This window comes from Lytechinus variegatus, chromosome 4, assembly GCF_018143015.1.
Source record: "Lytechinus variegatus isolate NC3 chromosome 4, Lvar_3.0, whole genome shotgun sequence".
Taxonomy (NCBI): Eukaryota; Metazoa; Echinodermata; class Echinoidea; order Temnopleuroida; family Toxopneustidae; genus Lytechinus; species Lytechinus variegatus.
The window spans coordinates 1270725-1342813 of NC_054743.1; the positions used below are offsets into that span (position 1 = coordinate 1270725).

Consider the following 72089-nt stretch of genomic DNA (forward strand, 5'->3'; position numbering starts at 1 on the left):
GTGTGTGATATATTATTTATTTCTTAATGTATCTTTATTGTACTTATGATAAACTTTTGGCGTGTTTCTACAGTAAATCATTAAAAACAGTTTATCTTTTTCCGGACTCGAATAACATTATCGTTCTTAAACCAACCTGTTTCTACAGACCGAATAATCTGATTAACTTGCATTTCGCGTCGCAAATACGGCGGAAATCGGAGAATTCAAGCTATAACCTCACATTGCATTTTGATATGTCAAAAATTGCATCTCGTTATGAAATTTTCAAAATTCATGGTAGATCTCACTCGTTGTAGCAGGTACACATGTTTCGCGATCAGCTGGCGAGATAAAAACCGGCCAGAATATATGTATACTGTGAGATCGCACTTCTTGGTTCAAGCACTTAAGCCAGACACGTATGCTATTTTGCCCCGTGTTTTACAGAAAATTTAAACGGATTGACATGGCAATAACCACCTCTCAGAGAGATGGTTATGAGAAACCGTATTTTGCGCGATGCAATTTATCAATAAACCGCATCGCGTCTGTTTCTACAGGAAAGTTATCCGGGATTCTGGATACTTAGGCGGGTAATACCTTTTAACAATTCTATGTAGAAACATGCTATTGATATATCTTTTTAGGTGAAAAGAAAAAAGAGACCAATTTGGGGGTACTATTTTCCCCCCTTTTGGGGATATTTCATTTCTTCTAGGTGTGGTACCCTTTATTCATTTGGCCATGTGAAGGCTATTACACATTTTGAGTTTAATCTTCGAAATTTGGTGTTCATTAGTTTGTTGTCCAAACTCTGTCTTACATGTAAATTTGTTTATAGGAAGATTAACATAATATTTATGTGGAGTGCAATCATTGATCTCTTGTGGAGTCGCACAGTCACATGTATTCATAATATGGTGCTCTTATGCCATACTTGTCAATACTCTTTTGTACTTGAACTTATAAGTAAAAAGTAAAAAAATGTTTATTAATGTCGTTGAAAGCAATTACACACAACAGATTTAACATCAAGTTTATTGTATTACAAGTATCAGGTTTGTATGCAGAACAGTGGTTTTGCCAAGTACTCAATCCATGTAAAAAGCAATATGAGAGAACAGGTTTATTCTTGGAAATGTTAGTTATCATTTGTTGTGTTTTTCAATCAAACTCTGTCTTGATACATGTTTATTTTTAGATTTACAGAGTATAGATATCAACGAGTAGCTAAGTCATATATATTAATAACTTATGTGCTTTAATTATAAAGTCTATACTTGTGAATACTCTGTGCCATTTATGCTATACTTAAACTTCTTATAATAAAAACATTTTATTGACGTTCTTGAAATAAGTAACTGTTTTCATTTTTTTCTTGTGTATACTTATTCCATTATTAAGCCTACCATTAACCCCAGAGATATGCTGTTCACCATTGGTCTACCATTCACTGTACTTTATTGGCCTACTATACATTGCATATCGTTGTTCTACTGTCTACCATTCAGTGTAAACCATTGGTCTACCATTGAATTTACACTTGTGGTCTATAGTGTATGACCAATGGTGTTATTTGAATGGTTGACTAATAGTATGTATGACAGTGTTGTATGGTAAATGGTAGGTCAATGGTGTACGGTGTATGGTAAGCCAATGGTGTATGGTGTATGGTAAGCCTATGGTGTACGGTGAATAGTAGTTCAATGGTGTATGGTAGGCCAATGGTGTACTGTAAATGGTAGGTCAATGGTATACGGTGTATGGTAGAATGGTGTAAAGTGAATGGTCAATCAATGGTGAACGGTGTGTGGTGTACGACGAATGGTAGTTGAATGGTGTATGGTAATAATAATAATAATAATAATAATAGTGGCTACTTATATAGCGCACAGGTCCACCTTTCGGTGCTCATGGCGCTTCAAAAAGGCACTGCTATTATTATTACCCCGGCTAAGCTAGGCAACCGATTAAGGCGCACACAGCTTTTTGAGGAATTACTTCCTGCTGGTACCCATTTACATCACCTGGGTCGATTGCAGCACACATTGGATGAATTTCTTGCTAAAGGAAATTACGCCATGGCTGGGATTTGAACCAGACCCTCTGTTTCAAAGTCCGGAGACTAATCCACTGGGCAACAACGCTCCACATGGTGAGCGGTGAATGGTACACGAATGGTGCACGGTGAATGGTACGCGAATGGTGTACGGCGAATGGTAGTTGAATGGTGTACAGTGAATGGTACGCGAATGGGGTACGATGAATGGTACGCGGATGGTGAATGGTACACGAATGGTGTATGGTAAATGGTACACGAATGGTGTATGGTGAATGGTAGGCGAATGGTGTATGGTAAATGGTGTGAGGTAATTGGTAGGCCAATTGTGTCCAGTGAATGGTGGCTGAATGGTAAATGGTAGGCCAGTGAATGGTGGTCAATGGTTAAACTGTCTATAGTGGCCATATTGTAGATCAATGTTGAATGGTGTTTGATCAATGGTATATGAATGGTAAACCTGTCTATAGTGGCCATATGGTAGATCAATGGTGAATGGTGTTTGATCAATGGTATATGAATGGTAAATGGTGCTCATGAATATGGTAATAGTAACGTCCAAATTATTTAAATTAGTTTGAATGGTATACCATTGGTGTATGGTGGGTGCTGTGCGAATGGTATTCCAATGGTATATCAATGGTGTATGATAAATGGTAGTCAATGGTATACCATTCATTTTTTATAAGGGTATCCAATAACAGAATATTCTGAAATTGGAGCTGAATGTTATAGGCCCATCTTAGCTAGACGGATCCCCGGTCTTCTGTCTTCGTTTTCCAGACACCCAACAACAGGTTTGGAAAACGAAGACCGGGGACATGGGACATGCGTTATGTCAATGGTAGTAAAATTGCAAATTAATGTCAGCCAAGTAGGAAAAAATCAGTTCACAGAATGTAACTCTGGAAAATGGATCAATGGCCTACTCGTCTAACTGGTCGAGTTCTTTTACTGGACCAGTTAAGGATTAAACTTGTCTGAAATTACTGGTCTAGAGTTAACCTTTAACTGGAAATTTGAAACTGCTCTCGATTGATTACTGGAGTTTGTTACTGTCTTGTCTCAGTGAAATAGTGGTGTAAACTGGGAGACCTATCCCGCCTCAACTAATCTAACTATACTATATATTGACACAAGCAATTAACATGACTTCATTATCAGTCCATTAATGACATTAATGTATTCAAGATCAGAATATTCTTGAGCTGAATAATAGAGGCATTCATAATGACATTCATAAGTGGTATCTTAGCTAAACGAATGCGATCCCCTGTCTTCCGTCTTCGTTTTCCAGACACCCAACAACGGGTTTGGAAAACGAAGATCGAAAACCGGGGATCGCATTCGTTTAGCTAAGATACCACTTATAAATGTCATTATGAAGGCCTCTATTATTCAGCTCAAGAATATTCTGACCTTGAATACATTAAGGTCATCAATGGGCTGATAATGAAGTCATGTTAATTGCTTGTGTCAACAAATAGTATAGTTAGATTAGTTGGGCTTATTTCGAAAGGGTGGGTGCTGTCGCGTTAGGGTGCGTCAACGCGAACGCGAAGATTCGTCCAAAGCCCCCCTGGCTTGGCCGAAAGGGTGCGTTTGGAGCGCCACGTCGCGTCGCGTTCACTGGAACGCGCCCTTTCGTCCAAAGCCCCCCCCCCCCCGGTTTGGACGAAAGGGTGTGTTTAATAATAATGAATAAATAAATACAAATATTTATAAGAAAGCTGAACAAACAAAAAAGACGAGTGATATGTGAAATTTGCATAGGAACATAAATCATCATATGGCACAAACATTCTTTTTAAGGTAAAAAAAAACAATGAAGGCATGCTGCATGAGGATTTTTCGGTGGAAATGTTTTATGGTGTAATATTGATACATGTAAAAATTATGACTGATTTCAAGGTTCTTTCAAATAAAAAAAGTAACTTACCTTCAATTTTATACTTTGCAGGTGTGTATTTATTACAAAGGAAAACATTCGTATACCTGGAGATATTTGGTGTCCCCCAAATTATAAAACTTACGGCAGATGTGTGCTGGAAGGGCAAGGCCAAAATTGATGTCGGGTCAGCATTCACAACGTTTAACTCTTCAGACCCTACCTTACTATATTTTACACTTGAGACCCTGCCTCAGTATATTTTGTGAGATGTATCTGTTGTGTATGTGTGCGTGTTGTGTGTATAATAATAATAATAATAATACTTATAATAATAAAAATAATAAAAATTATAATAATTATGATGATAATAATAATAATTTTCACCCCAAAGAGTGAATTTATGGAAATGAATTTGGAGTGAAAAATTGGCGCCAAGTGGCTTATTACAAGGGTGGGTATCTGATTTTATTATCATTATTATTATTATTATCATTATTATTATTATTATTATTATTATTATTATCATTATTATTCTAAGTTGAACTTTTCTTTCTTTTTCTCAAATTGTCAATGTTTTAAATGATTGAAAATCCACTATTTTACGTGCAAATTGGCAATGTTTGACAAAATACCTTATATTCAGCTTTCTTATAAATATTTGTATTTATTTATTCATTATTATTAAACACACCCTTTCGTCGAAACCGGGGGGGGGGGGCTTTGGACGAAAGGGCGCGTTTCAGTGAACGCGACGCGACGTGGCGCTCCCAACGCACCCTTTCGGCCAAACGGGGGGGGGGCTTTGGACGAATCTTCGCGTTCGCGTTGACGCACCCTAACGCGACAGCACCCACCCTTTCGACATAAGCCGATTAGTTGAGGCGGAATAGGTCTCCCAGTTTACACCACTATTTCACTGAGACAAGGCAGTAACAAACTCCGCATTGTCAATGGGAGAACATGTGTAGTGGGCAAGGTCCAAAGTCCATTCTAACCCGCGCACGTGTTTTGTACACACTTTGCACTGCTCTGTACACACTTCGGGCGTGAACTACAAACGCTTTCACACGAGTGTGATATGTGTCCCCGGTCTTCGGTCTTCAGTCTTTGTTTTCCAGACACCCCGAAACTACTAAAAGACAAGCCATTCATCTACGAGGGAAAGGGGAACCCCATATTCATTGATGAAATGCTTCCGAAGGAGATAAGAGACCAGCGAAAGAAGATGTTGCATACCCGACAGAAGCTGAAGAAAGAGCATGGAAATGCCTACTTCAATAATCCGGCTAGGCTGTTTTATCGGGACAAACAAACACAGAAGGAAGAACAGTATAAGAAAGATTCAGAATGTATTGACAGATTCAGCATTGACAGTAAAAAATTTACACAACATTGGTGGAAAAAAACAAGAAAACTTGAAAAAACAATGAAAGTTCTAATATAGTGAATCCTATTAAAAGACAAATGCTGATAAGCATTAAGGCTTATGGCCCGAATTCACAAAGGTGGACTAAAGTTATACCGGGGTTAAATTTAGTCGGGGGTAAGCTAGCACCCGGGTATAAAGTTAGTCCACCGCGCTATTCATAAACGGTGGACTAACTAATCCATGGACTAACTTTATACCCGGGTGCTAAAGTTAGTCCACGGCTGAGTTATACCCGGGGTATAACTTTAGTCCATGGATTAAATCATGAACTGAAGCTAGCATACTATTATAACACTGCACTGAGCATGCTCAGTAGTTAGATGATTGTCTGCTTGTACTGAGCATGGTCAGAAGTGATGTGATGCCAGTTTGCAATGGAGTCTGCAAAAAACAGATCTGCCAACTGGCATCACAGCGAGCGCTCGTATCTTCTCGAGCTCGTGCAGGACCGTGCCCACATCTTTGCTAATAGAGCAAATGACGCTCTAAACAACAAAAGAAAACAAACATTGCTTGGAATGAGGTGTGTTCTGCAATCATTGCAAGATATGGGAACAAGTGGACCACCGGGCAAATAAAGACCAAGTGGAAAAAACTTCGCAGCCAGGCAAAAAAAAAAGAGTATGGCGAGTGGAAGAGACGCTCCCGTATGACGGGAGGAGGGCCAGCTCCAGAGCCTCCTTCATCAGTAATTCTATTAATCAAGGAGATTCACCCAAGTGACTTCATCCAGTTGTCTAACCCATATGACGATGATGCCGTGTTGAATAATGAGGCTGTCACAGCCCTGGAATTTCTAAGCCATGGAGGTCTGACAACAGGCGATGATTGTTTGCAGTAAGTTCATTTTAACAACAGTTTGATGGAGAATTATTCATTATTTTATATCTATAAATAGTTTATCATGTAAAACTGGTACTATTTTTGAAATCCTTACAAATAAGACATCAGAAAAATGCAAAAAAGTCAAAATATGTATATATTTATCAAATCTTGAAATCCCTTTCAACTTTATTTCAAAGAATTTTTATTACCAGCGTTCTCTTGTCGTCTGCGACACCGCGTAACTTCAACTTAGTTCCATACGTAGTAATGTGTGTTTGGAAAAGCCATTTATAGCGCATACTCTACGGACGTGACGGTTCAATATCGAAGTTCATCATCATGTCCATCTGCAAGGGATCGCAGAGTACCCCTTTCTCTTTTCATTTCGGTCTCTAATATACTTTGAATAGCTTGAGACTTTACCCAAAGCCCGAAAGCTTTTCTGTGCAATAAAATGTTTCCACAATTGAACTCCTATCTATCAGAACTTGATAAGAAATGAGCAAAAATACCGGAAAGAAAATCTCTTCGTCGTCCATATCGTCTTGCAAATGACATGCCGGTATTTGTTGTTGTTTACTTTAAATTCCGATTATGAAACGCCAGCAGTATCTGCACATTTTCTTGAAATGCGCAAAATAGTTCATGAAAAAATGTATTAACGAAGCTTTGCCAATTTCATTTCTTATTTCAATAACTTTTGACAAAAATTCAATTTCCAACTGTGTCAACAAAACACAAACCAACAATTCTCCCGTCACCTAATTGAATAATTTGATAATCCATTTTTGAAGCCCGTTCATTCAATTTATTTCATCTATATCTCTTTCCCCCTCTCTCCATCATAAAGCTATAACTCTGACATCTCGCTGTATGGAGTGTCATAAACAAAGAGCACTGGCTGTTCTTTTGCATTTTCTAAATCAATTACACGATGTGGTTCGTGGAAAATGTCAGCATGAGTTGTTCACTTGAACAGAGGCTCTACTGTACACAGGTCACATGCAGAGCCAATAAACTAATATCTTCTCAGTCTACCAATCTTTAATTCCCCCCATACTTCGACAATCAATTACACATAATCCAGCGTGAAAAAAAAATACAATCTCAGCTCACAACATGCACTTCTTGACCGTTTTTTTTTTATAAAAAAGACAAAATATATCAACAAAAACGAGGCCATGTGGATATTCTTACTACCAATAATCAAACAATTATTTTAAGAAAAAATAGTCATGGTTTTCTATTTTTTTTCTAAATCAATTCCGATGATGCATACCATAAAGAAATTTGCCCCCATACCTCTATCCTACCTCTTTCATCGTAGGCCCTTTTTAATTTAAAGCCGAACTTAAAAATGTGCAGATCTATCTTTTTTTATCACAAATCACTTTCTTATATATGTACCGGTATATATGTGAAGAAAAAAGGATTGGGGTGGTTAATTCTTCTTAAGTCCTTTCACACTTCCAAGTTATACAAAAAAGCACGTTATGTTTTATTTTTTTGGCAAACTTTCCTTTGAAAGGCTTTTTTTTGGGGGGGTGTCGAATATCGCCTGGTACATTTTAATAAATGTCATAAAAGAGCTGGTAGTTAGGGCAATTTTTCAAACCATCTAAGCAACATATGAGATTAAGCAAATGCTTTCAATTATTACCTGCTATGAAAAAAAAATCAAGTTGAATGTTTCTCTAAAATTAAAAATGGGCACTTTTTTTTTGGGGGGGGGGGGCAGAGTTCATCTCCACTATTAGTGTTCAATTAATACATTCAAGTAATTTGTAGAACTTCACTTTACCCCCTTCCTCCTAAAACCTATTAAAGGTTGATTTTCTTTTTTTATGAATGTTGATAACCCTATCATACCTTGATAACCCCATCATACTACTTTAGATGACCCACTCCATTAGTAATAGTTTACTAATTCCTTTTCTTTCTCACACACATTTTTTACATTTATATTCAGGCAAGACGAACAGAACAGTCTTCATCCAGCAACAAGTCATGAACCAGTTCTTGCATCAACAAGGTAATTTCTATGTTTTCCTCACCAACACACAAATTTGGAAAGTAAAAGCCCAGTTGCTAAAGCAATATTATCTAACTATCCTACTTCAAAGGTAGCATGTAGCATTGGGGGGAGGGGGATGTCATATTGAATAGCCCCAAGAGAGGTGTTGGTCATGTGTTGAAACCGGCTAAGCCGCATATCAGATTGAGTAAGGGCTTTTAATTATTACTTGCTCTTTAATATAAAATAAAACTTTAATTTGAATAGTGATTTAAAATTCCGAACGGGCACTTTTGTTTTGGCAGAGTTTATCTCCATCATTGATGCACATTCAATACATTCAAGTAATTTGTAGAAACTCACTTTACCCCCTCCCTCCTTACACCTATTAAAGGTGGATTTTCTTTTTTTTATGAATACAACCTTGATAACCTTATTATACTACTTCACATGTCCCGTTCCATTAGTAATATTTTAATAATTCTCTCACACATTTTGACATTTATTCAGGCAAGACGAACAGAACAGTCTCCATCCATCAACAAGTCATAAACCAGTTCTTGCATCAACAAGGTAAGTTCCATGTTTTCCTCACCAACAATACACACATTTGAAAAGTAAATGCCTACGTGCTATACAAAATAAAGTGAATAGTGCATGAAATTATATGTAATCATTTTTTTTACAAATTAATCTCCTTAAGTGCTGCTAACTTAATAAACCTAAGTAATGTTCAGCTTCAGTTTAACTGTTTCCTCCTTGCCCCTAATAAGGGGGGGGGGGGGGGTGATAAGCAACATTTAACACTCTCCTGAATTACTTCAGATCTTACATTCCATTAGTAATATTTGCATAATTCTTCTTTTTCACACATATACATTAATTCAGTCAAGCCAACATGCAGAACAGTTCCCTTCCATCCACAACTCAGAATGGAGACATTGAAACAACAAGGTAAGTTCACTTCTTTTTTATTATTAACAAGATACACATTTGAAAACAGATGGCTCAGTTGGTAGAGAAATCTGGTGTATAAAAGAATCTACTCTAAAAGTGAATCATCTGAGGGGAATATAGGCATTAAAATCACAATTCTCTATTAACATTAATTCAATCCACACACCCATGCTTATAAAACAGTCATGAAAATCAATATTCATGTGTACAGTATAATTCATTTGACATACTGATATATTAAATATAATACTAGATTGTCAGCATTATTCAACATTTACATTTTATAATTTTTTTTATAAAATAATTCTTTTTCCAACTCCTGATGGAACTATATCAATCACACTACCTACATTGTATACCTTGTTTAAATGCCTCTGTTGAACCTGATCCTATAATAAATACCAACACACAGCCTTGAATAGAATTTTTTTTAAAAATCTTACAGTCTCTTAAAGAAGTTAAAAGAAAGATGCTTGCACCATATAAACAAGCGTTACTTGTCCATGAATCTTCATTTTCATGAATTACATAATTTATCACATTGAATGACTTTGGACAACTTCTATATAAATCGCCCGATTGCTAAATAAGTACTTGCACATTTCATTTACGACTTGTTTTCTAGAAAATTTTGAGATCATTTACATTTGCAATATGGGTGTGTAAAGCTCTGAATATAATAATTGCAATTCACATTCAAATGCCTCCATTTATATATTTTTTTATAATAAGTTATGTATTGATGTTCTCTCCTAGGCAAGACACAACTCGAAAGCTTCAACTTCGTGGAGAGAAGAGGCGATCAACCATTACCCACCAACCAAAAACTAGACCCAAACATCCACATACCCATTCAAGTGAGGAGAGACTCGTTGAACTGGCAGAAGAGGAGCACCAGATACGACTTGAATATATGAGGATAGAACATGAGTATAGGATGGAAATCCTTAAAGTTCAAACGAAGACTGAAGAGGTGAAGCTAAAGGCTGCTCTTGCCGCATTTTCCGAGGACTAAATGAAAAATATCCAAACTTCCTTATTTCTATTCTGATGAACTTTTGCATTTTTTTTTTCATTTCTTCAAAACATTTAGTCAAGGCTCAGTCGCCCCCTAAATTGGTGTTAATTATCTTGCCTTTTGGAAAGTATTTAACATACAAGTTCTTTCATCATAATTTTCATGTACCTAAATTATTTATCAGAGAGCAGAAATGTACATAATCCATTTCTTTTAATAAGACATATTTTTATGTGTGTACTTACATATATATATTTATAAATATATATATTAGACCACCAATGGCAATAAAGTTGAATATTTTTTTACAAAACAAATATGTCAATAAATTGGAATTCAGACACTTTGAATGATCTTGTTACTATCATTCTCTTGACTTGGTAACTATGTTAGAGCATGATGGACAATTTTAACAAGAAATCCATTTGAATGCTACAATAATGCCTTTACATACATATGTATATCATAAATATGCTTGAAATTTATTTTTTTTGAAACACAGGGAATGACCTTAAAATTCTTTTGACAGGACTTCGTTTCGACAAAGCAAATATATCACAATCATTTTATTCATCAAAGATATTTCTGAAACAAACGCAAGAGGGAGGATATTAATTCATGAAGTTTCAAACAATGAGAGATGAATTTGAACCAAGTCAGCAGACAATTTTACCATTACTGCATGTAACCAGGTGTACTGGGTGTATCAATGAGACATGTCTACATAAGGAGTCGCTGATGAGGAACATGTAAATGTAGTTTGCATGAGAAGGGGCTTCCACACTGGGTATGCAGAGTTGTAAAGTAGAGTTGTTTGGGAAAACTATTTGGTGTGCAAATCACAAATGACAGAATTCTGTCATCTTTTCAATCATTTTGGACTTTTAAAACTGGAAGTATTTACTTTAAAACTTTTTTTTGTATTTTCATTTGACACATGAAAAATGATATGTATTGCACAAGTTTAACTTTGGGGAAATAAATTGGTATCTTAAAAAGGTCTCTACATGTATGACAAGGAGTTCCTTAAATTTAATATTTTTTTAAATGCATCATGAATAGCACTATCAGAGAATTGAAAAGCAACTTTCAATTAATGACAATGATGCCAATTTAAAAAATGAGGCTGTGACAGCGTAATCCTTGAATTCAAATTGTAAAAGGTAATATTTTTCATGCTCCAAAGTGCACGTAAAAGAGCGACATGGTCTCAAGAAACAATGTCCATAATACGGTAGTAAAAACGATTGTATGCGTACTACCTAACACTCTGAATGCCCAGTGTAAAAGCCCTGTAATGCTTGAAAATAACAAATACCTTATCAGCATCTCAATTCAAGGATTTCCTCTGAGTGGACTGGAAGAACAGCTGGTACCAGAGAAGATGGTTCTGAGTGGCTACTTGGGTTAGTTGGAAAAATGGTCCTCAATGATTTGCTCTCTCCTGAGCCTGCAGAGACAGCGTCATGTAGGCCAGGAGGAAGGTGGACAAGTGGAGGCATTTCCTCTGGCTCAGGTCCTGGAATATCTACCTCGTTATGGTCGAGGGAGATGTTCCACAGGACCGAGCAAGCCACTATTATTGTGAAAGTAGTATCCACCTTCACGCGCAAATCATTGAGGCACGGGAACCTCCTCTTCCAACGGCCAAAGGTGCGCTCGATAACGCAACGTCCTCTTTTGTGGGCGCTATTGTAGCGCACCTGTGGCCGTCCAAGAGGATTAAGGAGGGGAGTCAACAGAAAGGGGAGGCAGGGGTACCTGCAATAGAAAAATTAAGAAAGAAGCATTAGAATTGCGATTCAAATCTATAATTAGATACATCGAAATCCTTTTCATGGTTGATACTTCATTTCATCTTCTAGGCTTGCATTACTTTGAATTCAAGACTGGTGAATCTTAATCCTAACCACACCGGTCTTACAGTGTTTTATGTGACTGTGGGGTTGAATCAACCAACACCGTGAAAATTGGCATGATAACAGTGTGGGATGTGATGTAAAGGCTGTATGATAATTTTTTTCAAAATAAAGATTTTTTTCATAAGGCTTTATCATGCTTATTTATGCGTTAATCATACTTTTTGCTCTAATTCACTAAAAAAGTTCCTAGAATGCTAATTTTGGGTGTTAATATTTTTCAAATACCATTGCTATCACAAATGGGAAAATTTATTGTTTGAAAATGAATGAGGACAGGAAAAATACTCAAATCTTTTATACAAGACAAGAGCGATTTAGTGTCTCGCCCACGTGGGAAAAAGACCAGAAATAGTGATTTGCGAGGACACGCAACAGAATGGTATCGAAACTTCATTGTGAAATGACTGGGATGATAACACTTGTCATAAGAGCCTTGCACATAAACTTTAATGTTGACCTGAAAATGACCTTCGACCTTACCATGTGACCTCCGACTGCAGCATAACATGCAGTTCCCCCAAGTCCATCTACCATCCAAGTTTGGTTGAAAAGTGACTTACGGTTGCAAAGTAAGGTGTCATAAGAGAGTCTTGCATGTAAACTTTAACGTTGACCTGAAAATGACCTTACCATGTGACCTCCAACTGCAGCATAACATGCAGGTCCCCCAATTCCATCTACCATCCAAGTTTGGTTGAAAAACGACTTACGGATGTGGAGTTATGTGTCATTAGGTTTGTGACGGATGGACGGACGACAGACGACGGACGGACGAGATTTGGATCCCTAAGTCTCGCCTTCACCTCTGGTGGGCGAGACAAAAATGAGAAAACGCAATTTACATTGCCATCACAAGAACGAAAACAAGATGGGCGGACAGCACAGAAACCAAATTCCTCACTTTTAATCTATCAAATGTTTATATCCCTTTTGCTCAAAAGAACTTCACATACATGTACATTCATGAGGTAAGTTTACACCCATATAATACATTAATTCATTCTCACAATTAAAAAGTAGCACATCAATGATGTGGAGCTCATCTGGCATCTCGCAAAGAAATTTAACATTTCAGCTTTGTTGACACTGTAGTGAATTATATTGGTGACATAAATTGTGGAAACAGAATTTAAATTGATGAAGAAGTGACAGAGAAGAACCTTTTTTTGTAATTCATATATTAATTTCTTATAAATAACATAAATAATTTCCAAGTCAAAATGTGATTCTTAAGAAAAATACAGGTGTATGTATAAATTAGTATATTTAATGTTTTTCAAAATTCTGTGTAGAAATTTTGTATCCCCACCTTGAGCTATCAAACATGTGTATAAAGCAAACAGAATTGCAATTGGACTTGAAATGAAGAAGCATTTTGAAATTGTGGACGGCCGACACGCCACGGCATAAGCTCATCTGGCAATCTCCCTCTAATGAAAATTATCTTGTAAAAATAATTGACATACCCACTATCCCCAAGTAGCCCATTCAGAGAAAATCCGTGTATCGTGGGTGCTGCCGGGCCATCTGGCAACGATATTTGTTATTTTTCCAGCTACATCACATACAACCTAAATGTTGTGAAAGGATAAATATCCATTAAAAAAAATCTACCATCATAACCTATAATTTCATTTAAACTCAATCTAGAAATTGACGTTTCATAGAAAATGTATACAGCAAACACATGAAATCTGTTTTGAAATGTAGAATTCAATGAACTTCTACAAGAAAAGCACATGTGTGAGAGAAATACAGATTTTCTGATTAACCAGTAAATCAGAAAATCACTATCCCTATGTATCAAGCAATATGTTCTTTAGGGAAAACGTTTCTCAACTATTTTTAATTTCCACATAGGTGTTACATGTATCTGTAACTATTGTTATATATAAGAATAATAGTAGAAGAATTTTAAAAGCAATTACATTTATCTATTAGTTATTTCCCTTTAAGGATAGCCAAGAATTGTAAAGAACATTCTGGAATGTCTTTTTATTATGCAGGCCTTGCCTATTTAAAAGGCCAAGGAGTTGTATTGTTATTTCTGAATAGAGATTAGGAACAATAGGCTTAGCTATGTTATTGACACACTGTTGATTTCAATGAGGTCATTCAAGAGTCTTCTGGATTTTTGACTGCTCCATTATAGGAGAATGTTCTTTTGGAAGAAGGTGTTAGAACCTTCTATGGTGGTGACATTTTTTAGAAGCTTCTAGATTAGTTGAAACTTAGTATATATAGCTGCAGTTTCTATCATCACATCATCACATCATCACATCATATTAGATCACACCATCACATCATATGAGAGCAGGAGATCACATCACATCATATGAGATCACTTCACCAGATCAGATCAGAGCAGTTTATGCATCAATGAACTGTTTGCAGTTATTTTGAGAGAGAAATTATCAGTTCTCATCGAGATCATCAACATCATCAACCTGTTCAATGAACACGCTTCAACCCATGGATTGCTGAAATTGACTGTTAATCATCATCAACATCGTCTTCACGGACATTTCAACTCGTTGCAGTGACTCTTATTATTCATCGGACTTCAACATCAGTTTCATCATCGCCATCATTGTGAATTTTCGCCAGTCAACTGGGATTTTTATCATTTGGATTATTACTTGGATATAGTATCATCACTTCGGGATTTTACATCGGACACTTCAAGAGATTTATGTAAGATCATTATTTGTTTTATTTATGTATAATTATTTCCTGTAATAATAAAAAAAGGAAAAATTTAAACTTTATATTTAAAAATCTTCTTTGTTATTTGTTGCAGTATCGTAACAAATAATTTTGGGGGCTTGTCCGGGAGACGAAAAACCAAATTTGTACAAGCCAATTTGAAACTAAAAACCAGTTGTCCGGGAAACGGAAACCAAATTTGTACAAGCCAGTTTGAAACTAAAAACAGTTTTTCCTGGAAACGAAAACCAATTTGAGACGAAAGTCAATTTGAAACAAAAGCCAAGTTGAATTGGAAACAATATACTGTACTGTGTTATTACGTGCTTGTATTTGTGTATATTCACTATGGCTACATTTGATGTTGAAGAATTTCTTGCAATGACAGAATTGTCATATGATCATTTGAAGTCACTGAAGAAAGATGATTTGATAACAGTTTGTGATCATTTGGGTGTATCTCTAGCCCCAGGTTTAAAGAAGGCAGAGATAATTGACTTGTTAGCTAGTCACATGAAGCTTACAGAGGAGTCTGAAATTTCTGTTACTGTTTCAGTATGTTTCAGATGCTCAGATTCAACTTGCAAAGTTTGAAATGGAAATGAAAATGAAAGAGAATGTCGAGAAAGAGAAAATCAAAGAAAACCTTGAAAAGGAAAGAATCAGAGAAAACCTTGAAATGGAGAAAATGAGATTGGAGTACCAGTTAAAGTTGAAAGAAATGGAGTTAGCTCATGCAAATACTAACTCTGTTAAAGATAAACCTCCCCAAGGCTTTGATGTGGCGGAAAATATTCGCCTTGTGCCAAAATTTGATGAAGAGGGAGTTGATACATATTTTGTGTCATTTGAAAAAGTGGCCAAGAGACTGAATTGGCCCGAGGAATACTGGACTCTTCTCCTTCAAAGTGTTTTTGTTGGAAAGGCTGCAAAAGTCTATTCTTCGCTCTCTGAAATGCAATCATGTGACTATGCTACAGTAAAAGAAACAATTCTCAATGCATATGAGTTAGTACCAGAAGCGTACAGACATAAATTTAGGAACATGCAAAGACAATCAGGCCAGACGTATGTTGAATTTGCTAGGGAACAAGAAATGATGTTCGATAAGTGGTACAGATCACTGAAAGTTGACAAAGATTTTGTTCACCTTAGGGAAGTTGTCCTCCTAGAAGAATTCAAAAAGAGTCTTCCTTTTGGCATTAAATCTCACTTAGATGACCATAGAGTTACTGAAGTCAGTAAAGCAGCCATAGTAGCTGATGAATTTGAGGTCACACATAAAGGTAGTGGAGATAGGCCTCCTTTCAAGAATTATTGGAAAAAGAAAGGTAAAGGGTCATTTGAATCCCACAATAAACCTAGTGAGGGAAAATATGCAAGCAAGGACAAAGACGCTAACAAGAATCAGGCTAGTGGGGGCACAGAATCAACCAAAAGGTCTGAGAGTCGTAGTTCCAAAATTTGTACTCATTGTCATAAATCGGGACATTTGAAAGAATCATGTTGGAAATTGGTTGGAATGCCAACCAAAACTAAGAAAGACATGGGTTTTGTCAAGCAAACAAGTGTTCCCTCGATGGAGTTTGTTCCATTAGAGCCCAATCAAGATGTTGAGAGTGTTTCTCTAGTATTTGCTGATAAAGTCAAGAAGGTTGATGAAACTTTTAGAAGTTTTTTGCATGATGGTGAAGTATCCCCTTGTTCGACTGGTGCTGCTGGTAGGTCAGTGGTGATCCTTAGGGATACAGGGGCTGCACAGTCCCTGATGGTGCCAGGGGATTCGGCTCTTCCTCAGGAGAGTTCAGAGAATGCCAACGTCTTAGTTCAAGGTATTGGCCCAAATTTCATGTCGGTTCCTTTGCATAAGGTCGACTTAAAGTGTGACCTAGTTAGTGGTCCTGTGACTGTTGGTGTCGTTCCAGAATTACCCATGAAAGGTGTTGATTTCTTGTTAGGTAACGACTTGGCTGGAGATAAAGTTGTTGCATCTCCAGTGGTTTCGGAAAAGCCCGTTGAGGTAGCTGAAACTGAATTGTTGCAGGAAGATTTTCCAGGGATTTTCCCGGATTGTGTTGTTACTAGGTCTCAGACTCGTAGAGCTGAAAAAGATGATGCGGAATCTGCTGATGTAGAGGAGAGTACTGATGTCTGGTTAGCTGAAACCTTTTTCAAGGATTTGAATGGGGATAGTGTTGAAGGCTCTGTTGCTAACAATGGTAGTTTGTTTAGTAAATCCTCCCTTGTACAGGCACAACAGGCAGACCCAGAATTAAAAAGCTTGTCACAAAAAGCATGTTCTGAGGCTGAGGCTGATAAAGTTCCTGAGTGCTTTTTTGTCAAAGATGACATTTTGATGAGGAAGTGGAGACCTCCCCGGAGACCAGCTGATGAAGATTGGTGTATAATTCACCAGGTTGTAATTCCTCCTTGTTACCGCACAGATATTCTGAAAATGGCTCATGAGTTACCTATGGCAGGTCATGTCGGTATTCGGAAGACAGAAGATAGAATTATGAGGCATTTCTATTGGCTTAAGATGCACAAAGATGTTGTGCATTTCTGTAAGACATGTCACACATGTCAGATTATTGGTAAGGCACAGCCTTCTATCAAGCCTGCTCCATTGATACCAATTACTGCATTTGATGAACCTTTTACTAAGGTTCTTGTTGATTGTGTCGGACCCTTACCCAGAACGAGGTCGGGTCACAGATTTCTCCTGACGATTATGGACTTGTCTACACGGTTTCCAGAGGCGATACCTTTGAGGAGTATCACTGCGAAGACAGTGGTGCAGGCGTTAGTGCAGTTTTTCACTAGGTACGGTCTGCCGAAGGAAATTCAATCTGATCAAGGGTCGAATTTCATGTCAGGAATATTTCAGCAAGTTATGAAGGAGTTGGGAATAAAGCAGATCAAGTCCTCTGCTTATCACCCACAGTCCCAAGGAGCGTTAGAACGCTATCATCAGACTTTGAAGACCATGATTAGGGCTTATTGTGAAGACTATCCCGATGACTGGGATAAAGGGATCTCATTCCTACTGTTTGCAACCAGGGATTCCCCGAATGAGTCCACAGGTTTCAGTCCATTTGAATTGGTCTATGGTCATGAGGTTAGGGGTCCTCTAAAGCTTATCAAAGAGAGGTTTATGGTTCAGAATGATGATGTAAACCTTCTAGACTATGTGTCAAAGTTTAGAGAAAGGCTCTCAAAAGCTTGTGATGTGGCTAAGGAACACTTGAAAGAGTCGCAGTGAAAATGAAAGCTCAAGCTGACAAAAATGCAAAAGAGCGAAGTTTCAAGCCTGGAGACAAAGTGTTAGTGTTGTTGCCTTTGCAAGGTGAGCCCTTGAAAGCTAGGTTTAGTGGTCCCTACATAGTCAAAAAGAAATTGAATGATGTCAACTATGTGATCAGTACCCCTGATCGAAGAAAGTCTCAAAGAGTTTGTCATGTAAACATGTTAAAAGAATACTTTGAGCGAGAGGCTAGTCAGCCAATAGGTACAACACAGGTCAAAGAAGAAGAAAAACATGTAAAATGTTCATGAAGAAGAATGCTATGAAAAGACAGATAATGAATTGTCTTATACAGATGTATCTAAGAACGAACCATGTGGTGTAAAGTTATCTAACTCAGAGATGTTAGGAAATATGGATGAGGCATTAAAACACCTGCCTGAAGATCAGAGAAATGACATATCTGGCCTGTTAAGAGAATATGAAAATGTGTGTAAAGACAAACCAGGTCGTACACCTTTAACTGTACATGATGTAGACGTAGGTGATGTAAGACCTATCAAACAGAATCCTTATAGGCTCAATCCAAGCAAGTTGGAAATGGTGAATAAGGAAATACAGTTTATGTTAGATAATGACATAATCGAACCGAGTCAGAGTAGTTGGAGTTCCCCCATTGTAATGGTTCCAAAGCCAGACGGCTCTCAGAGATTTTGCATTGATTACCGAAAGGTAAATGCAGTAACTAAGACTGACTCGTATCCAATTCATAGGTTAGAAGATTGTATTGATAGGGTTGGAAATTCTGCCTATATCACAAAGATAGACTTGCTTAAAGGATATTGGCAAGTGCCACTGACTGACCGAGCCAAAGAGATATCAGCCTTTGTCACACCTGAAGGCTTGTTTCAATGCAAAGTCATGCCTTTTGGAATGAAAAATGCACCAGCAACCTTCCAAAGGTTGACAAATCAAGTGATTGCCGGACTTGACAATTGTGTCGTATACATAGACGACATCCTAGTATACAGTGATACTTGGAATGATCATCTGAATCATTTGCGAGCACTGTTTGACAGGCTGGACAAAGCCAATCTAGTAGTGAATCTGATGAAAAGTGAATTTGCCAAGGCAAAGGTCACATATCTTGGTCATGTGGTTGGTCAAGGGCAAGTGCTACCAAGAGAAGCCAAGATACAAGCTATCTTAGACTTCCCAATTCCCACGACTAAGAAAGAATTGCTCAGATTCTTAGGTATGAGTGGCTTCTACAGGAAATTTGTTCCAAATTTCAGTACAGTGGTTAGTCCTCTGACAAACCTGCTGAAGGCAAAAGTGAAGTATGTTTGGTCTGACGAATGTCAAAGATCATTTGAGAAATTAAAGGCCATTTTGGTGAATGAGCCTATTTTGGCAGCTCCAAACTTCACAAAGCCATTCAAAGTAGCAATTGATGCATGTGATGTTGGAGTAGGAGCAGTATTGCTCCAAGAAGATGAAAAAGGCATCGAAAAACCAGTGTGCTACTTCTCTAAGAAACTCAATAGATTTCAGAAGAAGTACTCAACTATTGAAAAAGAGGCCCTGAGTCTCGTACTAGCCCTTCAGCAGTTTGAGGTGTATCTAACCAATGGAGAGATTACAGTCTATACAGATCACAATCCTCTTGTGTTTTTGGAGAAATTCAAAACAAAGAATCAAAGACTGTATAGATGGAGCCTAATGCTCCAACCATTCCCTTTGAAAATTATACACATAAAGGGAAAGAATAATGTAATTGCTGATGCTCTATCAAGAGTATAAAAAGTGAAATTATTCATGATTTTGACCAAGTGTGTCATTGGAAGAAAACATTTTTGATGTTCATTTATTTTAACATGTTCATTAAGTACTATATCTTTGTACACGATAACTGTAAATGATTTATCAAGATGACTTTGAACAGTTAAAAGAAAAAAGTAATCTTAAAGAAACCTTTACTACGGTAAAGCTTTCTTTTCCCCGGTGGGGGAGGTGTTATATATAAGAATAATTGTAGAAGAATTTTAAAAGCAATTACATTCATCTATTAGTTATTTCCCTTTAAGGATAGCCAAGAATTGTAAAGAACATTCTGGAATGTCTTTTTATTATGCAGGCCTTGCCTATTTAAAAGGCCAAGGAGTTGTATTGTTATTTCTGAATAGAGATTAGGAACAATAGGCTTAGCTATGTTATTGACACACTGTTGATTTCAATGAGGTCATTCAAGAGTCTTCTGGATTTTTGACTGCTCCATTATAGGAGAATGTTCTTTTGGAAGAAGGTGTTAGAACCTTCTATGGTGGTGACATTTTTTAGAAGCTTCTAGATTAGTTGAAACTTAGTATATATAGCTGCAGTTTCTATCATCACATCATCACATCATATTAGATCACACCATCACATCATATGAGAGCAGGAGATCACATCACATCATATGAGATCACTTCACCAGATCAGATCAGAGCAGTTTATGCATCAATGAACTGTTTGCAGTTATTTTGAGAGAGAAATTATCAGTTCTCATCGAGATCATCAACATCATCAACCTGTTCAATGAACACGCTTCAACCCATGGATTGCTGAAATTGACTGTTAATCATCATCAACATCGTCTTCACGGACATTTCAACTCGTTGCAGTGACTCTTATTATTCATCGGACTTCAACATCAGTTTCATCATCGCCATCATTGTGAATTTTCGCCAGTCAACTGGGATTTTTATCATTTGGATTATTACTTGGATATAGTATCATCACTTCGGGATTTTACATCGGACACTTCAAGAGATTTATGTAAGATCATTATTTGTTTTATTTATGTATAATTATTTCCTGTAATAATAAAATAAAGGAAAAATTTAAACTTTATATTTAAAAATCTTCTTTGTTATTTGTTGCAGTATCGTAACACTATCTTTAAGCAGTTATGTATTGAGGGCAATAACTTCCATGAGAGAAGAAAATGAGATAGACAATAGTATTATGTCTTTTTTTGGTCATTATCAAATTCCTCCTGAGTCCAGTATCAATCAGTTCAATTTCAAATTGAAAACAGTGTAGTGTAATACTAACCTGTACATTTACAGAGTACCTGTTCTTCCTGTTTAGGAAGTACAGGGCTTGTTCCCCACCAGGACTCCTGATGTAGACATGGGTCCCATCGATAGCACCGATGACTCCTGGAAACCCGCAGTAATCATAAAATTGTCGCTGGGTGGTTTCAATTTCAACTCTTGTCGTCGGAAACTTCATGAACTGTCTCTTCCTCCTTGCGATTTCCTCAGAAACATCTTTGATGATTCTGCACACGGATGACTGTGATACAGTTGCTTCGTCTGCATGCATCTTCTGAAAGATGCCTGCAATTATGAATAAGTGATATTAAGTAATGGGTTTGATATGGAAGCCAGTCATGATTAAATAATCCCTAATCCTTGATCCTTACATTATTCTGAATCAGACACCCTCTTACAAACCTAACCCTAGCAATATATCCTCAGAAGGATGAAGAACGAAGCATATTTTGCAAGAGCATATGTCGTGTCATCATGCAGCAGATTTATTTCTCAGATGAATAATAATAATATGGACCATTTACATAGCGCAGTTAAATACCATACTGCGCTTTACAATTGGTACCATAATTATTGACCCTGCAGTATCTGATCCACCATACAGACGCTCAAGCATTCAAGGAATTCATTCCTTCCAGGTACCCATTCACCTCACCTAGGTTGTTGAGTGCAGTACATTGGTAAATTTCTTGTAGACGGAAAAATGCCTAGGTTGAGAATCGAACACAAGTCTCTCAGATTTAAAGACAAGTGTCCTAACCACTAGACCATGATGCCCCCCCCCAAAAAAAAAAAAACATGTTTCGGCAATGATGATCATAAACATTTATTTATTGGTGTATATAATAGACATAAAAATTGATCAGCTGCACATGGTGAAAGGGTCAATATACAAGAATTTATGAAGTATAATATAACAAGGCAAATGAGCAAAAACGTATTAACAGTGTTATGTATCAAAAGTCTACTTAAAAAGATATGATTATCGCATATTATCATTAATACAAGATTGATGGAGGTAAGCTCATGGAAAGAGACAGAGAGAGATGGAGAAAAAGAGACAGAGGGTGTAACGGGACTTAAAATAGAAAGAGAAATTTGAGTGAGGTAGAAAGAAAAAGAGAAAGTGGTGAAGAAGAGGATAATGACATGAAGGACAAAACAATTAAGAGACAAAATATTGTAAATTATGATTGAAAATACATAAGGATTTAATCAGCATTCAGCAGTCTAGTCAATTTTACATTCCTGGAAGAAAGCATGAATGACTGGAGAAATTTGAAAGCACATTCATCTAAGTGATGTAACCCCCCCCCCTCCCCTGTTTTATAGTTAGAGGGCACATGCAAACTTCCAAAACTCAAGGGATCTTGATAACAGGAAAAAGGATTAACTCACCAACAGCATAGAAACGAAGTCCAGTCAAAACCTGTAACATGACAGGCAATGGGTCATTCCTGTCTGTCTCTCTAGATCCCCTTCGAGCATATTGATGATATACATCGCAGTTTCTTTGGAGAAGCGGTACCTTTCTCTGAAAGGTTCATCCTCGTAGCATTTAAATGGATTCTTCCTGTCCTTAATCCACGCTCCGGTCTTCCTATGTGTTGCTGAATCTGCAAGAAAGTTGAAGTTGGAAGATTGTGTTGAAGAGTCAACATGAATGGGTAGTTTACTCTTTAAAGGTATATTGTGTCATTGGTTTATTTCAAAACTTTCTTTTTCATTTAACTCTTGCCTTTCCACAATATTCATAAACAAGTTCTGAGTCCATACAATGTATTGTATTGGTCAAAAAGAACTGTTTTTATTCTTTAAAACATATATTAAGATGAGAAGTTTTGCAGAGTGTGCTTTCTTTAGATGTATTTTTTAGAACTGACATAAAATTGAAGAGTGACACCTTCAGACCAAATGACATCAATATTTGCTCATGAATATTCATGTCTTTCGCCTCTGCGCGAGTGCCGATCTCAAGTGCCAATGCACGGTACGAGCGCATACCGCGGAGTCGAGTGAGTTTCTTTCCGGGTTTCTCCTGCGACTTTTTCTTGCATTTCCACAGTAGAAAGCGTGTACATTCGTGCAGTCCCTCGTGGATATATACATGCAAATAGAAATAAGTCGTTTGAAGCTCCTTGGAAACAACCAAGGAGCTATTTGAAATGACTATCGTAATAATTGTGATGGGTTGTGATGTAATGCATGTTATTTTACATCTGGATATCTGGGCAGAGAATCATGTGCCGAGATGGAGAGAGAAAGAAAGGGGGGGGGGGGAGTGATCTCCGATGAAAACAAGGTCTGACGGTTTTTACCTTGCTTTCATCTGTATTTTTTATTTGTTTCCCATTCACTGAATTGTTATCATTTTCTTCAGGTTCTTTATTTTTATTTGTTCATCATTGTTTAAATAATAGGTCTATGCTACATTTTTTAAAGGAAAAAATAGAAATCAATTTCTATTGAACTAGTTTGGCCGCCAAATTCGTTATTTTGCTTTGTGTGACCTATATGCCGATTACATGTATACGATCTCTCTCCACCACTGCCTCAACGTACATGTATTTGTCAATTAAATTGGACAAATACCGCCTGGCCTAGTGTGTGTTTTTTTTAATACCCAGGGGTGGATCCAGGTTTCAATGATAAGGAGGGAGGCCGCGGAGGGGGGGGGGGGGACTGAAAAAAAATTTGCTCGGTCAATCGACAGCTCAAAGTTATTTTTTTAATCTATATATAGTTGCTCATAAGCCCTCTAAAACAAGCGAGTGTGAGGTAAAATTTTCGGAAATTGTGTATTGTGTCCTGAAAATTGACCTGACCAATTATTATCGTTAACAAGGTGATCACTGACAGAACCAACACGGGCCGGCTGTGCCCCACCCCCCTCCAGAGATACAATCAATCTACCGTTATAATTATTTTTTTTGCTTGTCAAATTTTCCTTGGGAAAATGTGCCCCCCCCCTTGGAAAATCCTACATCTGCCTCTGAAGATAATTATAATAAAACAAAATAATCACAACGATACGTAGGGCCTATGGTGCACTGGGTAGCCACTTCAGTTCAGTAAACTCTTTTCCCAGTGGGCCATGCTAAATAGTTTTTTCCCGTCCAATTTCATCAAAATTTCAACCGATATAATGATGTAATAGTTAAATTTGAAACTAATTTGAATGGCCTATGAGATCATCATTTAAATAGCCAAATACTTTATTCAATTTAATTTACTTGGCACGCGATCTCACGCTTATCTCATTTAAACAAGTATAAAGAACGATTAAATTAAATTGCTAAAGAAGTTTTTTTCAAATTCGCCCCGACACCCTCCTTACAAACGTTTAGGAATTCAAAATCATTTATAGAATACGGACAGTGTTTTCGTCACTTTCTTGTTTACTTCTTTTGAATGATTATGGAAATGGATTTTACTTCTAAATTGGATGTTTACAATTTTACTAAAATGTTCTATCCATCGAACAAACCATCATCGGAACAATCCGGTTTTGTTCCACTTTCATAACTATCATAACTATAGACTGTGGTCAATACCATGTTTCCCATCCCTTCAAAACCGATACAAAAAAATAAAAAAAGAACAAGATGATGAATACAAAAATACCTACCATTGGTATAGGTCATCCGCCCACTCACTGGCGGATCCAGGGGGGACAGCCTGCCCGTGCCCCCCCCCCTTGAGAGCCACATTTTTTTTGCTCGTCAAATTCCTAGGGAAAATGTGCCTTTCCCTTTCGGGAAATCCTGGGTCCGCCCCTGCACCCACTCATTAATCACTAAAAGAATAACCGTTTAAAATCATATCCTATAAATGCTACATGAATTACGTCTTTATCAAACATAATGGAATAAAATTATTCTAAGTGAAAAGGTCAGTAAAAGGTAGTGTAAGGTTTAAAATAAAATGTATAACTTACAAAAATAAACACAGGAACATGTTACCTGAATTTGGACGCTTAGAGTGCAAATATGTGTGCCGATAAATGAAATTAAAAAATGGTATTTTAGGCGAAATTAAACGATCAGTTTGTCGTCGTGAAATTAAATGACAACTTTGGCCATTAATTTGAACGAATTTTCCTCTAAATTGGATTCATACAAAACTTCAAAGGAATGATATAGAACAGAATTGAATGATGGATACATGAAAATGAACCATGTGTGCAGAGGGTTGACAAAATATTTCGAATTTGAACGTCCTTTCATTAATTCAAATGAAACTTTTATCAAATTGGACGGGAAATCCTATATTGCTCAAGCATTTGAATTAGTACAGACCTATATTCAGTTCCCTTGTTCGTGTTACTAAAGCCTGTTTTTTTTTACATTGATCAGCTGATATTTCTTTAATTTGGTATGAATTATACCTTGTTATTGTAATTGCTATTTAATTATGTTTTATTTTATATACAAGGACTATAAGATTAAAAAACAGTGATTACAACTCTGATCTTGTCAACCTGTTTAAATATGATTGAATGAATAAACAAATTAATAATAAATATTCCATACGAACATAAAGCGCGGGATGAATTGTTTTATATAATAACATATGATCCCCCCCCCCCGTCTGATTTCCCCTCACCTTATTTTATTCATTGTTCCTCCTCTTATATTTTTGTCTTCTCCCCCCCTCTGCTTTCCATTCTATTACATGTTTCCCTTCCCTTTCTTTTCTCCTATTATGCGCCACCAATAGGGGAGGGGGGGCATCCCGTTAGCCTCCTGGGTCCGCATATGATACCGGCACGTCAGGCCTGTATGTTTTAAGCAGTTGATGTTTATGTAACATCAATTCCCCCCCGAAAGTTTCGCTTTGTATTTTTCTTTTCAACTTGTTATGGTAGTACATGCATGAGCGGAAATAGTAGGGGGACATAATATCAAATGTCCCCCTACTATTTTGGGTCTTTCGTGATGCTAAAATGTGAATAAAACGGGCGTTTTCGGACGAGATTACCTTTATTTTTTTTGCTTGTCAAATATATTTTTGTCGAAATGACCTTAAACTTTAGGTATGTAATAGCATTTTTTTTTTCTTGTCAAATTTTCCAGACCCCTGTCCCCCCTACCTTTTGGGAGAGATTTCCGCCCCTGAGTACATGTATATACTAAACAGTTATCACGTTTGACTTTGTCCAACTTTGTGACCAAAATTTTATTACGGTTTTCTCAGAGAAATTGATAATGACGTCTCCTAGGTGCCCTCCCCCTTCACCCCACTCCTCCTTGGTCCTCTGGGCTTGGAGAATAAAATTACGTACGTATCATGGACAGAGATATATATATTCGAGGAGTTATTTTTTTGGGGGGAGGGGTCTTCTATTTCTTTGTTATTCCGAAGTTCCGATGATGGTGCAGCGAATGTGCTCTATGCAAAATCACATTTTGGCACGACTTCTCTGCACTTGGCATGTCAACGGACAAAAACAAAATAAACGCAAACGTGTTATGGATCGAAATGGTAAAAAATATATATTTAAAAAAGACATTGTTATCAAATGCAGTCAAACAAACATTCATTTTTAGTGCATGCATTGTGCAAAATTTTGAGCTCGCGATTGTCGCTCACATTTTTCAAGAATGCTCGTTTGACAATAATTTGCGCGGAAAATGTTTCCAAACCATTCGCTTGCTACGCTCGCTCCCGGAAAATTAAATAAAATAAAAAAAAAGCCTGATTACATATTTTATAAATCAGAAAAGACTTCAAAAAGGCTTTAATGCTGAACTTAATTACTGTAAACGTGCAACTACTATAACGCAAATGATCACATGGTGAAAATTTCACTTTGCATAAAAAATACATATAAGTGCCCTTTTTTGCCCCCCCCCCAAAGAAAATACGTTCCACTGCCCCTGACTAGCACCAAGCGCACTCGCTTGTATTTTTTTTTATCGTCATTCCCCCTCTCAAAGAAAAAAACTAACTTTTTGCCCTTTATTTAGCCTGCAATGGAAATAGCAGGAAATTTTATTCAAAACGCGAGCATATCAAACAGGATGCAAATGGAGGTCACTATTTATACGGTTTGGATTCTTGTTCGCCTAGAAAATGTAAAATATTTCAAGACTTCTTATATTTTCATTAAATCTTTGTCTTTATTTCTCTATATCTGTAGCTTTGCCATGCGCACATTCGGGGTCCTCAGGGCACGCCCCCCCCCCCCCCCCCCTCAGTAGGCGAATATGGGGCGCTAAAAATAGGAAGAAAAGAAGGAAAAGGGGGAAAGACAAAGAGGAGGAAAACAAAAGAAGGAAAGGGGAGCGCCGAATTGATGTTCGCCCTAAGGAGGGGGGCGCCGGATTGATAATCGACCCATAGGGGCATCGACTTTATGTCCGACCCAGGGAGGGGCCAAATTGATGTTTTGCTTAGGGTCGTCGAATTGATGTTCGACCTAGGTGGTGCCAAATTGATGTTCAACCTAGGTGGGGAGGGGGTGAATTGATTTTTTACCTCGAGGCGCGGTATAGATGTTCGACATTGCTTGCATCAAATACACATTCTGTTCATGATTACCAAAAGTGCATAGAAAGTCCTCATTTTAGATCAGAATACCAAAAAAAAATCATCCCACTCTTCGCGCTCACATTGTAGTTTAGTAAGGTGACTATCCTGCTCGCATTACATGATTTGTTAGATACCCATCCTGTTTATGATTACCCAATAGTGCTCATAGATTTTTCCACATTTTGGGTGAGAATATCAAATGTTTTCAGCTCACGTTTCGCGCTCACATGAATAATAATTGTTAAGATAATATATTATACCCATCATGTTCACGGTTGCAAAAAAGGCTCAGAATATTCGATCGGAAAAGAGATGAAATATCCCCTGCCCATAATGTTAGTATGGTCTACCACTCTGATGAGAAGTTGAAGTAAATTGAAACCCCAAAATGCTTAAAATTCTATGCTTTCTGGTCACATTTTTTTTCAAAAGGTGGTTACAACATATTCATGGATCTTTTTTTCATAAACACATTAAACAAGTGGTCTTCAATGCCCTTTTCACGTGATTATGAAATACGATAATTCAAACTGCATTTTTACGGCACCTATGATTCCCTGGCTGGGCGGGTCGGGGTGCCATTTTACAAAAAGTTCAGAGGGGCACCAAAGTAGGCTCAATCCATACGCGCATGTCCGTTGGGCATCGTTTCCAACATTGTATCTCCTTATATACCGGCGTGATAATAGGCGCTAAGTCCATGGATCGGATCGGTTTACTTCTATTTCGTCTGATGCCAAATTGTCCAATTGCCAACTCGCCTATCATTTGGTCTACCATCAGTTCATTCACTAACCACTTGGCCTATGTAAGTACATGCCATTCCTTCTAATAACCAGTTGATCCAGTTGGATATATATCGGTTCAGCCTTTCTCATTATTTTACTGCATAGCGAATTACAAAATGTCCTATCCTCGTTTCTGCTAACTGCACAAAATATTATTTAATAAATATAGTTTTATTATTATCATGCAATGAAATTTATATTGTTTTACACGCTGAGTCGTCTGACCACTTGACTACCTTTTCCAATGATATTCAGATGAAATCAGTGGCGTTCAAACTAAAGCTTAGGGTTGTATGGATTCCCAAATTTGTCACGGTCCCCCCCCCCCAAAAAAAAGGGAAAGAGAGAAGGGAAACTATTATCTGAATACCGGGTCTGAATATCATGTCAAAATCTTTCATAGATTAAAAAAAATCAGGATTTGTGCCCTATATGACCTTCATATTTTTTTATGTTCATTATTTACGCCACTGGTTGAAATTAAATACAACTGAAAAAAAATCTCTTTTAATATCATTGCATTATACATCATGAATAGTGAAAGCATGTTCGTAACATCTTTTTGTATTTTTCGCTGTTTATACAATTCCTAAACTTAGGTTTTGTGTATTCCTTATGTTCGCATGCTCAATGTTATTTTTCTCTTTAGTTCAATATTATTCTCTCCAATTAAGAAATTATTACTTGTTTGCTTTCCGCGTGACCGCTTTACCTTTACTTTTGCAGATCGGCTTGTCTAGTGAGTATTCTGAAATATATCTGTATTCTCCTTGATCCCCTAGTCTACAATATTGTAGACCCACATCTGCAGTGTGTGTACCTCAGTTGATTCAACGAGTCTGCATAGCAGACTAGGTCTACTGAGGCTGCAGAAGTGGCTAGGTCTACTGAGGCTGCAGAAATGGCTCGCTTCGCTCGCCCTTTCAGGCTGTTTTGCTTCGCAAACCAGCAGATCCCACCTCACGAGCCATTCAGAGTCTGCATAGCAGACTATTGATCCCCCTGGAGTTGTAAAACACCCATAAAGGCAAAATATTATATTTTTTATCGGCAACATATTTGCATCACATACATCAGAATAAGCGGATAATTACCATTGAACCTTGCCAGAAGGGGCTTGCCCCCCCCCCCCAAAAAAAAAAAAATTTTTTGGGCGAAAATCATCCCCACTTGGGAAGTAGGCGACTTTCCCGCCCCAAAATATTCTTATTCCTACAATAGTGCAATCCGTCACGAACACCATGCACGATCGGCCTTTCATACCAACTGATAGCCAAAATAGTTGAACCATATTTCAACACTTTCTACGATCAATACGATCGCCTTGACTGATATGAATTGATACTTTCTGATACGAAAACGATTGTATGCCCCTTGGAAGCGGGGCGCTGGTGTTGCGGCGTGTATTATTTTCCACAGGCATGCAGCACCCCCTGGAATTATGGTAGGTGTCAAATTGGAGAAATGTATGGAATCATGACCAACATTTCGTGTTAGAACCTTATGTTTTTCTTTTGCTTTGTTCAGCACGTAACCCTGGCAAAAATAAATCGTGAGTGTGAACTGAGCACATTTCTTTTCTCAATCATCAAAAATAATTATCATATTATTTTCCCAATGAGTTGTGAAATGTCGACACGCCGGAATCTCCTTGGTCCCAATCTCAATATGAAAAATACACTTCCTCTGCTATAAAACAACAGTTATCATTCCCTTTTTCCTTTAAATATAACAGGGAAATGGGGGAAATGAGAGTTCCACTTTCATTGCTAAATAAGTGATGTTTTTGTCTTGATCGTGTCGCCACGCATCACAGTCATTCACATTTTTTCAACAGTTGAACTGCTCGTGCACACACAGTATGCGTAGGCCTATATCCCGGAGGCCTATCTGCCTCTCATTTCTTGCAATAAAAGTTCATTTTTTTTGTTTGTTTATCGTTTATTTAATAAGGGGTAGCTAATTAAAAGCTCCCATGGGGCACCCCTATCTATTACTTTGTCATTGGTATCCATGTCTATCCATTCTTGGGCCATCGGTTCTATTCATCCATCTTTTTCATTCTTTCAGTCATCTATCCACCCACCGATGGAGTGATTATAGGCTACCTCACTCTCCCCACACTGGAGAAATGCTCGGCGACCAATTCTGTGGAAAACCTATTGATACACGTTTTAAAGCCGACGTAAGTTACTAGTACATGTGCCCTCGGACGTTGCTTCTCCAAGTTTGCTTAGTCTTCTTTCACGCACTTCGTTGCCCTGTTTCCCACTGCGTAACTTGTAAAGTTCTGGTGTAAAACATGCTGGTCGCCCACGTGGTCAGCTCTGCGCTGAAATTCAACCCTCTGCATACAAAGAGCGGTTCTATCGTAGATCATAGCGCCGTGCAATGTGAATATACTCAACTTCTCCTTATTCCATATCTAGGTATAATGGGTGGCTGCAAGAATAAGAGTTTTCCGAGAAATCTTGCCCATTACGTCTGCACCCCCCCCCCCCCGGTTTATTTTTTATTTTTTGCTTTTGCTCATGACGCCTGTAAAGATTGACCAAATAACACTTTATTCGAAATTTGCAACTTGATGCATTGGTCGCACACACACACACACTACCAAGGTCTACATGATGTAGACTACGCTACGTACATACTTTGCATCAACAGGTTTCTCTTCTCACCTTTTGACCTCGCAAGTTCAGCCTAAACAAACGTATAATAATCAAGTTGCGTTGCATTGCACCAAGCAGCTTCACACCTACTTTCATGTCAATAATGTGTGTCTTCATGGTCCTATCAACTTGATTTATCTTCCTTTTATGTTTTGCTATTCTGTTTCCCGCCCTGAAAATTGTTTTTCTCTTCGCCCTTCCCTTTCTTCATACTCGGCCCTAAACAGAATGGGGTGGCCGTCTATTTAAAGTTTTAAACCATTTTTGTTTTAACTTTTTATCAAATAATCTGAAACTGACTGAAACGCTATACAATGATATCATGATTTCAGGAAAGATAAAGATAGAGGGAACTGAAAGGGTGCATAAAGAGTTGACATGAATCAAAAAATCAAACTCGGTCCTTGCCCTTCTCTGGGATTCCTCGTATCTCTTTAGTCTTGGCAGTCAGACCGCAGGTCCCTATGCTAATGAGCAAAAAGGCCAGATTCATCCAAATCATCTCGTGGTTAAATCCTCCTCCTTGCAAAATCTCGTGATTCGTGAGATTTTCTTTCTCTAAGAATTTACCTATTTTAATCTCAAGTTACATGAAATATTATTGCACCATCAGATAGAGTAAAAGTTACTCTTTCATATTGGTCATTTATTTTGTGTACAATACTTTGTTAAATAAGTAAATTTCTGGCCTGAAAGTGTCCATAAAAACTGAATTTTCTTCCTCTGTTTTCTTTTGCAAATTGTACAAAACTTTTTATTTTGAGCCTCAATGATATATATATCACCATAAAGCTGAACTTCTGTACTTTCTCACAATGCCACCCTTGATATGCGGCATCTTTTAATCGGGTCAAGATCACACTTTTCCCACCAAGGTACAAGACGAGATTTCTGAAATTTTCTACTTGCATGAAATCCAGAGTTCTGATTGGCTGGATAAGGTTCACAGAACAACAGGCGCGGGGTATTTGAGGAGATTACCACATGGGAAGTGTGACCTTCCCACGAACCCAGGCACTGGAACCGTTGGAATTTGCCACTGGGTGGTCTCTTTGACCAATCAGAGTGCAGTATTCTTGTTTTCAAACTGCTTTATGTACTTGGCAAAGGAAAAGTGTGATCTTGACCTGATTAAACCAATTCTTATTTTGAAACCTATATCATTTCAAAGCATACATATTCAGCTTTATCATGATATAAAAATCATGTGGGCTCAAACATAAATAAAGTGTGAAAAAAGCAGCTTTTGTCAGATGAAAATATTTATTTTGTAGCATATTTTAGATCAAAATTTTAACCTATATTACAAAATTTTTGAATAAATCCAAACACATGACCTGAAAGAATGATTCTTCTTCTTTACAATGGTACCAAATTCATGAAATTCGATGCACAATTAGAGCAGCAATGACTGAATGAAAAGAGGTGTTTCGGTCCGCATCAAGCTCATTAAATATGCAAAACAACTCAAGTCATGAATATCACTTGGATGAAAGAAGCCACTTTCTTGGGACCTGCGGTCTGACTGCTGGAGTATATTCAGATTCATGACATACAATTCCTACAGCTCCATGCCTACAGTAAGCCGTATTGCGTAGTCATTCACGTCCGCTTATCAACGTGTTTGAAGTTTCATGTAGGACGATTTGTATTGATTGGGCAAACCAAAGGGGCAAACCCTAACACAGTGATTCACTTTCCCCGGCTATTCAGGAGTGTGTGCATGTTATGCATGTGTTTGGTAGTCTTATCGTACAACAATCCAGGGGGTTAACTTCAGTATCAGCAGCCACTGGCCGCCTAACCATCGGCGAATTGTGCATATGCAGCGTCCGATGCATGGCTTCTACCCTGCTCTCGCTGTGCGTGTAGCATTCGTCGATAATGCGCATGCGCCATGACGTATTCATGAATATCCACGATGCTATAATGAATATGCATGAATCAAACGGCGTTCTAATATCAATTTATTTTCTAACTCGAGAGGGTGGATCAACAAACTGTATCGGTTATCCGAGTTCCTGTAATATATATTTCACCCCTCAATATCACCAAAACAGAAGAGTTATACCAATTTCTGTTGAGTGCTTAACTCTTACTGTGCCAGGTCCAATACCCCTCTAGTGCCAGGGATATTCGAGGAATCCTAAATTGACCGAAACGTAAGCAAAGACTGATTTTAAAACGGTCATAACTCTTTACTCGTACGTTGTATAACGAAACCTTCTACACATGAAATGATGCATGGTTCATGGACTTTATGATCATGTTATGACCTTTCAAATTTGTGTTTGGAAAAATTGAGAAAAGATGAAATATTTTACACCGTTTTTTTCAATAAGTAAAACCTAGAAAATTATGATTTCATGAACATTTCAAAGAGTAAATAACCCAAGGAATTGTAGAGATACCAAGAAATTAAGAAAATGATATGAAAGTTCAATGTTTACCCTTTCAAATGACGTATCTATTGATGTAACTGAACAAACAAAAATGTGAAAAATAATGCTCTTTTGAATGAAATACTATTTTGCTATTCAAGTTATTTCCTCTGAAATACGAGAGGGTTTATACACACACAATTGAAACCATCCTTTTCCAAAAAAGGGCATTGTCGTCGATCAAGTGACCAATCACAGCACAGCTGCGATCCCCACGCAAACACACACAATAATATATTAGAGCCATGTATCTTCACAGTGCAGCCAACCGTACCCTTACATTCGTGTAGTCTTCAAAACAAGACCCTTGTTTATTTAGAATGCGCGGTATTCCGCAACAAAATTATTGGTGCAGAGTAAATTTTATGTCACTTCTATTCTTGCCAATATTGTCGTAATGCAAAACATGCTTTAGAAAAATCGTAACCTGGATACGATTTGTGGTGTTCGATGCACTCAACTATATACTGTTTTGGATAATGTAGGCGATTTCTATCCAGTGTCGGCAACAAACATTTGCGACCCACTCAACTATCGTTCTATAGCATGAATCAGTGTAAAGTTTGGTCATATTTTGTCAGAGTCTATTCGTCGTACATACGGGCTTTCATACTGTAACAAAGGCATTGCCAGTCACAAGGAGACAAAATATAGAAAACTAAAGATGATATATTGAAATATAGATAAAGAGGGATCGGACAGATTCAATACTAATACCCCTTTCATAAACCTATGCGGATAATTCAATAAAAATTGCGTTCATAAACTCCGGAAATAATCCGCATTATTTTTACGAGTGCCCGTCCTGAAAAAGGAGGATAATCATCATGGAAACCGCACACACCCCCTCCGATGCATTTGCGTTTGAAAAGGGTGACCTTCTGACCGTACCATGGCAATTATCCGCATTATTTGGAAATGCGTTCACAAACTCAAAATCTTGTCCCGATGCTGCTATTATGCGGATAATAGCAGCATCAAAATAATGCGGATAACTCTGGTCCTCTTCCAATTTTACGACCAAATTATGCTGCTATTAGCCGCATAATTGGGTTTATGAAAGGGGTATAAGCCTATTTGTTCTGTATTTGAAGCCCTATGGGATCACTATTTGATATAAAATCGTAGCTGAACAGTGAAAGAACGATAAACATAACATGTAAAATTCACTCTGTGGACATTTCATGATGGGGGTGAAATATTCATTATATCTGTTTCGGCATTAAAAAGAATAATGTTCGACCAAAGTAGCCACCTGTCTGATAGCGACTACACGTTATTGTTCATGCCACCAAGTCATGAACAATAGATGCCTAGACTCCCTTTTATGAGGAATGTCTAATCCGCGCTCCCTCCTGACCTATTATCGAGGAAAGTAATTTAGCACAGGATGTGTATAGAAATTGGGCCACGCGCGCGTCTTTTGATTTGACAATTGATTACTTTCAAAATTTTCGATACGAACAATAGCTTTTCTCTCCGTTGAGATCAAGATTAAAATTCCTCTGTCGCTTTTCCCAACACCTTCCATTGACTTATTGCCATTAAAATGCATAATTTTTATTCAAATATTTGTTTCGACTTTAAGACATTTAGCATCAACAATATGCTTTAAATTTCCTGTAATCTAAATGATGATGATGATAGGGATGATGGTAAAGATGTCATGGATAATGTCGAGAATGATAACAAAAAATCAAGGGGGAAACAGCACACCTCCACCACCACGACCACCACAAACACTGGCATCGTTACTTCCACTTATCAAAAGCACAAAGAAAAATAGTTTAAAATAATTAAATCAACTTGTAGCTGAAGCCTATTTTGCATATTTTAAAATAAAGGATAAAGATGAAATTTAAGATTGAAGAAATGTATAGGCTATAATCCTTGACAAATCAAACATACAGAAAATTGAAAGATAAAAGAGGGAAAAGAAATAACAAAGCGATGGGATGTGAAGGTAGAAATTATTAACAATTTGTAGAAAATTAGATCTTTATCATTTGTTGAACCTTTGTTTATTCAAATAAGATGTTTGTAATGGATCATCTATCGGAAAAGTAAGATATTGCTTTCGACAATATCAGAGATTATTTTTACTACACCTCTTATTTGTGATATCGATAATTACCCCGTCATTGAAACTATCAATGTAGTAAAAATTAATTTTACTTCCCCTTTCCTGAAAAAAAATGAAATGGACATCATTTGCTGTTCAAATTATATATAAGTGACACCACTAAACTTCTTTATAACGTGCATTGTCAATATTTTATTCATGCGGTAGGACTTATGCACAATCAACATACTCGATATGTTAGCACATTTAACATTTTCAATTATCAAATTTGCTTGATATATTTTTTTTTTCATTTCGTAGTAATCCAGTTTATGCTACCAGATTTGCCATATGAGCTCAGCGTGTAGGGATATATACCCATTATCTTTTTGCTTGCAAAAAAGAGAAACAAAATAAAGCGTATTATCGGAAGAAATGATACATTGATTGATATAAATTATTTCTTGCTAATAAAACAAATGAGGAAGAATAAAAACGCATTACGGAAAATACATGACATTCACAGAATTTTGTAAATAAAAGATCATGAAAAGTGCGTTTACTCGCTTGATTCGCTCACTCACATTTATCTTTTGCTTTTTTATCTTCCTTACACCCATCATATTTTTAATTTCGCCCTTGCCACATTGACAACATATATTTTGTTGATGATCAAAATAATATTTAGGTTTCTTTCCGTTACCGATGCAAATTTGATGTTTATTTTTTCCACCAAACTTGGTTCGTTATTTGGTGTTGTTATCACATTTGCTTGATTCATTTTTTTCATTTAGTAGTATATGATATCAGATTTGACATATGAGCTCAGCGTGTAGGGGTATTTACCCATCATCTTTTTGCTGGCAAAAAGGGAGAATCAAAAGAAAGCGGATCATCGGAAGAAATGATACATTGATTAATATGAATTATTTCTCGCTAATAAACAAATGAGGAAGAATGAAAAAAAAAAACGCATTGCGGAAAATGCATGAAATTCACAGAATCTTGTAAATAAAAGATCACACACATCATACTTTTTATTTCGCCCTTGCCGCATTGATAACATATATTTTGCTGATGATCAAAATAATATTAAGGTTTCTTTCCGTAACTGCTGCAAATTTGATGTTTTTTCCACCGAACTTTGTACGTAATTTGGTGTTGTTGGATTTAGAAAAACCGGCTTATAACCCTGTATGCGACGAAAAGGAGCAAAGGAGGAACATGAATAATATTTTTTTTTGTCGTAGAAGCTTTAAGATTTCATCATGAGAATGTATGCAATTATATTATGTAACTCCCATGTTGATACAAACTGTCAAGTGTCCATGCTTCATTTTTGTAGGCACTATAGCGCCTCTCCATCACACTCTTTCCCCTTCTGCAGATCTGAACCTGACAGTTAAAAACAAAACGTATACTTTCTCTCTTGAGTATTATACTTCTTCCAGCAATAAAAAAAATGTCATCATTGAAATAAATATGCACTGGCATAATTGACAAACGTATTTTTTTAGGTGACATCAGATCATGTCGACCAGTTGCATAAATCCGGTTCGACCAAGGTGTAGATATTTTGTAGGTGTACACAAAATTCATATCGCAAAGGTTATATTATATTATATAATAATAATAACAACAATAAATGAATAGATAATGAGTGTGGTGATTGCAGTGCGACGAGAGTGGGAAATGACAGCCTTCTTTACTCATATATTCATAACGAGAACAATTTTGTGAGAATGCAAAAAACAAAGTATAAAACCTCCCCCCCCCCAAAAAAAAAAAAAAATCTCCCCCAAACCGTGCACATTTGCAGGCACAAAAAAGCCTTGACACAAGAATACTACCATACCGGCCTGCAAAAGACCAAAGCGATAGCTCATGAATATTCATGTAACAATAGCGAATGGGCGAGTAGTGCTGGGTGAGGAACATCGTACCGCTCTGTCATTGGTCAATTCCGAGCTGAATGCCTTCGCACACTCGCCTTTGCTCTGCCCATAGAAGTACGTGTATTGCTACACACAACCGTTATATCACACGTTTCTATAGGGGAAATCCTGATTCAGATCGCGGCAATATCCAAAATCAACTCTTCAAAATAATGATGCAAAAATACAATTTTACTCAAAAATGTTTATGTAAACCACTATTTTTTATATGATAAAATGAATTGTGAATTCCTTGCCAGTATAACAACATAAAATACACAGAATATGGTGCTGATTTTCTGGCTGTAAAATTGGTTTAAAAAAAAAAGAAGTTACCTGGGCACAAATAGCTGCCACCGGCAAGAGTGGCCTATGGTCACAAATAGCTGCCAATGGCGCTTAAAGAGTTAAGTAGAGCACTGATATAGATACTCAATGAAAATAATATCTTTACAATTGATTCACTGCCCTTGTCTGAGATGAACCAATCATACACTATACCTTTAAAGTTTCAATTACATTACAGTAAACAAGGCAAAATCCATTTTGTGTCTTGCCAACTAATGAAAATAACCAGAAATATCTTGATTTGCGAGGGCAATCAATAGAGTTGTATCGAAACTCCATTGAGAAATGACTGGGATGGAATAACACTTATCATAAGTTTTGCACGTAAGCTTAAATTTTGATCTCAAAATGAACTTTGACCTTACCATGTGACCTCTGACTGCAGCCTAACATGCAGGTCCCCCTAGTCCATCTTCTATCCAAGTTTTTTTTTTTAATAGCTTGGACCAGCTGCAGTTTTGTTTTATTTACTTTTCCTTTTTGTCTATAAGAAGGAAAAAATAACATGCATCTAAATGTATATAGAACTTAATTCATAGAGGTTCTTTGTTTCTTCACAAAGGATATTCTAATGAAATTAAAGAAAGAAAAAAAAAAGATAACTCATACATACCTCCCTCTCTCTCTCTCAACACGGCGCAGCTGTTCAAAATTGTGAGCCATGACTTTCACAATCGTAGGTATGGTATGTTGCTGAAGTGTTAAGACTGTTAGGAGGAAAAATAGAATGGGGAAAATACTAATCAATCATACTGCAATATCACGGTATATAAAGACAATGGAGATCTAAATGCACTAAATGTGGCCTAATGATTCAGGCTGTGTTAAAATTCAATCAGTACATCAGATACTAGTACAATTCAAAAATAGAGAAACAAATTGCAATAACTCATTAATTCATGATCAGTCTAATATTACAAATTTTGACTGTGCACATACCATCTTTTAACAGACAAAAATATAAAAATAATAGGGGGGTAGGTATAGAAAAGTTCACTTGTATACAGGACCACTTGTATACCATTCTGACCAACCTGATTCAGGCTGTGTTAAAGTTCAATCAGTACATCAGATACTAGTACAATTAAAAATACTATAAATAATTAGAGAAACAACAAATTCCAATAACCCATTAATTCATGATCAGTCTAATATTAAAATTTTGACTGTGAGCTGTGCACATACCATCTTTTAACAGACAAAAAATATAAAAATAATAGGGGGTCTGAAGCCACACTGAAAAATCAAGCAATATAGATCTAACATTAGAATAGAAGTTGTGTGTTGTGGACACCAGAAAAGTGGGATCACAGCACGCGCAACCCACTAACGTTACTCGTTAGGCCTAGTTAGAAATCCACTGCCAAACGCGGTTCATACGATACTAACCTCACAATACGTGTGAGTAGGCCCAAACCAAAGTTAGAGATTGAAAATTGCAAAGTAGATCTAAGTGTTATTGATTTCCAATTGATATGCAGAGCACAGGTGCAGAAACTACATCCATCTCCAAATCCGAAAATTGCAACGATTAAAATGGATATCAATCATGTCAATTATCATGACTTCATGTCTAGACTCAATTCACAATTATTGCGAAGAAATATTGGCATTTTATATTTGGGGGGTTGATAGCAAATATAATTAATACTTCCGGCATTATCGTGATATTGGGAACCACCGTTCACTTCATACAGCAGCGCTTTATTCAGTCACACGCACGGTTCCCCATTTCCACCTCCATTCACTTTGTACACAAGTGCCCGTACACAAATCTACGAGTGGTTCCCAAAACCACGATTTGGCCGTATTTCCTTGCAAGAATGGCTTAAGATAACACAGAAGATAGAGTAGGCTAGGCTACGGTACCATGTGTACGTGATTAACCCAGGCCAGGGAGCTCCGGCCCGCAGAGAAGCCGGAGCTCCCTGGCCTGGGTTAGCGTACCATCGGCATCGTTGCATCCTCGCACTGTTAAACACATTGCTGGGACTGAGCAGCTCTACACACGACGATGACAATGATTCAGATACAATATTGAGTTTTGGAGCGTACTTTCAGGACAGTTTAAGCAATCATTAATAAATATAGATGAATATGAAGATTTCTTACTAATTAAACTTCAAGTAATGATGCAATTTACTTACAATCTTAGTCGCAGTCGTGAAATTCGAAGCGTTATATACGGTAACAACACATGAATTGACTGCCGAAAAAAGTTTACTTTTTGGCGGCAAACTGTCAGGCAACTTTTTCGCAATAGAAATGCTGCTCTCTGATTGGTTAAAACCGTGGACTAACTTTAATCCACCGATTTAGTCCACCCCAAAGAGCTGACTAAATCGTGATGTCAAATGACGCGTTTTATACCCTGGTATAACTTTAGTCCACCTTTGTGAATCGCAAAAAGTTAGTACCTAGGTACTAACTTTAGTCCATGGATTAAATGACGTCAAATGACGCGTTTTATACCCCGGGTATAACTTTAGTCCACCTTTGTGAATTCGGGCCTAAAAGATCATTTTGTTCACTACGCAAAGCGTCACTCCAAGTATGGAGCAAGTGGTTGGGAAAGCCGCAATATTCTGTCTTTTTTTTATTTTTGCATTTATATTGTAATTGTTTGTGTTTTTTAGTGAGACCATCGTCTGATTTTATAAACAATGGATTTGAAATTAATGACGCATAATGTAAATGGATTAGGGGATTTGAAGACTAGAAAGCGATACTTCGATTTCTTATCGAAATTAAAAAAAGGACAATTTTGCTACAAGAAACACATTCCACAGAAAAGGATGAGATATGGTGGAGGAATCAAATTAGATAAGACATAATATTTAGCCATGGTACATCAATGAGCAGAGGAATTTGTATGATTTTGAGGAGAACACCAGATATTAAACTTCTCGACTCGATTAAAGATCAAGTATGACGCTTTTTTGCATCAAAGTTGAAGTACGTAAGGAAATATATATCTTGTTAATGTATATGCACCCAATAATGAAAAGGAACATGTGGAATATTTTACTGACCTTTATTTGAAACTACAAGAATTTAATGATGAAGGACACAAATGCATAATAGGAGACTTTAACTTAGTTTATACAGGACTTGGATGTGGATAGAGGAGGTGGTAGTATAAGAACAATGTGGATACGTTCATGTACAACAATAGAAAAACTGTAAGAATGCTTTTGTCTTATTGATATTTGAGAACAAGAAAACCAAACAACAAAGAGGTTTACTTGGACATGTTGGAGGAGACTTAATCCATGTATTCAGTCAAGACTGGACTTCTGGTTGGTTACAGACGCTCTGCGGTCTGTTGTCGTAGAAAATGATATGTACTCATGTGTCTTATCTGATCATGATTATGTTACCTTGCACCTCCATATTGAAAAACACAAAATGGGACCCTCATATTGGAAATTTAACAACAGCTTACTAAGGAATGAGGAATTTGTTACAGCTCTCAGTGACAGCCTCCCATCTTGGGTTGATGAATGTGAACAAAAACATGATAAGAAAATGTTGTGGGATTGGCTGAAATACAGAATTAGAAAATTTACTATCCCATACTCAAGAAAAAGGGTGAAAAGGACAAACTGAGACAAGAACTAGAGGAGGAATTGAAAAATATATGTGTAAATAATGAAATGGAAGGAAATGGCTTGGATGAAATGAAGTTGTAGATAGAAAGAAATACATTACAGAGGAATTACATAAATTGTATGATTATTTTGCAGAAGGGGCAATTTTGAGATCGAGATGCAATTGGTATGAGAAGGGGGAAAAAAGCAACAAATATTTTCTTTCATTGGAGAAAAGCCAGGCTGAAAATACATCTATTGATGTATTAGATACGAATGAAGGGACTTTCAGAAAACAACCAGACATTCAAAGATTTATCAAGGAATATTTCACTGTTTTTTTTAAAAACAGAGATAGAGTAGATGAAGAGATCTTTAACAATTATATTTGTCATAGTAATCTGGAGAGGATAACAGAATCAGAAAAGGTTTCATGTGAAGGTTTAATCTCATGTAATGAAGCAAAAGAAGAACTGAATAAAATGGCTAAAAATAAAACACCGGGAAATGGTGGCCTAACAGTGGAGTTTTATGAAACATTCTTGCTGCTGGTCTCAAAATGTATGATAGACTCTTTCAATGCAGCTTACAAAGACCAGTCTATGTCAGTTTCACAAAAGCAAGGGGTGATAAAATTGATCCCAAAGCCCAATAAAGAAAGATGCTTATTGAGTAACTGGAGACCAATTACTTTGATAAATGTTGATGCAAAAATCATTTCCAAATGCTAAGCCAAAATAATTTCTAAAGTAATAGGAAACCTAATAAACTGTCAACAGACGCCATATATAAAAGGTAGAAACATTGGTGAAGGAATTCGATTAATATCAGACTAAATGTTTTATGCAGAAAATGAAGACTGTCAAGGCATAATCATGGCGTTAGATCTTACCAAGGCATTTGACGCATTAAGCCACTCATTTATTTTTCAATGTCTGGAAGCTTATAATTTTGGGCCTTCGATTATCCAATGGGTAAAAACTGTCTATAATGATATCAATAGCTCTGTTCTCGTAATTGGATTTACTACAGGTTATTTCAAAGTAAGTAGAGGAGTAAGACAAGGGGACCCTATTGCGCCTTTCCTTATTATTTATTTTGGGATTAGAGGTTTATTTGAATAGAGTTAGAAATAATGACAGTATAAAGAATTTTGAAGTGGAAGGAAAGGTTGTAAAATATACTACTTATGCAGATGACATTACATGTTTCTGTAAAGACCGTCACTCCCTACAACATGTATTTTTAGAGTTTGAGGAATTTTCTAAAATATCTAGTTTATGTATCAATAAATCAAAAACTGAAGGCATGTGGATTGGTAGGAATCGTCATCTAGGTGAAAAGGACTGTGTTATCTTATGGCCAGAGAAAGGAATTAAAGTGTTAGGCATCTTCTTTTCATATGATACAAAGGAAGCAAAGAAAAGGAACTTTGAAACCAATGTTAAAGAGATGAGAATTGCACTAAATAAATGGAAAAACAGAGGACTTACCTTGATTGGCAAAACACAGATATTGAAAACTTTTATAATGTCCAAAGTAATTTATTTATTATCCAACATCTCATTACCCATTGCTTTTGTTAAAGAAGTTGAGAAGCTCATGTTTTCATTTTTGTGGAATGGCCCAGATAAAATTGCACGTACTACTATGTTTGCTGATTATGCAGAAGGAGGACTAAAATTATATTTGTCAGTAATTATGCAATTGAGAAACTACCAAAAACTAAGGATATCCCTCCATTTTATATTGCTTTATTAAAAGCGTGGTTAAAGACGGATATCTATTTGGACTTGGTTACTAATGATACAAGCCAGGTTAGCATACTGAGACAAGGTGTATGGAATAACAAATGCATATTGATAAATAACAAGTCAATGTACTGCAGTGCCCTTCATGAAGCAGGGCTATCTAATATTTATCAATTATTTAACAGTGATGGAAATTTTTTACATTTTGAGTATTGGAATGGAAAAGGTGTTAAATTTTCTACAATACATGGAAATAATCGAGTCATTGAAAAAAAATTGGAAATGTGAATTCCATCCCTTAATGTTACAAATGTTTTGGGATAAAAATATCAAACTAAATGAATATCCGTTACAACAAGAAAAAGTGACTTCTGCATTATGTAATGTGAAATCCAAAGCAATATATAAGAACCTTTTATCTGGGTTGATAACCAGTCCAGTTAGTGAACAATGATTTTCTACAACCTTTGATATTCAAGATGATGACTGGTATCAAATCTACAATCTTCTGTTCAAGTGCACAATAGAAGCAACAAGTGGAATGCCTCTGGCCGTCTCACTTGCATCACGCGATTCAACATAGCTGCATTGCTGACTTTGAAATTAAACTACTATAACTCGCACAAGATGTTCATTGATACTTGTTTACTCTCGTTTTCACGTTTTATGAACCAGACCAATACGCTTACTGAGATAGGATGGTAATTCAACAAATACCCCAATGTGGCCAAAATTCATTGACCTCACATGACCTTTGACCTCGATCATGTGACCTAAAACTTGCACGGAATATTCAGTGATACTTGATTACTCTTATGCCCAAGTTTCAAAGGTCAGATCAATAAACTTGCAAAGTTATGATGGTAATTCAATAGATAACCCATTTAGTCAAAGTTCATTGACCTTTGACCTTGGTCATGTGACCTAAAATGTGCACAGGATGTTCAGTGATACTTGATTACTCTTATGTCCAAGATTTATGAACTAGACCAACATACTTTCAAAGTTATGATGGTAATTCAACAAATACCCCCAATTCGGCCGAAGTTCATTGACCCTAAATGACCTTTGACCTTGGTCATGTGACATGAAACTCATGCTGGATGTTTGATGATACATGATTGACCTTATGTCCAAGTTTAATGAACTAGGTCCATATATTTTCTAAGTTATGATGACATTTCAAAAACTTAACCTCAGGTTAAGATTTCGATGTTGATTCCCCCAACATGGTCTAAGTTCATTGACCCTAAATGACCTTTGACCTTGGTCATGTGACATGAAACTCTGATAGGATATTCAGTAATACTTGATCAACCTTATGGCCAAGTTTTATTAACTAGGGCCATATACTTTGTAAGTTATGTCATTTCAAAAACTTAACCTCAGGTTAAGATTTGATGTTGACGCCGCCGCCGCCGTCGGAAAAGCGGCGCCTATAGTCTCACTCTGCTACGCACGTGAGACAAAAATGAGAGTTTTTCAATTCAAATTAATTCATAATATACTGTATACTAATCATAGATTGTTTAAGATGAAAGAAGTCGACTCAGAAACTTGCACGTTCTGTCACTCAAATTTAGAGACACCTGTTCATTTGCTTTATGACTGTGATGTTATTTATAATCTTCGACGGGAATTTATCTATAAGATTGGCAAGAGCTTTAATATTAAGTTTGAAGATTTTAGTAAGAAAAGAATGATATTTGGATTAATTATGGACTGGAAAGGCCCCCACAAAATGCTACTAAACCATTTGGTACTGTTTACGTAGAAAAGTGTAAAAACACACAACCATGTATAAGAGGGCTAATATCTTTTATATCTAATACTAAACTGATTGACTTAACATTGCAAAACAGAGGCATATTGAAGGATTGCACTATTAAAAAAATGGACCCCTGTTGAAATATCTTGATTATACCATTAATATACAGATAATCTGTCCTTTTTACCCACTTTTCATGTACAACTGTAATTTATGCTTTTGTATCGTTTTTTGTGAGTGTATCCTATACCATTGTAAATGTGATTGATATTATGATTATTGTTGTACATACCGATTGTTTGATGAATAAAAAGTTTCAAAGAAAAAAAATCATCATCGCTTGAACTAATGATCCTTTTCTTTTTGCCGTTAAAACTGTTCAAAACAAAATTAATCACCTTCCAAACAGATCAAATACGGTCAGAATCCCGGACAAAATCGATTTTTTTTTTAAAAAAACCAAAGACAAACATTTTTCTTGTATATACTCGATAGTCCTGCGTTTGAGAAAAAAAATAAATTACACAGATTTTTAGATTCTGAACATCCTCCTGACATGCCTATGTTCCTCTGTATCTCTTTTGTTTTGCGAATTGATGTTAACAATCTCTTAAAAAAAACACCTGCACTTCTCTGAATTTTTCCCAAAGTTGACAAAACTATCAATCTTTTCCTTGAGATTTTGCAAAATAACTTCGGTTCATTGCTAATACATATTCAAGATAGTTAAGTACTATCTGTTTCTCCAAATCAGAAACGAATTCTTTTCATCTAGCAGGTTATCAAAAATCATTTCACACATTTCTTTAATCATCGACGTAAATGTTATTATTCTTAATCTTCTTTATTGACGTATAGAAAGCATTCTCTTTACCTGTTTCTTTACTCGTCGAGTTGGTTAATCACTTCATTCCATCACGATCAAATCCTCCGTGTTTTGGTTCACTTTCATTGTTATTTTCTTCCCTTGATCTTCCTCTGCGATATGATTCATATTCACATTTGCCATTGCTCTCATTCCTTCCTCCGTTAATTGCTTAACATTACCCATTGATCGATTATCTCCAGAATCCTTTTCCGTATAGGCATTCCTATTACTATCTCTCGTCGCATTCCGTCCCTCGTCCTCCCTCTCGATGATGACCAGCTTCCACGGTTCTGCTCTTGACAAAAACGCAATTTTCCCTTCTTCTTTAGTGGCTCGTAGAGCTGGGAGTTGGCGGCTACGCTCCAGGCGGACTCTCTTCAGAAGATCATCCAAGATGTAGAAGGATGTGCCTTTCAATAGACGGCCTTTCTGTTGAACTTTTACTTTATCACTGTATCGTAAAAAGCGCACTTTGATAGGGTGTGGCTTTGTCACTGCAGGTACTCGATGCACTCTCTGATGCTCTATTTCTCGTATCACTCCTTCTTCCATTTTCAGGCTTCTCCGATAGAATTATCTTACTACTTTGTCTGTATCCTCCTTCTCTGTGAGCCCTGGGATCCCAATTATAACATGATTCTCCCTGTATATGTAAGATGAAATTCTCCTTTTCCCGATTCAGTCTTTCCTCTTCCAATTTGTTTTGGATTCTTTGTATTTCTACCCTTTTCACTTCTTCAATCTCTTTAGAAAGGAAGTTTAAGGACTCCGCAAAGCTTTCCAGCTTACTTTCTATCTGCAACACCTTCGTAGATATTCTGCTTTCTAAAATATCGAAACGACTGTTCAGTTTATCGACCTTTATATCCATTAGTTTCTCTATTGCAGGTAGCAAATCCCCTGAGCTTTCCAGTAGAGCAGGGCTGGTGGGCGTGACTGGCCTACACCGTTTAGAATCGGCTTGTCCCTTGTTCATTCTTGCGTTTTTCACTGTCCAATTTTATTTCGTGTTATGGATTAGGAGCGGAGCAATTATTCGTGTCGTCTTTTGACCGTCATTGTATCGATCCCTATGATAATATATTTTTTTTAATTGATTAAAACATCGTGAACCTATATGGGCCCACATGGGACCCATATAAAACACAGTATCGTTTTTATATGGGGCCCAGATGGGTCATGTGGGATTTACATGGGTTTCATGTAGGCTTGACCAGATTTTCCCCATATGAAACCCACATGGCCCATATGGGCCCCGGATGGTTTGGATGGTGAAAAGCCCATATGGGCCCCATATGAGCTGCCCATATGCGGCCCATATCCAAGCCCAGATGAGCCCATATATAACCCACACGTGCCTCAGATACTTTGCTGACTGGGAAGTCTCAGCGGAGAATATCCCTGACAGAAATTGATCAAAAACTAAAGTTAGATTCTACACCCGGTAGTTATTGAATTTCATTACACAAAAACATGACATAACAAGCGGTAATCACATTTAATGAAAAGGAAACTTACATTTTTCTTATAGGGTTCGTCGCTTCGCGACCGATTCCATGTAAAAAAATTCTTCTCACGTGCGAGCGCGCGTGCACGCGGGGTGCCGACCATTACGTGCTGTCTACACAGCATACACATCGGGTAAATGATAACCAAAAATATAGTTGCCTCTAAATGTTTTAACTGAACATGTTTTTTTTTTCATTCAGACGAATTACAAATCTCTTCTGTTTTGTACAAATCAAATTAACAATTCCTTAGTATTATAAGGATCCAAAATCATAAATTCTATCTGTAGTTTACTGAAAACATTTGGTGAAACAGGTGGTAGGAGAAATGAGAAATATCACAAAATGTTTAAATATAACTCCTCCTAAGTCTTTGTACGTGTAACAAACGTTACTAAGTAGGGCAATCCATGAGTTCGTCTGTCAACACGAAGACAAGTGTTTCCGTGCCCACAGTTATTGCGACTATTAAAGTTAAAGATTAAAATCAAATAAATGTTATTCTTTTTAACCTTGTGCTTTTTATCCTTTTGTAGGCTTTACTCGGATCATCGATATTTTGATGCCAAACCGGACCCAGAGAAGTTCCACAATGCCACGGTCGACACCATTGCAAGATTTAGGAGATGTACTGAAGAATTAAGTCCTCGCGCATGCGCATACACAGTCTTATTACATAAAGGAGTAGTAAGTAAAGTTGAATGATTGTGGCAGTGCTACAGGCGCAGCGGCGACCACTCCATTCGTTTGTTCAACTATTGAACAAAATGAGAAAAATGGGACGAAAACGCAAGATAGATCGAGAATGCACCTAAAATATTGCCCCTGGTAATTTAATGAAAAGGTGGATTAGGTCGCAACCCTTTTTAGTCCGGGTTATAGTGGAACAACGTGCCACACAAAAAAAGGAGAAATTTTCATATAGTGCGCCCAAACTTTTTTTCACGCTGAATATGAATATATGAGGTAACCAGGCTGTATCCTGAAAATTTACCCATGAGGGCGCTTTTTTTTCAAAATGGCCGCCAAATTTTCAGAACATTTAAATTTTCATACATAGATTTTGACACAAACATTCCATTGCCACAAAATTAGTGTCATATAATAGACAAATAATTTTTCTACAATTTGGTACTATTTATAAGGGATAGGTAGGTCATTTGGCGGAGATTTTAAGTAGAAAACTGCATTTTTTTTAAATGTTTTCCAAAAATTGAAAATTTTGCAAATACACGATTTAACATAATTCTAAGAAAAAGAATCAATCATCTAGAAATGTTTCCAGAAAACTTTAATGATAAACTATTATCACGTGGATGAAATTCCAACTCTGTATCATTCTTTTAAGCAAATTCATAAGGCATCAACAAACTTGAATACTTCAATTTCAGAAATGCCGCTTTTTGTATGCATTTCCAAAGACTAATAAACGTATAACATGTATAATTTGTATCTTATTTATTTACTCAGTTTTATTTTAAAAAAGGGTAGTCCTTTCAGAGCCCAAAGGCCTGCTTTACAAAGGAGCCCTGTATACATAGAAAGATTTACAAAATAATGAAATAGAATTGATATAAAGTAAAATACAGTACACAATCAAAATTACATGACATATCAATAATATCACATTAAATGAATCAAAACAAAAATTAAAAACCTAGATTTAAATCAAGACATTTTAAAAGACGACGAACAAATTCATAGAAATAAAGGAAAATACTTTAAAAACGTGTGACTAAACTTATACTAAGTAAAATCAATAAATAAGTTATAAAGTTGACAATTTAAAAGACAATGAAAATTATTATTATAAAATGGCATAAAGAAGGTAGCATACAAGTACAAAAAAAAATATTAAAAGGGTAAAATGAAACAAACAAAAAACCACAAAAGTATCACAAATACAAAAAAAGCGTCACGATAACATTAAAACAAAAACAAAGTAAATTAACCTCATGGCAAAAGACTATAAATAGTACCAGTACAGGCGTTAAAACAATAAAGAGAGTGGCCTGCTTTGATTTTTAAAATTTTGGAGTGAAGTTGCCGTGCGTTTATGAGTCGGTAGATTATTATAGATATTTGGAGCGATGTAAGAAAAAGATCTCTTTTAAATTCAGTCCTAGGTTTCGCAATAAATAAAGGACTTAGGGTAGAATGACGAGTAACATAAAAAAGTGGTCGGTTACAGGCAAAAGATTCTAAATAATGTGGGCTAGATTATTGAGTATTTTGAATACAAAAATAGAGTAGTGGTAATTGATGCGAGTTTCAATACTTTGCCATTGAAGATTGTTTAAAAAGATATCCTTTGGGGTACGATAGTCTGCATTGAGGACTAATCTAGCATATCTGTTTTGTGTCCTCTGTAATTTGAGCAAATCTTTCTTTTTACACTTACCCCAAATAACCGAACAATAATCTATATGTGGGAGAACAAGAGCGTGGTAAAGGTGCTTGAGAATGCGTCTATTCAAGTAACATTTAATCCTGCTAATGCATGCAATAGCCTGGTTGATTCTATTAGTTAGATTAAAGATGGGCGGTGTCCAACTTAGACTTTGGTCAAGGGTTACCCCTAAATATTTAATATCAGAAACATTATCAAGGTATTCTCTTCCGTGAAAGATATTCATACTTAGATTCTTATTTTTATGTTTCGTCCCCAAAACCATCACTTTCGTTTTCGTTGCATTGATTTCCATATTATTTATTTTAAACCATTTGCACAGTAAATCATAATGTTTTAGTAATTTTTTCTGAGTGCTTTTTTAATTATTTCTTTTACAGAACAGAGCCGTGTCGTCAGCGTAAAGTGCAATTTTGATTTGATTACTAAATTTCAAGTTACAAATATCATTTAGAAATAAACAAAACGTCAGGGGGCCCAACATTCACCCTTGCAGCACACCTGAATAGATCTGTAAAAAATCACTCTGGACGCCTTGAAACGAGACACACTGCTGTCTATCTGTTAGGTATGATGAGAACCAGTCTAATTCGACCGATGTTATACCATAATATGGCATTTTTTATAACAATATTTCGTGAGATATTACGTCGAAGGCTTTTTTTCAGATCAAGGAATATCGCACCTGTTATTAAGCCACAATCAATATTATTTAACAGGTAGTCAGTTATTTCAATTAAACAAGTTGCGGTTGAGTGCTTGGGCCGGAAATAATAATAATAATAATAATAGGCATTTATATAGCGCCATCTATCTAGAAATATTCTATTCCGAGGCGCGTTTTTTTATTATTATTATTAACCGATTGGCGCTGTGACAGCAGTTTGTATTCTTGTAAATAATCGTAAAGTTGGGCATGCACTGCCTTTTCAAGTTTTTTTGATAGACATGACAACAGTGAGATTGGTCTATAATTGCCGATGTCACTTGACTCACCACTCTTCGGTACTGGGATAATCTTTCCTCTTTTGAAATCACTTGGGAAGCATCCTGAGTTTAAAGATTTGTTAAATATTATTGAAAGTGGTTCAGCTATAAAAGGGGCTGCGATTTTCAATAATCTTGGATGTAAATCATCCAGACCAACAGCTTTGTTTACATCGATTTTCTTAAGTTCCTTCATTACAAATTCCGGGTCTATATTTTTAAACTTGAATTTTGAAACGACTTTTGATAATGTATTCATTGAATTAAAATTTTGATTGTCTGGCGGGTTCTTGCTTTTACCAACATTAACAAAAAATTTGTTGAATGACTTTGCGATTTCTTGCTTGTCAGATGTCGTGTGAGTACCAGTATTTATATTGGGGTTGCATGACTGAACCCTTTTTCTTGCGCAATAAATTTTTCAGTATTTTCCAAGAATGTTGTAATTTGTTTTGACATTTTTGGATTTTGTTGCGATAAAATTCCCTTTTCAACTTCTTGTTTAAAATATTCACTTTATTTCGGAAATACTTATATTTTCCCCAAAGGTCATTGATTTCCTGACCTGTTTTTATTGATTTCTTCAGTTTGTCAAACTTTCTTTTGTAATAATCACGGTCTCTCGATAGAGCCAGGTATTCAGTTGTAATCCAGGGAGACCCACCAAATTTCTTTCTTACTGTGATATGGGGGGCGTGTTTATCAGCTAATACCTTTAAAGCTTCGGCTTATGCCGAAAGGGTGGGTGCTGTCGTCCAAAGCCCCCCCCCCCCCCAGTTTGGCCGAAAGGGTATGTTGGGAGCGTTACGGCGCGTCAGTGTCGACAACGCCCCCAAATGGCACAACCGGGGGGGGGGGACTTTCCCGAACCTTCGTGTTCAGTACACTCAGCGGCTAATTGTGAAGGCGTGCGGCCTACTACAGTACGGCCGGACGGCTAGCCAGGGTGGCAGGGAGATGGCACGATCTGCTCATCGCTGCAGAAGCATATCTGAACAGTGGCGACAGAAATGATCCGAGTTTAAAGAAGCTTAACTTACCTAGAATCAAAATGAATCGTTGAAATGTCTTAAGAATATTTTCAAACAAGTACTTGCATCACTCTTTTTTGAAAAATGCATGATTCTGCGGAAAAGGAACTCAATTTCGTCGTATCACCTTTTCGACATTATCGTCACCAGAGACAATGTAGCGCGGCATGCGTTCGGGCATTGCGCAATACCAGGGGATATATACTTAGAGAAGCTAGACAAGACCATGACATGGCTGCAATGCACGAATAGCTCAATTGGTTGAGAGCGGCGCCTCGTAACCGGTGGTTGACGGTTCGAACCCTCTCACTTCGATCTATGATTTTGTTTTTTTATTTTTATTTATTATTATAATTCATTATTATTATTATTATTGTCATTATTTTATATTATGTTGATGATGAAGATTATGATGATGATAATCATCTGTGATATTTTATTATTATAATGATCATTATCATCATCGTTCTTATCTTTATTATTATTATTATTATTGTTATCACTATCATTATCATTACTATTATAATTATTATTATTATTAATATTATTATCATTATTATTCTTATCATTATTGTTATTATTATTATCATCATCATTGAGTATTATTTTTATCATTATTATTATAATTATCATTATTTTTATTATTATTATTAATATCCATAGGACTAGTAACATGTTAGTATTTGGATTAATTAATATACTTATTGTAATTGAAATAATTCCTTCGTTTTTTATTTTCTTCTTCTTCCTCCTCTTCTTCTTCCTCGAACATCTTCATCTTTTTCTTTTTCTTCCTCCTCTTATTATTATTGTTAATCTTCCGCTTCTACTTTTTCTTTCTCCTCCTCTTCTTCTTCTGCTTCTTCTTCTTCTTCCTCTGCATCCCTCTTCCTCTCCTTCATATTATTATTAGTATCATTTTTGTTATTATTATTATTATTGTTATTATCATTATCATTATTATCATTATTATAATTATTATTATCATTATTATTTTTTTTATTATTATAATTATGATCCATAGGAGTAGTAGCATGCTATTATTTGGATTAATTATTATCATTATTGTAATAAAAATATTTCCTTCGGTTTTTCTTCTTATTATTATTATTCTTTTTCTTCTTCCTCTGCATTCCTCTTCCTCTCCTTCATATTATTATAATTACTATCATTATAATTATTACTAAATTTGTATTTTTATAATTATCGTTGTCTGTGATATTTTTTTTGTTATTGTTGTTCTTCATCATTATCGTATACTCCTTCTTTTTCTTCTACATCATTTTCTTCTACTACTACTACTTCTACTTCTTCTTCTTCTTCCCTCTTCGTCTCCTTCATATTATAATTATTTTTTACTATCATTATTAATCATTGTTGTTGGTGATATTATTTTTCTTGTTATTGTTGTTGTTCTTCATCATCATTATCTTATTCTCCTTCTCCTCCTCCTCCTCCTTCTTCTTCTGCTTCTTTTTCTTCTTATTGTTATTGTAATTATTATTATAATTATTATTAATATTACCATTATTATTATTATTATTAAAAACAAAATAAAACGCACCCTTTCGGCACTTCCGGGGGGGGGGGGCTTTAGACGAATGGATGCGTTCCAGTGAACGCGACGTGACGTAACGCTCCAAGCGCACCCTTTCGGCCAAGCCGGGGGGGGGGGGGGGCTTTGGACGAATCTTCGCATTAATGTCAACACACCCTAACGCGACATTACCCACCCTTTCGGCATAAGCCAAAAGCTTCATTGAATTTCCCCCAATTATAATCGACGTCCACGTCTGACGACAATAGGTCACTCCATCGAATAAGAGCAAGGTCATCGACAAAGTCATCCTCGACAAAGTTTCTAAACGATCTAAATGTAAAGGCTTAGCTTTTGGTCTATTATAACCGAGGATCAAATATACTAGGGAGTGGTCACTAAGTCCGCATGAGATTGTTCCAGATCGCTTTACACTTGTTACCATTGAACTAGAAACACAAATAATATCGATCAAGGTACTGCTACAAGGAGTTATTCTTGTAGGCTCTTGTATAAGCTGGGTTAATTGAAAGGAGGAACAGAGTTCATGGATCTTATCTGAAAGGCTATTTTTGGTGAACATGTTGGAGTTAAAATCACCTAGAATAATGACGTTATTCGTAAAAGAAAATACTTGTTCCAAACTTGCTTCTAGGTTTTCAAAGAATGATAAAGAGCAATCCGGTTTGCGATATACTACACATAGGAAAAAGGGGAGTCGATATCGAATTTTCAATTCGATCCACATTATTTACAAATCGTCTTTTTCGAAATCACGTCTTCTAACATATTCTACATTATTTTTTTTTATAAAACATCCGATTCCAGCACCGTGGACATTGCGATCCCTCCTTTCAAAAATGTAAGCTGGAATGTCTAATATATTTGAGGTAAATGTATCGTCAACCCATGTCTCAGACATAGTGAATAAATCGACTGAATTGTTATTCATGAAATATTCGATTTCTTCCTTTTTGTTACGTAAACTTCTGACGTTTAGATGGGATATTGACAATCCTTTATCATAAATACAAAAATCATTATCTTCGTTATTAGACAAGTTGTCGTGTTCCGAAAATAACTCATCCACGGTATCTGGTTCGCAATCAACATAAAAAAGGGCAATTCTTGAAGAATACAAATGGGACAACTCCAATTTTCAAAAGTTGTTTTCCATCATTGTATACAGATTGGGGTACATTGGCGCACGTAATGTGAACCCAATTTTTACAGTTTGGACAGAGAAGGGCCCTCTGGTTGCATTTTACTGGCTTCTTGCAACATACACACGCATACTTAATTGTCATGGAACAAATAACACCAGATATACTATGAAACAAGAAGGTGGATAACGAAAAAATGAGCGTCGTTAACCAAAATCACATAAAACGAAATAACATGAATTTAAAATAAAGAAAACAACAACGTTCAACAAAGATATTTGACGATAAAACACCACAATTTACCTCTAGCTTTGACAGTCTGTATAGAGTTCGAGTGTTCAGTTTACTTTGGACAGGTCCTTTTCACTGGCAATCGACACCTTTTCGCCGTTTGGTTTTTTGACAATTATTTTACCATCTTGCGTCCAGAGTTTGTAGTCATTGCTTCTGAGACTTTTCTTGACTTTCCAATATAGTTTATTCCGCTTCTGTGTTAGGCTTTCACTGATATAAATATGCTTTGACTTACTCGATGACTTTCGCAGGTTGAATCTAGCCTTGTAGATGGAGTCTCTCTTCCAATAATTCGTGAATTCACGATGACGCCCCGATGTTGTTTGCGAGTTTTCTGTCCTTTGTTGTTTATGTTCCCGAGTCGGTGGCATCTGTCGACGTCGCTTTCGTTGATGGTAACACCGAGGTCCTCTTTACATATGTTCACTATTTTCCTCTCCACGTCCTCATCTTGCGTCTCGTTGATACCAGCAAAGATTAGGCAGTTTCTTCGAGAGTTCTGCTCTGCTTCGTCCATGGCGTCCTCGACGACATCTACACGTTTTTCAAGCAAAGCCATTTTGTCGTTGGCGTTGTCAATGTCAAATTTCAACGAGTCTCTTACTTTCGATCTCAGAGATTTACATATCTCATCTAGCAGCTTTGTCTTGATAGCCGAAACCAGCTTAAATATAAAATTCTCATTGGTGAGTAGTTTATCGATGGCTGCTTGGATAGCATCGGATAGTGTGGAGTCGTCGCCGTCAGTGTCGTCATTTTGGGCAGCAGAGTTGTCAGCGGGAGAGGGACGCTTGGGCTTAGGGGAGTTGTCGGCCAATGATCCCCCCTTTCCTCGTCTTGGTCTATCGGGTCCACCCATAATGATCAAGATTATCTGGACAATTGTTAATTGTATGCTTGGCGGAGCCTTGGTCACACACGTCCGTTCATCCCGATAACGATAAAGTTATAATGTATAGTTAAAAATTAAATGCAATTATCTCCGTTTTTAACCGCTTGGAGAGTTAAGAGTAGGCTTTTCTCTATCAGCTACATAAAATGTTGGCACCTCAAGTCCTGACCCTCTCATGAGGTTGGGGTGTCGAAATCACCCCCCCCCCCCCCACCCTGCCCTTAGCTATATCATGTTGATGTATATTGCCTATTCGTTGAAAAAAAATCACTGTTTTATTTTAGCACCCATTGAAGCAAAAAACACGCATCTCCGCTATACAGTATACAGCCACTTTGATTGCTTTGAAACCACTTGGAGAGGAAATAGTAGACACATCAAAGCCCAACTCTCTCGGCTGGGGGGGGGGGGGGGGCTTTTGCTTAATATTGGCAATTTATTTGAAAATTCACAATTTTGGACCCAACATTGAGGCCAAAAAGCGTTTCTGCTTTGTTGTACACCACATTTTATTGATCTGAAACCACTCAGAGAGAAAATAGTACAGTTTGCTCCCTAGCTACATATAAATAAGCGCTGGCATATCATATCGGCTTCTAAGTCACCCCCCCTCACTCTACATCATATTTTTTTTTAAACATGAAACATATAAGTATTATTACAATAATTACAAAGTCATATTTACGTTACATAGGTTGTTCTTACATGAATCGTAAGAAGTTGTTGGGCAGTTCATCTTTTTCTTTGGTCTTTTTACTAGCAATGTTTTACATTTCTATCCGTTTTTTAATTTCTTTTATAAATACATGTTTCAAAACAAAATTTCTTTTTTCAATTACTAATTTGTTATTATCCAAAATAACTTTATATATTGACCAAAATACAATAGTTACAAAGATATTTGTTTTACTATCACTTTGAACTTTAAGTAATGTTTGATGTTTACTGCCACTTTTACATTGTAAACTTCTCGCAAAATAATTTTGATATATTTAACAAGGATTTGTTTACTTCACAGTCAATAAAAGCATGTATGATATCTTCTTTAACCTTGCATGTTAGACACACATCATCTGTTGCAAAATTCCATTTGAACAAGTTACTTCTTACTGGTAAGAGATTATATAATAACTTAAGATTGAACTCTCGTAATTTATTTTCTCTAACTTGAATAAGATTATTTTTAAATACATTTGCCCAATTTACATTAATATCAAGCTTGTTCTTACAATGTAAACAGCATTTATTGGTGAAAGTATTTTTTGAGGGAAACAGGTTATATATAGTATTACTACTCAGATCACTGATGATTTTCAAGCTTTTTCCAATCATTACCTGGGGAGCAATAAAGCCACTCTACATCATATATATTGCAGATTTATTGGATATTTCACCATTTTGGATCACCCATTGAGGCAAAAGCACGTTCCTACTATAATATAGTACGGCCATTTTTTTTCTTGCAATGACTAGGAGAGGAAGAAGTAGGCCTTGCTCTATCAGCTACATATTAAGAAGTGCTGGCAAATCGAAGCATATCTCCTTCAGGCGGGTGTAGACGTTACCCCACTTGGCTATTGAAATGTCACATTTTTGAGCCCCCATTGAAGCAAGAGGGTATCTCTGATATATAGTTCTGCCACTTTTATTGCCTTGAAACAACTTAAAGCTTTGCTCTATCAGCTACATAATTTTGTGCTGGCAAATGAAAGCCTGCCCCTTAAGGGGCATGCTATTTATTGTAGATTTACCATTTTTATCCCCCATTGAGGTAAAAAGGTATCCCTGATATATAGTTCTGCTACTTTTACTGCCTTGAAACAAGCTAAGGAGAAAAGAAATGCATTGCTCTATAAAGAAGTGCTGGCACATTGAAGTTTACCCATCTGGGTGGCTGTCAAATCACCCACCCCTCTTGCATTATTGCCTAATTATTTGAAAATTCTCATTTTTTTAGTCCCCATTGAGGCGATATGCACTTCTGCTGTATAAACACCCTATTTAATTTTCTTGAAACCATTAGAGAGGAAGAGAAGGTTCCCTCTTTCAGCTATATATAACGAATTGCTGCCATATCGAAGCCTGATCCACTTCAGGGGACCATAAATGTTACTCCACTTTTTTTTACGATTTTTGCCAATTCATTTGAAAACTCGCCATTTTCAAATTAAAGCTAATGATAAATCAAATGTAAATTCATCAGTCAATGAAGGTCAAATCGCCTTACAAATGTAAGAAATACATATATTTGTCCATACTTTTTGCCCCAATGGGCAAGTATATTTACAAAAAATGAACACGTTTACAGAAGTCAAATCATATACATTATTTAAACAAATGTTTCATCATACTCCATTTCAAATTAAAATCTTTCCTTTTTCCATTCAAATCATGGATGAATCATTCATCTAAATAATACGTTTGTATCACCTTCTTAATCTTCTTAAAATCAGGTACAGTCTTGTTCAACCTCTAGAAATATAATTGTTGTTTTATTAAAATGATAATACAATTCAGGGCATCATTTCGCTTTTCTTTATATCCAAACAAAATATTATGTGGAGTAAATTTAAGAATGAACATAGATGATTTCCACGTTTCTATTTTACTCCAAATATTTCTACTAAAATTACAGAAGTAAAATAAGTATTCAATTGTTTCCTTTACAGTATAACAAAATGTACAGCACTCAGTAATGGTGATCTTTAGTTTGAATAAAATATCATTCAAAAACACAATTCTATTGAAAACTGTCCGCTGTAAATCTGAAAATTATCCTATGAAATGCCGATATTTTAGTGTGATCAAAAGAATATTTGAATTTTTTTCCCATTTTGCTGCAATAGTTTTGACTGAATCTTTTTTTCCTATCAAAACTTTATATATACTTTTACACCCCCTTTTTATCACTCATTATAGGAGAAATATAAGGCAAAACAAATGGTTCACATATTCTATGTTTTGAATTCTATGATTAAGCACACATCTAAGAGCCTGAGAAATTTCCAATATGCTATAAAAATATTCATCTCCCTAAAACAGATGGAAAGGCTGTCCTAAAGAAAATCCTAATAGGCTTTCTACGTCATCACATTTTCTCAATAGAATTCTTCTCAACCATGTCAATTTTAATGCTTTGTTAAAACAATCTATATCATTTTCAATCCCCCTTCTTCGTCTGAACCAAGTATTTGTTCCCTACTAATTTTGTCTTGTTTTCCATTCCCTACAAATTAAAAAAAATATAACTTTAATATTTTTCATTAGTTGAGCCGATGGACTGGGAATTGAAAGAAAAAGGTGATTGAAGCGAGGCAATAGAAGGGATTTAACCACTGTAATTATACCCAAAGGTATAATATTTATCTTCGACCAGAAATCACCTGTCTTTTCAATTTATCAAAAATCATATCATAACTGAAATCTGGGATCTTGTTAATATTAACATGAAAATCTGTACCAAGATAGCGGAAATAATCCTTTACTTCTAATTCAATGTCTAAACTTGTCCTTTTCAGGTTACCCCAAAAAATAATTTGCGTCTTTTGTGAATTGAGTTTAAGTCCAGTAAATTGAGTAAAAACAGAAATCATCTCCAACATTTTTTGAAAAGACTTATTTGAGCCAGAAATGAATAAAGCCGCATCATCGGCATATTGAAGTATTTTGAATTATCTTTTTTATTTATGGTGATTCCCTCAAACTGATTTGAATTCCTTATCCATAATGCAAGAATTTCCACACACATAATGAAAAGGTAAGGAGAAATTGGATCCCCTTGTTTACAGCCCCTTTGGATATCAAATCTGTGTGACAATTGATAATTAACAATAACGCTTGAGTAGGCATTACTGTGCAAGACATCTACCCCAGGCGCGGATCCATAGGGGGGGCGAGGGGGCCTTGGCCCCCCTCCCCCTTCGACTAAAAAAAAGAGAGGGAAAGAAAGAGAAAAATAGGGGAAGAGGGGAAAGAAAAGAAGAAAGGAAGAAGGGAAGAAAAAAAGAGAGGAAAAGGGGGGGGGAATAAAGGAAAAGAGAGAGAGAGGAGAGGGGGAAAAGAAAAGGGGAAAGGAGAGAGGAAGAGGGGGAAGTGAGAAGAGGGGAAAACGAGAGAGAAAAGGAGGAAAGAAAAGAAGGAAGTGAAGAAAAGAAAGAGGGAGGGAGAGGGAGGAAAGAAGAGAAGAAAAAAGAGAGGGGAAAGAAAAGTAGAAGGGAAAGAAAAAAAAGAGAAGAAGAGGGGGGAGGAAGAGAAGAAAAAGGGAGGAGAGGGAGAAGAAAAAAAGAGGAAGAGGGAAGAAAGAAGAGGAAAAAAGAGAGAGAAGGGGGAAGAAAAGGGGAAAGGAAGACAAGAAAAGGGAGGGGGAGAGGGGGAAAAAGGGGAAGAGGGGAAAGAAAAGGGAAAAGAGAGAGAGGAAAAATAAGAGGAAAAATAAGAGAAGAAAAAAAAGAGAAAGGGGGAAAGAAGAGAAGAAAAGTGGAGAGGAAGAGAGGAAGGACGAGAAGAAAAAAGAGGAAGAGGAGGAAAGAAAATGATGTTCGAAGGAATGTCAAAATGCTGTTCGAACTGGAGGCAGAATTAATGTTTGAACGGGGGGGGGGGGCAATTGATGTTCGACGTAGGGCGCCAAATTGATGTTGGAACTAGGGGGCTCCAAATTGATACTCGAGCTAGGGGGGCAAAATGGTATTCGAACTAGGGGCGCCAAATTGATGTTGGACCTACATGTAGGGGCGCCGAATCGATATTCGAACTAGGAGGGCGCCGAAATGATGTTCGAAGGAATGCCAAAATGATGTTCGAACTGAGGGCCGAAATGATGTTCGAACGGGGGGGGGGGGGGGGCCGAAGTGATGATCGACCTACATGTAGGGGCGCCGAATTGATATTCGAACTAGGGGCGCCAAATTGATGTTGGACCTACATGTAGGGGCGCCGAATTGATATTCGAACTAGGAGGGCGCCGAAATGATGTTCGAAGGGTTTTAAAAATGATGTTCGAATTGGGGGCGCCAAATTAATACTCGAACTTGGGAGCGGGTCGAATCGATGTTCGAGCTGGGGGGGGGGGTGCGCATAATGTTGAAACTTCTGTGATTTATTGAAATTATCTATCTATATAATAAAGGATGATTATTTTTTTTTACTTATCCTGAAGCGCTTCATTTTGAATATAAAGAAACTTAAGTGTCATTCAAAATTTCAAACTGAGGGCGCAAAACAGGACAGGAGATGAATGTATACAGCGAAATGACATGAAGTTTAATACAATTTGATAAAAAAAGATATTGTACTTTTTATCTAATACGTTACGAATTCCATACCTTCCTCTTTTTAAATTAGGAACCTGTTTGCCCCCAAATTATGGTTGTTTATAGTAATGAGCTGAAAAGCGGGAGAAGCTGACTTTATGGAGGTGACGGCAGAAACTGATATAAAGATTTTACCCGCTCGGAGCAGACCAGACCAGAAGTTGCGCGATCAATTGAAAAAAAAAGATAACTTCATACATTTACTTCGGCCTAACCTTACTCCAACTCATACCCTTATGTATACAATTTTAACTTTAACTGGCAAGAAGCACATAGCTGAGGTGGAAAAACAGGGTTAGAGAAAAGGTGGGGGAACAATGGAAAACTTCAATATTGTCATTTAACCGCGCGCAGCGCGGAAGCAAAATTCATATATGAATTTAAAGCAAGAAGAGTGAAGGAGTTTCTTTTTTGAGAAAAAAATAAAGAATAAATAGAAAAAACACAAAGCTACCTTTATTCCTTTCCTTTCTTTCCTTTTCCTTTTCTCCTCTCCTTTTTTCCCTTCTTTTTTTTCTTTTTGGGGATTTTTTTTGAGGGGGCGACCGCCCCCCCCCCCGCTACGCGCCTGGATATGGCCTTGATCAGAACACTAGAAACTTGAGAAATGTCATGAATAATTACGAGCGAGCGGAGCAAGCGAGCCGAAATGTTTGCGTTTTTCCGTCAAAACATACAATTCTTCTCAATAGCTTGTTGGTAATGATTACATATTAGTTGATGATACATGTCCTTCTGCTCGTAAGTCTCATGATATGGCCTTGATCAAGAGACTAGAAACTTAAGAAATTTCATAAATTATTACGAGCGAGCGGAGCGAGCTAACCGACATTTTAGCGTTTTCCGTCAATTTGGTTTTCATATTGGTAAAACATATTTTGTAAGAAAACGTATGTCTTTGTCTTGGTTCACTTGTATTCATAAGTATACATCATGATAATCATGTATGGCCTTGTTAATGGCGATACCGTGATCATGTCGGCGACATGCGGAAATAAAAGATATAATAAAATGGAGCGAGCAAAGCGAGCGGAAATTTTTTCTGTGTTTTTCGTCGGAAACATGAGATTCTGTTCATTATTGCTGTCATATACATTATTGGGTAGGGGAACTGTCCGTAACCAGACCAAGGAGTTATCAGGCTCTTGCCCGATAACTCCTTGACCAGACCGACCTCTGGGGAGACAAGCAAAAAAAAAAAAAAAAAAAGGAAACGAAAAGGGGGGGGGGTTGAACCCCCGAACCCCCCCCCCTTGCGTACGCGCCTGCTATACTTAATCGAATTTTGCTGCTCATTTTCAATAATCTGTTCTAATTGTTCTTTCAAAATACGTATCTTTTCAATATTTGAGGTTCTATCCTCTGATATTGGTTTCTAATTCAAAAATTTCCTTCTCAATCTTGTTTTTTTTTCTTCCTTATTCTCTCTTTTTCTTCTCACCGAATATGAAATAGTAGAACTTCTCAACTCCATGAGAAGCGTATAAAAAACAAATGTTCATTGAAAGAAAACAAAATATCTTCTTTTCTCATCTCTTCATATTCTTTACCTTGAATAGATTCTTCGTCTGCATATTGTAATACTACTTCTCTTATCTTTCTTTTAATAACGTCGACATAATCCTCACCCTTCAACAAAACATTATTAAGTTTCCAATAAGTAAAACATTTTTGGTACTTATAATTCAAATTCTAAGGTGATTATAGAATGATCAGATTTATATCCAAACAAACGTTCTGTTTTTGTGATTAATGAAAAGAGATCGGAGGAAACCAAAAAATAATCAAGCCTACTCTGTTTTAATGGAGTAGGCTGTCTTCATGTTTAACTTTCGAATCCCTACATTATGTTCACGCCAAACGTCTACCAAATCCAAATCATTTTTTAGTTCTTTCACTTTCTTCCTTGCTTCTTTGTTGTTCAATCTAATGTAATTTAAAGTATCCAGATAAAAAATCTTGCACCAAATTCCAATCCCCACCCATTATTATGTGCGGGTCATCAAACTCAATGATATATCTTTTTAGTTTATCATAAAAGAAGAGGAGTATCATCATTTGGACCATATAATGAAATTAATGTTACTTGCAACGTTCCAATGCAAAAGCTCAGTATAATAAAATCACCTTTCTCATCTATTTTTTCCTTTTTAACTTCTACAAATTTTTTTTTGTCAAACAGCTACTCCTCTCGAGCGTGATTTGTTACAGGAAAAATAACATTAACCCAACCACTCCCTCTTCACTGAAAGACATATTTCAGGAACAAAATGTGTATCTTGTAAACAATATATCTGTGCTCCTTTAGATTTTATATATGCAAGGATGTCTCTTCGTTTCGTAACATTTCCTAGTCCACGGCAGTTAAGAGATAATTCTTTCACAGTCATAGAATCACTCGTAAATAGCTACAGTCAACAAATGACAAAAAAATTGTGAAGACATCCATACAAAATCTATCATAAAAGAGAGTGGTTGGATAATTCATTTGATTCATTTTAAATTGAGTAAGGTAGCAAGGCATGTTAACACAGATGCTTCGCGGCTCCAAATATTTCAGAATGTCAATTTCACAAGGACTATGCATAACAAAGGCAGCTTCAATGTATTCCATTTGTAAATACTAGTACATGGTTGTGTACAGAAAAGTGTATGGTAATTATTCCTATAATCAGAATGTTTACTTTAAAAATTCTGTACAACTTAAAGAAATATGTTGTTCTGGTTGTAATTTCACAAGCATACATCTAAATTTTCTAATAGAATGCTACTCTCAATCCTTTCAAAATATAACGAATTCACATTTTGAAGAAAAAATTTGAATATTGCTTGAAGGCATGACTTCAATGAAATCCTTGAAAAGTAATTTTGAAACTCCTCCATCATGTTTGTTTCTGATTCCGAGCATAAAATATGACATTAAGATTTTGAGCCCTGACTCTGAAAGAGTAATATCAACATTACTTGGAACCATGACTTTAGAAAAATCTGAAATGGCAGATGTGACATTTCTCAATCTTCCTTGACTTTAACTCCAAATATTGTACAAAACATTGACCTTCTAAAACATGACTTGTAAAGTACAATTAGACTAAGCTACTGTATTCCAGGTATAAATGAATTATTAGAGTACATGTACTACTATCCATTCCTTTGAAATAAAAGCATTTCACATCATGAATCAATATTGTTTGGAAGTAAAAATTAAAGAGATAGTTTTGAGATATATCTGTTGTTGCCGCTTGTAATAGCCACAGTTGGATATAATATTGGACCTGACTTACATGTAACCATACTAACTGCAATGAGCAAATGTATCCATGAAAAAATATTGGAGACAATTGTTTGAAACCTATGTATAAACTAACCTCAGCAATCTGTTCCATCAGAAAATCTTTATATTCATGTTTATCACATTTAACACATATAATATGAAAAAGTAATATCAAGATGTATAGAGCATGACTGCTTAACATAAAGACTTCATTCGAATCTTTCGAAATGTAGCTTGGTAAACGTGTTCTCGCCTGTCCTTTGGAGTATTCATAAATTTTCATGAAGAAAAGCAAAATGCAGTCTCACAGGCAAAATAAAATCTTATTAACGATGACATTTGACTCCCAATCAGCACATGTATTCATTGAGTTTCAACATATAATGCTATATAATTTTCATCCACATTTTATGGTGATGATTTTTCTACTCACTAATCCTTTTCACACTCACTGAACTTGGGATGGCTCAGCATGAATCTCCGCTGTATTCCGACTAGCGCTCGAAGTCGAAGGCTTCGTTTTGTCGGGATATGCCTGCTGGTCATCATCTTGTTGGGTGAGGCTGTGGTCATCAACAACAAATTAATGTTGCTTGTACTTGTGGGGTAGTTGCACGCTGCTTGTCATAGAACCAAGCCAAATTACCGCTGCTGTCACGCCATTTTCTAGCAGAGAAGTAATGTCGCTTTCCCGCGTGCGCGTTTCCGTTTTACACCCTGCGAAGGCATTCTCCGCGAAAATAGCTAAAAGGCGACTAGTGAAGAGTCTACGTTTGTTTACATTATCAGCTGGGCGCGCGATGCAAAAGTCCGCACCGAAGATAACGACAGAACATGTTCAAATCCAGCTGTATTCAGGTTCAAGACGAATGTTTGCCTTGATTGATCATTTGCCTTTGCCGAATTGCAGGTAATTTGCACCATGGACCTATTACAATGTAGTGGTATAGTTCAGTGGTAATTTGCCCCCTCACTATCATGGAAGAAGATGATATTCCCCCGTGTATGACTCTGCATTCTATGACTATGAATATGTATAAGATGTAAAATAAACCTATTTAACATTTATTTTTTGATGAAAGAAATACAATCATTATAGCCTATAGGGTATGCGTATTAAGACAATGTTTGTTGATCACTGCATTATTAATGTAAGATTAAGATTCATGCAAGCTTGATGAATACAGTTTAAACAATTAATTCATATTATCTATTCACTTGTTGGCAAGAAAATTTTATGTTTTTTTGTTTTTTTTAACTTTGTTTGATGTAAAGTACTGTATGCTTTGTACCTTAATTTGACGATGGTATTTGGGGCCGTGTATTGGTGATAAAAGACATATAAAAATTAAATAAATGGAGTAAAATTCGCAGAGCAAATTGCGGGAAAAATGACCAAAATCGGATAACAAATAACGAAGTTATTGAATTCTAAAGATTTGCATCATTCCGGTGAAACAATTCTAGGCATGTCTTCATGAATATTCATTAGATGGGCTGATGATGTCATATTTTGTATTTTATTTTATGAAATTAGGTTTATTATATTGTTTTTTCTACCAAGAACCTAAACAATTGGATTGACAACTAATTAAGTGCATTATTTATTTATTGCTGCAATTTATTTCATCATAATGGAGACAAATCATTTACAGATTTATGAAATAATAAAAAAAAATAATTTCATGTATAATAACATATTAACATCAGAAAAAGGAAAGTGGAGATGTGACATCATCAGCCCATCTTGATGATGTGCATATAACTGTTTTCACAAAATATTAATAAACTTTTTAAACTTGTCCGATTCTGATAAAATTGTCAGCATTTAATTTGCTCTGTGAATTTGACTCTATTTATTAAGATGAAATATTTTCAGCATGGACGATCCCTTTAAGGGGAAACTAACTGGACAAATTATACTTTGTTGATTATAAATTGCTACAAGTAGTTTTTACTTTGTTTTCAAATTATAATTATAATAAGTAGTAGAAGTAATATTAGTAGTCGCCGCATCGTCGTCGTAGTAGTTAGTAGTTAATGTAGTTATACATCTATTATTGTTATATATTATAACTTAGTATTATTATCATATTTTTATCATGGTTATTAGTAGTAGAAGTAGTAATAGTAGTAGTAGTAGTAGTAGTACAAGAAGACGTATAGTATACTTTATTTTCATTAGCATCAATTTTAAACTGTTATTGTAAATTGCAGATTGTTTTCAATATTATCTCTATTATCACTATTATTATTATCATCATTATTATTTTTATTATTGTTAGCGTCATTGTTATGAACAGTAATTATTACCGTTCGTCTTGTTCTTATTCTAGCTTCTTCTCCTCCGGCCTTCTTCTCAGTCTTCTTCTTCAGTTCTCGTTCTTCTTTTCAGTCTTCTTATTCTTCTCGGTCTTCTTCTTCTTCTCAGTCTTTTTCCGTCTCCTTCTTCTCAGTCTTCTTCTTCCTATTCTCAGTCTTCTTCTTCCTCTTCTTTTTCTCATTCTTCTTCTCAGGCTTCTTCTTCTTGTTTTCTTCTTTTTTTTCTTTTTTTCTTATCATCGATCGTCATCACTATTATCATTATGTATTATTATCATTTATTATTATTATGTATTATTATTATAATCATTATTATGATCATTAGTAGTCACGGTATTAGTCGTAGTAGTATAGTATCATTGTTAGAATTAGTCGTAGTAGTAGTACGCAGTTAGTAGTAGTAGTAGTAGTAGTAGTAGCAGCAGCAGTATAGTAGTAGCAGAATCATTTTGAAACAATTATAAGTCGAAACAACAAAATGGACTTCTTTCTTCATGCTGTAGATTCTCTTACGTTTGGTACTATTGTTGCTATTCTTGTCTTATCATTATTCTGCTAACTAAATTAATTTTGGCTATTGCCCGAATTGTAAGTTTCTCACCTCCCTGAGTATACAAACGGCACTGCAAGACATGTTCGGATTTAATTCATATGAAAGGTCTGTGTACATATAAAGTGATGTGGCCGTGTAGCCACTGAACTCTTGTGTTATCTGTGGCTGTGTAGATTGCATGTGGTTGTGTGTGGGGGGAAACTCGCCAGTGTCGGACTCTCAATAACCAGCGACGTGTTTAGACTCTTCACTAGACGCTTTTTAGCTATTTTTTTGCGGAGAATGCCTTCGCCAGGGTGTAAAACTGAAACGCGCTTCCCGCGTTAAAGGATTCATGCACATCTTTTTGCCATTTTCTTTTTTCTACTCTATCCATAGCTGACAAATCATCGATGATATAGAAAGGGTATTTCTCACTTTTTGTTTCGCTGTTGCGAAAGCACGAAGCGCTTATCCTGGTAAGACAACATCCTGATTAGAAGATGGCGCGGCTTATCCCCTACCTTCCGGCCGTCCCGATGGGCCCTCTCGACCCGAGGGAACCGCATGACAAAGAATTTCTCAAGGAAAGCTACAGCCACCTCCACCCCCCCCCCCCCCCCCTCTCCTGTCGAGACATCGTAATCCCACGACTCTTAAATTGTTCCTACGGGAAAACCTTTCAAGCTTGTTTTTCCTGGGTTCTTTGTTTTGAGTCTATATCTCAGAAGATATTTTATATATAAAGGGGTCAAATATGCTTATTTAGGAATAAGATAGATCAACAGAGATAGACGTCGAATACATTCAGTGTGGTATGCCCTTAAAAGTCGTATCATCTTCATGATGCACTTATAAATGCGACCAGCTCTTTCCGAGTTTCTTGATTTTCTTGATTTAGGAATTCAATTCAAGTTCAATTCATTGTCAATTTACTAGTCTTTGATATGTAAAGATACATTTAGTCCGTTTGCTTTGTACATGATATTTTAATCAACAGAAAGTATTGTAATGTATTGGGGTATATATAATTATTTGCACAACATGTATGTTAACAGACACATCGCATGATCAGTGCTCCCAGCTCCTAAAGGCGGTTTTCCACTAGGGCGCGGACAAGACCAGGAAGGGTTGCGGAAGCTACTTTTGTCATTTCGGCATGCTGTCCGCAACCAAATTCCGTAAAAGATTATGCAAATGATCTTGTCCTAGGACACAACCAGGACTGTCTGCGTATTGTCGTAGGTCACTCCTGGGATTGTCCTAGGACAAGATTATCTAAATAAATTTGTCGGCGTTTGATGCAGACAGCATGCAGATCGTATTAGGACAGAACCGGAGACATTTAGGACAACGTCAAGAGTGGTAAATTCAAGGACTAGGACAATCGGACAACTTGCGAATCCTCCATGAAAATTATCATCCATACATTTTTTTATGAATTTAGGGGTGTTATTTTGGTTTTCTTCGACTACAAAGACTATATAGGATTATCTTTTATTTCAAATCAAATTGCATACATTGGTGGACATCCCAGGGGGACAGGGGCGACGCGTCCCCTCACTTTTTGGAAGGGGGGCATTTGATATCAAATGCCCCCCTCCCCAATATTTGGAACGAGAAAAAAAATGGAAAGAGAGGGAAAAGAACCAGAAGGGAAAAGAGAAGAGAAAACGAAGAGGAAAAACAAGAGGAGAAAGACGAGTGAATTATATAAGATGGGGGGGGGGGGATTTCATATCACTATGTTAAATTTTCGCTCACGCTTTGTGCCCGCATTGCCTAATCTATGAGATGTATAACTTGCTCAATAGACTTATATTGAGCTTAAAAGTATGGAAGCTTAAAAGTGCCACCGAGATGTTGAGATAATTATCTCGGGAAGTCGACATCTTGATAGCAAAGGATAAGATGACGAGATCCCAGATCTCATCATGTCGACATCTTTAAGAAGAGATGATGAGATGACAAGATCCTGGATCTCATCATGTCAATATCTTTAAGAAGAGATGATGAGATGACAAGATCCCGGATCTCATCATGTTGACATCTTGTAGAAGAGATGATGAGATGACAAGATGCCGGATCTCATCATGTCAACATCTTTTGGACGAGATGATGAGATGACAAGATCCCGGATCTCATCATGTTGACATCTTTTAGAAGAGATGTTGAGATGACAAGATCCCGGATCTCATCATGTCAACATCTGTTAGAAGAGATGATGAGATGACAAGATCTCGGATCTCATCATGTTGACATCTTTTAGAAGAGATGTTGAGATGAAAAGATCCCGGGATCTCGTCATGTCGACATCTTTCAGAAGAAATGGTCAGATGACAAGATCTTCGATCCATGATCATGTCATCTAATCATCTCTTCTACAAGATGTCGACATGACGAGATCCGAGATCTTGTCATCTCATCACCTCTACTAAAAGATGACGACATGACGAGATCCCGGGATCTTGTCATCTCAACATCTCTTCTTAAAGATGTAGACATGACGAGATCCAAGATGTTGTCATCTCATCATCTCTTCTAAAAGATGTTGACATGATGAGTTCCGGGATCTTGTCATCTCATCATCTCTTCTAAAAGATGTTGACATGATGAGATCCGGGATCTTGTCATCTCATCATCTCTTCTAAAAGATGTTGACATGATGAGATCCGGGATCTTGTCATCTCATCATCTCTTCTACAATATGTCAACATGATGAGATCCGGGATCTTGTCATCTCATCATCTCTTCTACAAGATGTCAACATGATGAGATCCGGGATCTTGTCATCTCATCATCTCTTCTACAAGATGTCAACATGATGAGATCCGGGAACTTGTCATCTCATCATCTCTTCTACAAGATGTCAACATGATGAGATAATTATCTCAACATCTCGGTGGCACTTTTAAGCTTCCATAGTTTTCTATAAGATGACTATATCTTATGGTCTAAATATGAACATTTTCCGCTCGCGCTGCGCGCTAGCATTATTTGATTTGTCAAAAAACTATTCCCTTCGTGTATTCCATATCTTTTTTTTTCTATCCAATTATCCATCCTTTTTCTGATTTACAAAACGTAATATGTCGAATTTCGTTTCGGCTCGCGCTTCGCGCTCACATCAAGTGTATAGTCATACTCCTTTCCTGTTCATGCTTTTAAAAGGTGCTTAGAATGCCCAGTATTTAGGTAGGAATGTAAAAATGTTCAGCTCGCGCTTCGCGCTCGCATTATTTTATTGAAATATGGAGGATAAAGGAAAGTGTGTTAGCGGTGTAATGTTGTATTCACTTTTTGAAAGCAGATTTTGTGCATTTTTATACATAACAATAAATTATCTCGGATCTTGATTTTTTTCAACTAAGGTAACTTTAAAAAGACTGCATATGTTCATAGCAAAGTCGGGGCTCTCTTTATAACATTACTTTCTTATAATTTTTTACAATTTAATACATAATCATATATTACAACAGAGGAAGAAAACAGGAAGTTAGGATGCAAATTGCATTCGACAGGCACATGCGGATCAAGGGGTGAGGTGGTCTTGCTCCCCCTTTAAAAAAATACAAACAGAAGAAAAATAAGTGAAATGGAAAGGGAAACTGAAAAAAAAATGATATGGTGGAAAAGAAAAAGGGGGTGCCGTGCTGATGCGGTCCTCCTCTCCCTGCTGCTGGCTTACCCCTCCCAGTATTAAATAGATATACAAACAGCACAAAAGAAATAGGAATAAACGAAGGAGATGAATGAAATAAGGTGAAATAGAATCGAGGAAAAAAATCGCGATAATGAACAGAAAATAATTGGTCGAGATTATGAAAGTGTAAGATTAGAAATATCAGTTTTAATTTATAGACGAAAAAGTGAATCCAGTGTCTAATCGCCTTTGCCTCCTCTTGTACCAATTGAAATAGACTAAGTAAGAAAATGTAAATGGGCAATTCCAGGAGGCCGAATGCGAACGCTACGCCCTATTGACTGCGTAAAATAGGAAAAATGGAGTAACCAAAGAAGAGGGGGAAAAGGAAGAAGAGTGAAGAAATTGACAGACCTGCAGACGGGAAGAATATCTGCGTTTCAGCTAGTTCAAATTGTAGAAAATAATGGTCCATTTCACGCTTCATACTTTTAATAGTTTAATCATAAGAAGATTGTGCACGCTGTTCATTTTTTTACGAAAAATACTTAGGTCTTTCCTTTTTCGTCCTTGATGTTTGAAAGAAGTGAGTTCGCGCTTCGCGCTCATATTTTATGTTAATGAGAAACATGCTCCGTGCACGACTTTTTTTTCAGGAAGGCCTTTCTTGTAAAGAGTCGTGGTGTAGTGGTTCTGACTCCCGCCTTGTAAACGGAGAGTCGTGTGTTCGATTCTCACCGCGGTCTAAACCGTCCTTTGGCAAGACGTATTGCATACCTTGCCACTCTCCACCCAGGTGCTAAATGGGTACCCGGTTGGAAGCGAAAGTTATTGCATGCTTGAATTTGCCAGCGCAATTTTTAGACCGGGATAAATGCAAGGAATGCTTCCCAGTGTGTTGAAATTGTGCACTTTTCATGCGGGATTGAAATGAATCCTGGGTAAATCGTTTTGCCCCTGCTGTAAATCGTTTTGAGCCGTTCTGATAAAAGCGATATTTATAAACTTGCTACCATTTATTATTATTTCTTATTAATGACACCTCATTCATGATCGAACAAAGTGCTTAAAATGTAATAGGAATATACACTTGAATTTCAGTTTGGAATCTACACCTGTATTATTAATTTTGTTATGATATTTGTCCTATTTGTAAAGTCAAGCGCTGCCTATAAGGTCCCTTTTTTCAGTCAAGTACATTAAAATAACCTAGTTCATAATCAAACGTTGCATGAAACATCTTTTTATGTTCAGTACAGAATAAAATAATCTGCTCAAATTATTGC

At 36.5% G+C, this 72089-nt stretch overlaps 1 protein-coding gene and 1 pseudogene across 1 annotated transcript; one reads left to right on the forward strand and one right to left on the reverse strand.

Moving 5' to 3' along the window:
• Window positions 1-6010: 6010 nt before the first annotated feature.
• Window positions 6011-10172, forward strand: LOC121412401. The gene is made up of 5 exons (XM_041605213.1): window positions 6011-6198; window positions 8156-8218; window positions 8711-8773; window positions 9089-9154; window positions 9914-10172. Exons 1-5 carry the CDS (start codon window positions 6011-6013, stop codon window positions 10170-10172), a joined length of 639 nt encoding a protein of 212 aa, XP_041461147.1.
• A 1327-nt stretch (window positions 10173-11499) lies between these two features.
• Window positions 11500-22663, reverse strand: LOC121412492 (annotated as a pseudogene).
• Between the last annotated feature and the right edge of the window lie 49426 nt (window positions 22664-72089).

Bases quoted from the DNA above. Each gene is read 5' to 3' on its own strand.
- LOC121412401 (XM_041605213.1), top strand. From the start codon at position 6,011: ATGACGGGAGGAGGGCCAGCTCCAGAGCCTCCTTCATCAGTAATTCTA. The intron at 6,199-8,155 runs GTAAGTTCATTT...ATTTATATTCAG, and splicing joins ACAGGCGATGATTGTTTGCA to GCAAGACGAACAGAACAGTC. The intron at 9,155-9,913 runs GTAAGTTCACTT...GTTCTCTCCTAG, and splicing joins GGAGACATTGAAACAACAAG to GCAAGACACAACTCGAAAGC.